Raw genomic sequence first — 72,089 nt, forward strand, 5'->3', positions numbered from 1 at the left:
AACCTAGCTCCAGGCACAATCTCCTCTTGGGAAGAGATGCGCACCCGCTTCATCGCCAACTTCCAAGGTACTCGCGACCGGCCACCCACCGTGAGCAACATGCGCTGTCTCAAGCAACAACCCGGGGAGACCCGGCAGAAGTACATCCAGTGCTTCAACAAGGCACGCCTCAAGATTCCCAAGGTGACTGAAGAGGCCATCATCTCAGCCTTCTCCGACGGCGTGCGCGACGTCAAGATGAAGGAGGAGCTGGCGATGCATGAAGACCTGTGCACTTCTTTGGAGCTGTTCAACTTGGCAAACAAGTGTGCCAGGGCTGAGGAAGGGCGTCTCTCCCTCCTTGAGCTGCCTGCCGCAGACCCAGAAGAGAAGAAGCTCAAGGCCAAGGAAGTGAAGCGCAAGGGGGTTGCCGTGCTCGCGGCAGAACCAGACACCAAGCGGGGCAGAGATCAGCCCGAACCTCCCAAGGGAAGCCGGTACTGCGTGTACCACGACCTCCACACCCACAACACCAGCGAATGCCAAGAACTCCGAGCCGTGCGTGAAGGAAGGGTCGCCCGTCGCCCTGACCATGGTGATCGGGGATACGGCTGAGGAGGAGGAAGGAACGCAGGGCGCTGGGAAGACCGTGGCCCGCGCCAGGGGTGGCGCGACCAACCTCGTGAGGATCGCTGGCATGACCCACCTCGCGAGGGAGGCTGGAGGGATCAGCCTCGCGAGGATCGCCCGCAAGGCAACGCAGGCCTCCCACCGCTGCTGCCGCAGCCAAGGAGAAACGAGGACCGCCACCAGGACAAGGAGGCTAGGGGCTTCCAGGAGCCGCGTGCGATCGCCTGCATCCTGGGCGGAGCTCAGGCCCCAGGCTCTCAGCGCATCTTCAAGCAGTTCACCCGCGAAGTGAATGCAGCCCTCCCCAGGCTCGAAGCCACGTGCCCTCTCAGGTGGTCGGCGTGCGCCATCACCTTCAGCTCAGCAGATCAACTCAAGTGTGCGGCTACAGCCGGAGTCCTCCCGATGCTTTGTTCCACAATCATCAGCAACGTGGTGATCACCAAGACCCTCATCGATGGCGGGGCAGGGCTCAACGTCCTGTCCGTAGAGACGTTCAACAACCTCCAAGTGCCCTACAACCAGCTTCAGCCAACCAAGCCCTTCTCCGGTATCACCGAAGGCTCCACGGTCCCGATCGGGCAGGTCCGCCTCCCCGTCACCTTCGGGGCACGCGACAACTACCGCACCGAGCTCATCGACTTCGACGTCGCACACATCCGCCTGCCGTACAACGCCATCCTCGGGAACCCGGCGCTGGCCAAGTTTATGGTCGTGACTCACCATGGCTACAACGTCCTCAAGATGCCAGGAAGCGGCGGAGTCATCACGGTGCCCTGTGAAGAGAAGGACGCAGTGTGTTCCCTAGAGCGAGCCTTTTAGGCTGCATCACTGGAAGACCCGGATCGCGGAAGCAGGAGGCTTCCCGAGGCCGCCCCCAAGAAGAAGAAATCGTCCGGCCTGGCCCCTCAGGAGGTAGGCCCCTCTGGGCCCATGCCTGCCCAGGGGGAACCTCCTTCCATCACATAGGAAAGCGCGCCCGGCGCCCTCCTCAGGCAGGGCTCGGGGGCTCTCCCCTGGAGGGCCACCGACCTAGCAAGGGTCACGAGGGAGGCGCTGGGGCACCATATGGAGGTGTGTTTCGAAGCACGTTTCCCTCAAGAAGGAGCAAGGAAAGGAGATCCAGACCCACAGGAGTTTGTCAGCAAGGCCATTTAGGAGCTACAGGAGTCCAGAGTCATCAGAGGCGCCCGCCGCCTACCTGCAGTGGCTCCCCATCCAGGCGAGGATGGCGGGCTGCGCGTCTACGTCGATGTACCAGGGCTCAACCAAGTCGCCTCCCTGGAGCGCCTCTGGCCCTTGCGAGTGGGGCGCTGCGGAGGTCCACCCCACAGCTATGTTCGCATGCTTACGGCTTGCCGAGCGCGGCTGACGCGTACCAGCGCCTCATGAGGGGCATCACAGAGGCATAAGAGGCTAGGTGCTCCGCAGCCCTGGCGGGCATGAAGATGGCCCACGAGGAACCGCCAGCGCCTCCGGAGCCTCCCGAGGCCCCTGGGCCTGGGGCTCATGAGGATCGGCTTCCGCAGCCCACCGAGCCGGCTACACCAACACCCCTTCGTCTTCAGCGTCATCAGGTGACATCTTTCAAGTTTCACTTCTGGCTGGGAGTGCCCCCTGGGCTGCGTTATTCCCTAGCCGCGTGGGTCCGTCCCTGTGGTGTGTGTCCCTTTTATTTCGTGTTGTTAGCTTACCTTGTTGGGGACGCCCCTCGGGCTGCATGATCCCCAACTCACTCGGGCCTGACCCAGTGATCTTCGCATCTATTTGAACGAATCCACTCCTTCACGGCTAACGTGCTTTACCTAGTTGCCTGCTCAGCTGACGCCAACTAATGGAATTGCTCCCAAATGGCACGACGCTTGCACATGGGTCCGTCCCTGCAACACCGACAAACCAGGATGGCTGAGCTCTGGCCGCGGGAGCCCCGCGTAGCGTCACCTCATCAAGCCTTCAGTGCCTCACTACCCTACGGAAGCAACCAACGGCTGACCATCAATTGTTATGGCAACTCCTTGCTCTTTCTATGATGGACCTGGAGGACCTCTTGAAGGAGCTGCGTCAGGCGAGGCTCTTGCTGAGTCTCCTTCGCTCTCGTCCGCGCGCACTGCTTGCACGTTAAAGGGGGGGTGCCTAAGCATCGCGACTCAGGGCTCCTACTGGCTCTCCAGCCCTCACCCTCTGGCCTTGACCATGGCATCGTGACCTGGCATACCAGCGACGGCTGAGACTCGCTCGAGGGCCGGGACCCGAGGACGTAGAGCAGATAGGGGAGCAAAGGCGAGAGGGGAGAGACACACGAGGACCTTGCCGACCAATCTCGCGCCTGCCGATGCACGGACCCGGCCACACACCAGAGAGCGGCCCCTAATTCTCGAGATAAGTTATTGCCCGGAAGCGCCAGCTACCATGGCACCATCCCTGCACCTAATGTTAGCGACGTCGCTCCCCTTTCTCACCGAACGACGGCTGCTTGGGCGCCAAAGGGGACCTCCTGAGCATCGCGACTCGGGGGCTCTTACCGGACTCCGGGTCGCTCACCTCCTGGCCTTGACCACGGCATCGCGACCTGGCATACCAGCAACGGCTGAAGCCGCCTTGGGACTGGGACCTGTTGGCGCAGAGCACCAAGCCCTCGTGAGTTTCTAAAGGGAGGACCGAGCTAAGACGGGATGAGCAACTCGCGTAAATCTATGGCAAGGGTTATATTAACAAAATAGGATCACGGCCACCTTACAAGCCCCCACGGGGCGCGCTTTTCGTTCCTCGCAGGGAACAGATCCTAAAGAGACGCAAACTAGGCGCATCGCTACAAAAGACACCATCATCAACAGTGGGCCGCCAAGTACCAACGCCAACCCCATCCAGATCAGAGTCGGCGGCGGCCTGACGAGCCTGCCCTGCTCCGGGAGTGGCGCCGGCTCGGGGGCTCGTAGCTGTCGTCACTCGTCTCCGGAGTCGCGAAGGGCTCGCCGGAGTCGCTGGAGCCTCCAACATCTCCACCGCCTGAGGAGCCGCCAAGGGAGCGATTGGCGAGCCCGGTCCTCGTCACAGCAGGGCCCTGGCCGCCTTCACCGGGGCAGCACTCCACCCGGCGCCCGTCCACGTCGAAGACCTTGAGGAGCATCACCGAAGCACCGTCGTAGTCCAAGTGGATCGCGAAGACTCCCCTTGTCCTGCAAACCCGGGCAATCTCTCTCCAGCCCCGGGTCATGTAGACCTCGCCCGGGGCGACGACCGCGACCTTTGCCTCGGTCGCGAGGGTGCTGCAGCCGGCGTGCTGCAGCCAAAGCTCCAGGGGCTCCCCCTGCGGAATGACGGAGGCGAAGAAGGGAGGAAGACGGATCCAAGACTGAAGAGGAATGGCGATGTGGAGCACGAACTCTTGGGAGGAGCCCTCGGTGTGGACCCCAGTGGGGACGACCCACACCTTCGTGACCCGTCGGCGTCGGCGGCGGCGCCGCCCGTGGCGGTCAGCATCAGCTCCTTCGGGGCCCTCGACGTGGGCGTACAATGGAAGCGGAACCCCGGCGGCGCCCGCTTGCCCCAAGGCCTTGACACCACCTGAAGGGCCCCCTCATCCGGGCCATGGTGGACATGTCGTTTCTTCGGCGGAAGTGGGTCTGGTCCCTCTTGGGGAGCCTTTCCCTTCTCTGCCCTCGAGAACCGGCGGATCGGAGCCATCACAGCAAGACGGAGCAAGGATCGGGAAGAAGGAGAAGCAAGGAGGGATGGACTGGAAGGGCGCGCGACGTTCTGTACTTATAACCGGCGGAGGCCAACCGCTGACCTCCACGATCGCAGGTAATCATGACCGGTTTTGCATGCAGGGACTTGTCCAATCCGTGCAGTTGCCGAGGCGCTGAGGGGAAGTGGAGGTGCTCACGTCCAGTCAACCGCCATGCGGCGCCCAAGGCCGCAGGCTGTTAGGGCCCGCGGCGCTTCTCTCTTGCCCTTCCGCCTCCCTGCACGGCCAAGTCCGGGCGCGCCTTGGGCCCGGGGGCTACTGTCGGCGTTCTGGGAACGGGGGTCCCCAGACTTGCCTGCCTGCGGCCTGCGGCGTGGCTCAAAGGGGGGCCCAGCACGGCCCATCTTCACCAACACAAACTCAAGACGCTGGCGAGGGGCCAAGCCTCGCGGGGCGGACGACACGGAGCTTCCTCAGGCACGGCCTCGTCAGGCTGGCTCACGAGGAAGCGGAGAGATAAGGCGGGTTACCTCGCGAGGTGCCCGTGACGCAAGCCATGACGACTCAGGGCGCCAGGCAGGTGCCAGCCCGCGCAGCGTCCTCCTTTCCTCTTTGGTGCAAAGGGGGCAAGCGCAGCTGCGGAGTACCAAGGCATCAGGCAAAGGTTGCTATTTCGGTGCAACGAGACCAAGACCAGGAGGACTACAAGACGGAGGTCACCATGGAGCCCAAGACGGCGTCATCACCAGAGCTTTGCGTAGGCGAAGAGTACTTTTGTCAGGATAGCTGATACTCGATGTCCCCTTTCAAATTAGCCCGCCATTGTTGGCTCCCTTCCCGCTCAATATTTGGGAAGAGGACCAGGGCCTCTATAAATAGGACCAGCCACCCACAGAGCAAAGAGAGGGATTTTGGGTGGTAGGAAGAAAGAGGATCGTTAGAGAGGCTAGAAGCAGAGAGAAAGAGAGAGAGAAAGGTGGCTGAACTCCTCCCAACAGTTCATCGCCCCAGCCAAGAACAGACCCTCGCGAGGCTGTTCTTCCTTGTATCGTTCGTCATCATCAGCCCAAGCGGCAATCCACACACCACACACTGGAGTAGGGTATTACACCACAACGGTGGCCCGAACCAGTATAAACCCTGTGTCCCTTGTGTTGTTCTTTTCATAGCTTTGATCCTAGCGTGGCGGAGGGGTGCAGGTAGGTAGGAGGCGAAATCTCCGCGCGCACCCCAGTGTTCGAACCTCAAGGGTCTGCCGGAACCCGAAATCCGACAGAATCTTCTCTGAATTCTTTTATGTATGATTGGTTATCTTTCCAAGTCTCTTCGAATTATCCGTTTGGTTTGGCCAACTAGATTGGTAGTTCTTGGGAGAAGTGCTTAGCTTTGGGTTCGATCTTGCGGTGTCCTTACCCAGTGACAGAAGGGGCAGCAAGGCACGTATTACATCATTTCCATCGAGGATAACAAGATGGGGTTTATTTCATATTGCATGAATTTATCTCTCTGCATCATGTCATCTTGCTTAAGGCGTTACTCTTTTTTTAACTTAATACTCTAGATGCATGCTGGATAGCGGTCAATGAGTGGAGTAATAGTAGTAGATGCAGAATCGTTTCGATCTACTTGTCACGGACGTGATGCATATATACATGATCATGCCTAGATATTCTCATAACTATGCTCAATTCTGTCAATTGCTCAACAGTAATTTGTTCACCCGTCGTAGAATACTTATGCTCTTGAGAGAAGCCACTAGTGAAACCTATGGCCCTCGGGTCTATTCTCATCATATCAATCTCCATCACTTTAATCTTGCTTTGCTTTTTTACTTTGCCTTTACTTTTTACCTTGCATCTTTATACCAAAAATACCAAAAATATTATATCTATCAGATCTCACTCTCGTAAGTGACCGTGAAGGGATTGACAACCCCTAATCGCGTTGGTTGCGAGTAGCTATCGCTTTGTGCAGGTACGAGGGACTTGAGTGTGGCCTCCTACTGGATTGATACCTTGGTTCTCAAAAACTGAGGGAAATACTTACTCTACTCTGCTGCATCATCCCTTCCTCTTCGGGGAAAACCAACGCAAGCTCAAGACGTAGCAAGAAGGATTTCTGGCACCGTTGCCGGGGAGTCTACGCAAAAGGTCAACATACCAAGTACCCATCACAATCCCTATCTCTCGCATTACATTATTTGCCATTTGCCTCTCCCCCCAATTCACCCTTGCCGTTTTATTCGCCCTCTCTCTCTATCCTCCCTCTCTATTTTCCTCTTGTTTGCTTGTGTGTTAGTTTGTTTGCTTGTCTCCATGGCTAGTCTCATATCTCCTCCGTTGTCTCTCGAGAGTGAAGTTCTAAATTTTAAACAAAGGGAGGGAGAAAATCTAAAAGATGCTTGGTATAGAATTTGCAATGCTCAAAATAGATCTACCAGGAAGCAATCTACCTTAGTTCTTCTCCGCAATTTTTATGTAGGTGTTAATCCTTGGTATAGATATATCCTCGATACCATTACCAGAGGGAACTTCTTGGGTAGCCATACTTTTGATTCTTATAATGTTATGCTAAATTTATTTGGCTCACCACCTCTTTTGGTTAATGGAACCATGTTAACTTTGGAGCATGTTATGCAAAGACTTGAAATTATTGAATATAAAGTTGCTACTATTGAATCAATTGAAAATCTAGATAAAAAGATCCACAATCAAATTACTCAATATGGATCTAAGGTAGGAATGACTTTGAAAAATATTAAGGAAAAAGAACCCATAGTTAATGAGAAAATGAACTTAGATTCTACTAGAATTGATAAACTTGAGGGTATCATTACAAACTTGGGAACCACTTTTTATTCCGTAAAGAATACTCCAAGTCCTCCTACTAAAATTGCCAAGCTTATGTATGTTCCTAAAAATAAGGGTGAATCATCTAAGGAAACTGCCGATCTTAAATCTATAAGTATTCATCCCAATGTTTTTGATATCATTAAGGAACCAATTGCTACACATGAATTTTTTGATCTTGTGCCTAAAAGTTTAATAATCACTAGAAATAAAGAAATTCCTAAGGGAAACAGATGCCTCATCGAAGAATTGCCTACCAAAGATGGCAATACCTAGATCTATCCTCGCTTTTATGCCTAGCTAGGGGCGTTAAACGATAGCGCTTGTTGGGAGGCTACCCAATTTTATTTTTATTCCTTGCTTTTTGCCCTTGCTTAGTAATAAATAAATTATTTAGCCTCTGTTTTGGTTGTTTTTTTTGTGTTTAATTAGTGTTTGTGCCAAGTAGAACCGTTGGGAAGACTTGGGGAAAGTCTTGTTGAACTTGCTGTAAAAAACAGAAACTTTAGCGCTCACGAGAACTGCTGTCATTTTTATTTGAAGAGTGCTATTTAGTTAATTCCTTTTTCATATTATTAATATATAAATTACTCACGTCCATAAGTTTATTTTAGAATTTTTGGGTTTCAGATCTTGCGCTAGCTACAGATTACTACAGACAGTTCTGTTTTTGACAGATTCTGTTTTTCGTGTGTTGTTTGCTTATTTTGATGAATCTATGGCTAGTAAAATAGTTTATAATCCATAGAGAAGTTGGAATACAGTAGGTTCAACACAAATATAAATAAATAATGAGTTCATTACAGTACCTTGAAGTGGTCTTTTGTTTTCTTTCGCTAACGGAGCTCACGAGTTTTCTATTTTGAGTTTTGTGTTGTGAAGTTTTCAAGTTTTGGGTGAATTCTTTTGATGGATCATGGAACAAGGAGTGGAAAGAGCCTAAGCTTGGGGATGCCCATGGCACCCCCAAGATAATCCAAGGACACCAAAAAGTCAAAGCTTGGGGATGCCCCGGAAGGCATCCCCTCTTTCGTCCACTTCCATCGGTAATTTACTTGGAGCTATATTTTTATTCACCAACATGATATGTGTTTTGCTTGGAGCGTCTTGTATTATTTGTGTCTTTGTGTCTTAGTATACCACAATCATCCTTCCTGTACACACCTTTTGAGAGAGCCATACATGAATTAAAATTTGATAGAATACTCTATGTGATTCACTTATATCTTTTGAGCTAAGTAGTTTTGCTCTATGTGCTTCACTTATATCTTTTGAGCTAGATAATTTTGCTCTATGTGCTTCACTTATATCTTTTGAGCGTTATAATTTTTCTCTATGTGCTTCACTTAGATCTTTTAGAGCACGGTGGTGGATTTGTTTTAAATAAACTTTTGATCTCTCATGCTTCACTTAAATTATTTTGGAGTCTCTTAATAGCATGGTAATTTGCTTAATAATAACATGCTTAGTATTCAAGATTTGTGAAACTTTCTTTTGAGTGTGTTGAATACTAAGAAAAGATTGAAGCATGATAATTGTTTCAAGATATGGAGGTGATAATATTAAAGTCATGCTAGTTGAGTAGTTGTGAATTTAAAGAATACTTGTGTTAAGGTTTGTGATTCCCGTAGCATGCACGTATGGTGAATCGTTATGTGATGAAGTCGGAGCATGATTTGTTTATTGATTGTCTTCCTTATGAGTGGTGGTCGGGGACGAGCGATGGTCTTTTCCTACCAATCTATCCCCCTAGGAGCATGCGCATAATACTTTGCTTTGATAACTTCTAGATTTTTGCAATAAGTATATGAGTTCTTTATGACTAATGTTGAGTCCATGGATTATACGCACTCTCACCCTTCCACCTTTGCTATCCTCTCTAATACCGCGCACCTTTCGCCGGTATCATACACCTACCATATACCTTCTTTAAAACAGCCACCATACCTACCTATTATGGCATTTCCATAGCCATTCCGAGATATATTGCCATGCAACTTTCCACCATCTAGTTCATCATTACACATTGATCATTGTCATATTGCTTAGCATGATCATGTAGTTGACATAGTATTTGTGGCAAAGCCACCATTCATAATTTCTTCATACTTGTCACTCTTGATTCATTGCATATCCCGGTACACCGCCGGAGGCATCCATATAGAGTCATACTTTGTTTTAGAATCGAGTTGTAATCATTGAGTTGTAAATAAATAAAAGTGTGATGATCATCATTTAATAGAGCATTGTCCCAAAAAAAAGAGAAAGGCCAAAGAAAAAAAAGAAGGCCCCCAAAAAAGAAGAAAATAAATAAAAAGGGGCAAATTCTACTATCCTTTTTTCCACACTTGTGCTTCAAAGTAGCACCATGATATAGCGAATCTCATATATTGTGCTTCAAAGTAGCACCATGTTCTTCATATAGAGAGGCTCATATGTTGTCACTTTCATATACTAGTGGGAATTTTACATTATAGAACTTGGCTTGTATATTCCAATGATGGGCTTCCTCAAAATTGCCCTAGGTCTTCGTGAGCAAGCAAGTTGGCTGACACCCACTAGTTTCTTTTGTTGAGCTTTCATACATTTATAGCTCTAGTGCATCCGTTGCATGGCAATCCCTACTCACTCACATTGATATCTATTGATGGGCATCTCCATAGCCCGTTGATACGCCTAGTTGATGTGAGACTATCTTCCCCTCCTTTTTGTCTTCTCCACAACCACCATTCTATTCCACCTATAGTGTTATATCCATGGCTCATGCTCATGTATTGCGTGAAGATTGAAAAAGTTTTGAAAAAGTTAGAGTATGAAACAATTGCTTGGCTTGTCATCTGGGTTGTGCATGATTTAAATACTTTGTGTGGTGAAGATGGAGCATAGCCAGACTATACGATTTTGTAGGGATAACTTTCTTTGGCCATGTTATTTTGAGAAGACATAATTGCTTTGTTAGTATGCTTGAAGTATTATTATTTTGTATGTCAATATAAACATTTGCCTTGAATCTTTCTAATCTTAATATTCATACCACAATTAAGAAGATTTGCATCGAAATTATGCCAAGTAGCACTCCGCATCAAAAATTCTCTTTTTATCATTTACATACTCGAGGACGAGCAGGAATTAAGCTTGGGGATGTCTGATACGTCTCCAACGTATCTATAATTTTTGATTGCTCCATGCTATATTATCTACTATTTTGGACTATATTGGGCTTTATTTTCCACTTTTATATTATTTTTGGGACTAACCTATTAACCGGAGGCCCAGCCCAGAATTGCTGTTTTTTGCCTATTTCAGTGTTTAGAAGAAACGGAATATCAAACGAAGTCCAAACGGAATAAAATCTTCGGGAACGTGATTTTGTCACCGAACGTGATCCAGGAGACTTGGACCCTGCTCCAAGGAACAAAAGAGGCGGTCACGAGGGTGGGGGGCGCGCCCCCCTGCCTCGTGGGCCCCTCGTTGCTCCTCCGGCATACTTCTTCCTCCTATATATACACACGTACCCCCAAACGATCAGAACAGGAGCCAAAAACCTAATTCCACCGCCGCAACTTTCTGTATCCACGAGATCCCATCTTGGGGCCTGTTCCGGAGCTCCACCAAAAGAGGGCCGTCATCACAGAGGGCTTCTACATCATCATAGCCTCTCCGATGAAGTGTGAGTAGTTTACCTCAGACCTTCGGGTCCATAATTAGTAGCTAGATGGCTTCTTCTCTCTCTTTGAATCTCAATACAAAGTTCTCCCCCTCTCTTGTGGAGATCTATTCGATGTAATCTTCTTTTCGCGGTGTGTTTGTTGAGACCGATGAATTGTGGGTTTATGATCAAGTCTATCTATGAATAATATTTGAATCTTCTCTGAATTATTTTATGTATGATTGGTTATCTTTGCAAGTCTCTTCGAATTATCCGTTTGGTTTGGCCAACTAGATTGGTAGTTCTTGCCATGGGAGAAGTGCTTAGCTTTGGGTTCGATCTTGCGGTGTCCTTACCCAGTGATAGAAGGGGCAGCAAGTCACGTATTGCATCGTTGCCGTCGAGGATAACAAGATGGGGTTTATTTCATATTGCATGAATTTATCTCTCTACATCATGTCATCTTGCTTATGGCGTTACTCTGTTTTTAACTTAATACTCTAGATTCATGCTGGATAGCGGTCGATGAGTGGAGTAATAGTAGTAGATGCAGAATCGTTTCGATCTACTTGTCACCGACGTGATGCCTATATACATGATCATGCCTAGATATTGTCATAACTATGCTCAATTCTGTTAATTGCTCAACAGTAATTTGTTCACCCACCGTAGAATACTTATGCTCTTGAGAGAAGCCACTAGTGGAACCTATGGCCCTTGGGTCTATTCTCATCATATCAATCTCCATCACTTTAATCTTGCTTTGCTTTTTTACTTTGCCTTTATTTTTTACTTTGCATCTTTATACCAAAAATATTATATCTATCAGATCTCACTCTCGTAAGTGACCGTGAAGGGATTGACAACCCCTAATCGCGTTGGTTGCGAGTAGCTATCGCTTTGTGCAGGTACGAGGAATATCTTTCTGACCATACATGCTCGGTCCGCCAAAAATCTATAAGCGTAGTACTTTCCACTTAGATGATCGCCCAAATCATTACTTGAAGTCATCTTTAAGACTGCGAAAGGGTGAAAATGACGCTCCTCTATGGATACACTTGGCCCTTCTTCTAGGCCCAAGGCGTCAATTTCACAAACTTGGACTCAGAGATGGTGTGTGATGGTGTTCCCCCAGGATAATGAGTGGCCTCTCTCCGGAGAGTCAGCCCACACACACTAGCCTCGCCACTCGAGTTTCATGGCACGTCCACATAGGACAACTAGTCTATCTCCTCCAGGAGACATACGAGTGCCACCAAGTTTTTCCTTGGAGTTAACAAACCCCGATTAGTCAGGAAGCACATCCACTCGGACAAATACCCCTTTCAAGCAAAAGCTAACGGTCAATGTAAGAAGTACTACTGGAAGGATTACTCCCTGGAGTGTCCAGCTTTTTTCTACAATCGGCAGTTTCAAGGCCGAATTCATTCATCGTGCCGAGTGCGCGAAGATTCACTTGATTGATCGAGTTCCAGGTTGAATTTAGTTACCGTGGCAAGTGCACAAAGATTAGCCTGACTGACTTAGCTCCAGGCTGAGCTTATTTTCCATGCCAAAAACTTGAAGATCCACCCGATTGACTCAATTTTAGACTAAAAGATATTTACCATACTGACTACATGGAGGTTTACCAAGAGACTTAAACCCTTTGCCAGACTCATCTAGTCTGACAAAGGCTCGGGGACTACACCCAGTGGGTGCACTCAGTGTGCTCCCACTGGAAGAGAACTCAGAAAGAAAGATTTTGTTCGGTGAAGACCAGCTCCAGATCACTCAAGTACTACACGACTTCCGAGTCGGAGAGGAACAAGTTCGATCAGAACCAACTAAGAAGATTTTTTTAGTTCTCTCAGACTCCCGCCAACTACCTGCAGTCGACGACGGTCTCGGGGACTACACCCAGTGGGTGCACTCAACATGCCCCCACTGGAGTAATCACCACTCGGTATGGCCTGACCAGTTCGAGTGACGAACAACAAACAAACAAGTTCTAAGGCTCCCATCGACTACATTTTTTTGTTATAACGTGACATTAACGCTCCTTTGTGGACCTGTTTTGAGCCTTATTCTAGGACTCATAAGTTTGGATCTAGAACTGACTCTTATTGACGTTCCTCCGGGATAAGAATGGCATCTCTCCAAGAGAACAGTCCACGTGTCAATCTTGTTGCCTGGATTTAAGGACACACTTCTGATCATGAGTTAACCTCTTCCGAGAGATGAATGAATGTCACCAAGTTTATCCTCACAAGCACTTACCCCAGATCAGTCGGGAAGCGCAGCGCCATAATCCATTGAGATTTTGTTGAAATCTTGTTTGTCTGAAAGCATGATGACGGGGTACCGAGTATTTCTGTAATCACTCGGACCAAATTGTGTCTTCTACAAACTCGTTCTGCAAAATCACAACCGATTCGGGGCTAACGTTGGGGACACACATAACAGGTAGGCCAATGAAAGGTCGAAATATCATAAAGCATGGCGTCGACACAACATGTGGGTCCAGATAAATCTCATACAGACGTACTATCCACTCGGGCATATCAACGTACCGTCCACTCGGAAGACAGTCAACCACTCAGTCGTATGGCTCACTCGGATATGTGAAGACCAAACAGTCGACAAGGCAGTCGAAGCATCATTCTCATAGCGGAGGTTTTGTAGTGGGCTGACATTATGGCAGGCATGCCCTCTTTTGTAACATAGGAGGTGAGGGGTGGCACACTCTATATAAGCCACCCACCACAACTAGACTAGGCAGGCTCTCATTCTTCTTCCTCGAATCTCTCACCATTAGTCTCAGGACTTAGCTGTGGCATGGGGATCCGTTCTCCTTTCTCTCTCATTGTAATCTTCGGATACATACTCATATAAAACAAAGCCTCTTCGGACCACGAGACGTAGGGATATTATCTCCACCACAAGAGGCCCGAACTCGCTAAAACCATCGTGTCACCCATATGCATCTCGATAGATCATGCTCCTTTACCCTATCCCTTATTATTGTCAGAATCGTTCCCACGCCAGACGACAGACAAATGCATTTTCCTCGCAGTTTTAGTTGCAACGCAAGATCGAACGGTCGCAGTTTCGGGAATTTTATCAGGCGAACAAGCCCAGTTTTTCTTTTCTTCCTATATATAAAAAAGTATGCTAGGTGTCGGCTTAGTCAACAAATGATTGTGTCAACCTTGAACATTGGATTGACATTCAATGTCTGTCATGTTTCCTCAGTCTTTTCTTCCTCCAGCCGCCAAAGCCAAACCAGCATTGGCAGGACTGCCTGCTCCTGCCTCCCACGGCTGGCTGTGCTGCCGCACATGCATCGTGGCCACATCGCACCATAAAACTCTATGCATCTTCCCCGGCTCCTGTTCGTTCCCGTCCGAGGCCTCACCATCGTCCCCCACCTCGGTCTGCTCACCACGGCACTGCCCTCCAGTGTTGTCAACATGGTCAACAACTGAGAAGAATAAGGAGATGACTGTACATGGTGAGGATGATAGTATGGCAGTAGGCAAGCAAGTGCCTCCTTTATTACAAGAAAAAAAGGGTTCTTCCCGATGGTTTCCTAACCTCTAGGTCACACGCCACTATCAACGTAGTCAATAAGCAAGATAACTGCACAAGGAGCGGCGGACACCTGGGACCCAGCACCGGCACAATATTTTTTTTCAGGACGGAGAAGGGTATCAACTGGGTTGTGCGGGAGCTATGGCCCGTCTAGCCCAGGCTTTTATTTCATATGTTTACCACATGACCAACCCAGTTTTTTTCCTTTCTGAAAATGGCTAGCCCAACTATTTTGTTTTTTGCAGAATAAACAACGTAGGCCTACTTGCTTTTCTACGCCCTGCTGGGCCAGAAATTTTTCAAGATGAGGAGGGATGCATTTGGGCTTGCCCAGAAAACGGGCTATAAGTAATAATAAATGGGCCATAAAATGAAAAAATATAGCAAACATGCAATTAGTTCCAAAATACTTTTTTCTTTCAGACTTTTTTATTTTAAATTTCATTGTTTTGTGTGGGTAAAATTTCATCGGATTTAAATTAAGGTATGTTTAGTTTTTAAATTAATTTGAATCTGGCTAGAAATTTTGGGCTGTATGATGTTTGGGATAGATTTGGAGGCTGACTTGTGGGTCTACTAGGCTGACCTGTGGGTCTACTAGATTGACGTGTACGAAAGGCTTTGTCAACTTAGTCCACAAATTTCATTGTTTTTGTGAGGGTAAAATTTCATTGGATTTAAATTAAGGTATGTTTAGTTTTAAAATTAATTTGAATCTAGCTAGAAATTTCCGGTTGTATGCTGTTTGGGACAGATTTGGAGGCCGAATTGTGGGTGTACTAGGTTGATGTGAACGAAAGGATTTGTCAACTTAGTCCACAAACTATTCTAGCAATAGTGACCGTCGGAAGTTAATCCAACGGCCGTGCTGCTTCGTCAATATCTGATCTTCTTGCTCCAGCCGCCCAAACTAGCACCGGTGGGATTTCCTGCTCCTACCTCCCGTGGCCGGCTATGCTGCCACACAGGCCGTTGAGGGAGTCCTAGACTGAGGGATCCTCGGGCGTCCGGCCTGTTATCTATGGCAAGCTTGGCGACAGAGTATGTAAGTTCCCTTCTTTGTAACCGACATTGTGTAGCCCTAGATCCTCCCGATGTCTATATAAACCAGAGGACTTAGTCCGTATAGGGGATACTCAATACCGTAGTCATACATGCTAGACTTCTAGGGTTTAGCCATTACGATCTCGTGGTAGATCAACTCTTCTAATACTCATATTTGTCAATATCAATCAAGCAGGAAGTAGGGTATTACCTCCATAGAGAAGGCCCGAACCTGGGTAAACTTCGTGTCCCCTGTCTCCTGTTTCCATCAACCTTAGATGCAAAGTTCGGGACCCCCTACCCGAGATCTGCCGGTTTTGACACCGACATTGGTGCTTTCATTGAGAGTTCCACTATGCCGTTGTCGCAGAGGTTGATGGCTCGACTTATCGTCAAGGAAAATATCACCTCAGGAGGAGCTCTGGCCTCGGGCCAAACCCTCCGGCTGGGCGGTTTTACCATGATCGCCTGCTCGGCCTCTGAACCGACGAGGATGACCTCCCGAGTCATCGAAAAACGTATCTGCATTGATTCTGAATATGCCAAATGGATGGATCCGACGGAGTTATCGTCTTTGAAAGAACTCCTAGATCTCATCGCCACCTTGGGAGTCGCTACAGACTACGATCGGATTGGGCTTAAACCCGACCAGAGAGAGATTAATTCTCCACCGATCACCCACCAGATAGCGGTAGTCGAGGAGCAAAATAACCCTTCCTCTATACTTAGGACGAATTACGTTCGGATCTCCGACCTCGAGAAGTCGGACACCTACCGGCAAAAAGACACGCCTCGTCCTCCGAGCATAGAGTCGGACGATGGGCTTCAAAAATCAGAAGATACTTCGGAGCCCAGACTGTTCAGTCCGGAAAAACCTCAGACTACGGATCATCGCGCGGGTCAGGGTTAAGATCCAATGCCACCCACCCACCCAGACATAAGCTCTCTCACGAGCATACAGCAGCAGCCCCAGGAGACGGTCCACCACTTTTGGGCCAGATTCCTCCTTGTCAAGGACAATGGCAAAGATTGCCGCGACAAGGACGCAATATCAGCATTCCACAACAAATTGCACGAACGAAGGACTCCTCAACGCCATTAATTGCCACCGCATACTACACTTCGCTGACTTCGCAACTATCCTACAGAAGTACAGCGCAATGGTGAGTGCCTGGAGAGATCAGACAGTCTGGGAGCTATCGGTCCCAACTCAACCACTGGTCCAGGCAAAAAGGGCGCACCCCTGTAACGTGCCCAGATCAATAGCCAAAAAATGCAAACCCATTATGCAGCGTGGAACCATTCTGGAGGGATGGCTTGATGGCCCATGCAAAATACACACCACACCGGACAACACAGCCTTAAAGCATGTTGGATACTCCGGCAGGTAGCCAAAAACGGTGAGGACATCCTCACAAAAGACACCCCAGAGCGACACCCTCCAAAAGACGACAAACCCAGATTCCTGATAGTCTTCGAGACATTCACTTCAAACAATAGGCGCAAAAGGGCACTCCACGAACTCGCCGAAGTTTGCCAGATGGCAACAATAAACCCTTGGAATGACACAGCGATAACCTTTAACGCTGGCAACGAACCAGAGCACAAGACAGTCCGAACACCAGCCGCCTTGGTCCTTAGCCCAATTGTGGATGGCTTTCGGGTCACCAAGGTTCTCATGGACGGCGGCAGCGGACTGAACCTCATCTATGAGGATACAATACAAAAAATGGAAATAGACAGGAGCCGCATCGAGCAAATCAGCACGACCTTCCGAGGAATCATTCCCAGTAGGGAGGCATGATGTGTGGGAAAAATCACACTCGACGTGGTATTCGGCACGCCGGAGAACTATCGGTCTGAAGAGATAACCTTCCAGGTGGCCCCCTTCAACAGCGGATATCACGCCCTTTTAGGGCGAGATGCATTCACGTGCTTTAAAGCAATACCCCATTACGGGTACATGAAACTTAAGATGCCCGGGCCCAACGGTATAATCACTCTAGTTAGTGATCCGGACATAGCACTCCGTGCCAAGAATAAAACCACGTCCCTAGCCCTTGAGGCATTATCTGAAGCCCTCGCGGCCGAAGAGTTAACCGCGCTGCGCTCCACGATGGACAGAGATGATGTGGTCCCCACCTTGATATCTCCGCTCCTCGTGAGGTTGCTTGGCCAGGCTACTCCAGAGGAGGTCTTGAGTCGTCTGCCTCGTGAGGCTTGGACCCTCGCGAGGGTCTTGGATGCTTTGTTGGTGAAGATGGGCCGTACAGCCTGCTGGCTCAGCCGCGCCATGGGCCGCAGGTAGGCAAGTCTGGGGACCCCCATTCCCAGAACACCGAAAGTAGCCCCCGGGCCCAAGGTTCGCTCGGGCTTGGCTTCGCGGCGAAGCCAAGAGTCAAGTTCAGAGCATTGTGGGGCCCCAAAGCTTGCGGCCTCGATTGATGTGTGGTGGATGATTGGACATGGGCATCTCCACTTCCCCATGCTGCCTCGACAACTGCTTGACCAGACAAGAAGGCTGGCGCATGCAGCACTTGCCCTTGTTGCTTCTTCCTTGCCTCGCTCCAGATCCCCTTTCTTGCTCTTCGCCGCCGCTACCTCCAGATCTGCCCCAGCCTTGCTCTGCATCTGCCACTCATGGCGCCGTGCAAGGTCAAGACTTCCTCGGCACCGGCTTGGTACGAGCCCGATCTCGATGCGCCCACTGTCACGGAGAAGAGCCTCACCTCCGTGCGCCTGCTAACAGTGGGAGAGAGCAACGAGTGGGGGATGACGGAGCTCCGGCTTGCGTCCGACGAGCCGGAGCCTGAGGGGAGCACCTTCTTCCCATTCTTCTCGAGCAGCATTGCTGTTGGGTTGGTTCTTCCCTTCTCTGATTTCTTTTATGAAGTCGTCGACTACTACGGGCTGCAGGCGTTGCACCTCCACCGCAACTTTGTGCTCCCCCTGTCCATCTTTGCCTACGACTGTGAGGGGTACCTGGGCGTGATGCCGTCCATGGCACTCCTGTGCCATTTCATCTTCCTCCGCTTCAGCGAGGGTCACATCTCCGGATGCGCCAACTTCGTTGCGTCCGGCAAGGCCAACTCGATCTCGAGCACCGGGAAGAGGGCTGACAATATTCGATCCAAATAGGTCATGATGGATACCAAGCTCGCCCATCCGCGCCTCATGTTGCCGATGGAGGCCCCGGCAGGGCAAGGAGTGGCCCAAGGCGGAGCTTGTCAACGAGCGGGCATCGTCAGTGCTGGGACAGATGATACTGACCTGAAGCCGGGCAATGCGAGGGCGGCCAAAATAACGGGAGCGATGCTCCTGAGGGAGTTCTTGACGCTATGGGTTGCCCCACCCCAGGCGTGCGTGCCCCTTCTGGGAGCTTGAAGGAGGGGAAAACATGGCCCGCTTGAGGCCGGGGGACCTGCCTGACGAAGAACTGGACGCCGTCCTGCATCTCATAGTCGGAGACAACCTGGAGTACCCGCCTAGAGCCTTCATTCCCCTATTCCAATGCAGGGACCAGGAGGAATTCATCGCCTCCAGGATGACTTTTGATGCGCGCAGGCTGGTGCCGCTGGTGTTTTCAGGAGCTCCTACGACGCAGAAACCGGTGGAGGTGTTTTCTGGCGAGTCCCTCGGAGAGGGGGAGGAGGAGGTGGACTCGGAGAAGACCCCAGAAGAGGTGGAGGAGACCTCCTGTTGGTGTCAAAACCGGCAGATCTCGGGTAGGGGGTCCCGAACTATGCGTCTAAGGATGGATGGTAACAGGAGACAGGGGACACGATGTTTACCCAGGTTCGGGCCCTCTTGATGGAGGTAATACCCTACGTCCTTCTTGATTGATATTGACGAATATGAGTGTTACAAGAGTTGATCTACCTCGAGATCGTATGTTGTGGTCTAAACCCTACAACTATGATGAGTAATGTCATAATCGTCTATTGACTAGCCTGGCCTCGGCTTATATAACATACCAGAGGCCTAGGATAACAAGAGTCCTAGTCGAATACGTCGGTGGAGAGGAGTCCTTGTCTTGATCACCAAGTCTTGTGGAATCTTCCTCGTATATGTCTTTGGCTGTCCAAACTGGCCCATGATTAAACGGCCATGGGGGTCCTCGGCCCAATCCAACTAATCGGGAGACGATGTGGTGAGTACCACCTAGTCCAGGACACCATCAGTAGCCCCGTGAACCGGTCTTCAAGTTGGGGACGCTCCTTGGTTCTTCCGAACTATTCTTCGTCTTCGGTCATCGGTCATGAAAACTGGTTCAACAAATCTTCACATCTTCTATCTTGAGGATTGCCGAGCTAAATCTAAAGATCTCACACGTCGGGTATCCGAGTAACCCTTTAATTCTTCGGCCTTTATCAATGCCTTGTTATTTTTATGCCACACCTCGGGTTTGAAGTTGTTCCTGGGCGGCAGTGTCCTCTTGCGTCCGAGCTCCAACGCCGGACTATATTCGAGGTATCTTTTGCAGACGAGCACCAACGCCGGACTGCTTCCGAGCTCCAACGCCAGAATGTATCCGAACTCCAACGCCGGACTATGTCCAAGCTCCAACGTCGGACTATATCTGAGGTGTCATAGATCACCTTGGGTCAGAAAAGTTGAAAGTGTTTAGCCGAGATTAATGCCAGGAATGCCCTCTATGGAGCCAGCCACTGGCGCCCGAGCTTTATGCTAGACTGCTTCCGAGGTGGTGCACCACCCCGACTGTGGGCCGATTTTTTGTCAATTTTTTTGATTGGTGCAATTTATTCTCTGCCGAGATATATAGCCAGTACCCCTCAAGGTGTGTATCGGTCTAAAACCCGAGATGCACCTGAAGGATGACATGAAACCGCTGATCCCAGTAGCCGCTGAGACTCAGGTTGACTTGCAAAATCGGTCTGAGGATCAACTCCTAGCTCGGCAGAATACTTCGGGACACAAAAAGCGGTGTGCAGAGTCCTCGAGACTCAGGTTGGGTGCGGCCGACCAACCCGAGGATCATAATCTCCTCGAAAACTAGATTGCACATAAATTTTCTGCACTGGATTGCCAATGTGCCCCTTTAATATTAGTAAATGATAAGCCTGGAGCCCAGTAGCCCCCGAGCCTTAATGCGGCCACGGGTGGCCGAATTAAGGATCGATATCCAGAGTAAAATCACAAATTATGTGTAATGATTCTATGTATCCAAGTACTTTACATCATTAATGCTCGGATCCGCATTGTACAAAACTTTGTTGACTGACCATCGGCTTCCACCTCCTCGGCCATTAGCCGAGGGGTGTTTGTCCTACTTTATAAAGCCTTTATGAGCGCAAAGATTTACGACAAACAAGGCAATCTAGCCATACGGTTTTATAAACAAAGGTATGCAAAGAGATATGTTATATTATTGTTTAACATAAGAAATGTCTTCCAAAGAAAATTGTCCCGCTATCGGTTCCTTTCTTCGGGTTGTCATTCTAAGCATGATCATGAAACCTCATCTCTAATGTAAGAGAAAAATATTGAGGATTTAGTTTGGGAGGCCAATTACTAGCTCCCGGTAGTGTTCGGCGACAGTCGAGGTCGAGCCGTAAACACTTCGGCCAATGTTATGAATGGCCCGTCATTTAACACAGTCATCGGATCGCTGACTAGTTTACGCTTATTGTGATAGTCAGTTTTCGGCTTTCTCCACTAAGGTGCTTAACCATGTGAGCTGGAAGCACAATCGCAGTGGTTCTCCCTTTGCACACCAAGCCGAACAAAGCGGAACGTAGGAGGCAAGCGCAGGAGCTGGGCAACCCAACTATTGCCCGAAGACACAATTCGAAACCGATGCATATATAGCAATATCCAAGAATGTTTTTGCCGAATCTCTAAAGGTGTCCGGCGTTGCACTATGATACTTGTGCTAAAAACACACAAATAGTTTGAAAGTGCCATAAGCTTGGAAAACCAAAAAACGTCGGTAAAAACTTGACGTCCGAACAAGATCAAGTGTCCAGTGCCAATCCGAAAATTGGAAAAAAAATTGTGCTTCTGTCGTGCTTTAACATGACACATCCGATCTCAAGACTTCACGCGGGTCAGCCTACAGCTTCAAGCTCCTCATCCCAAAGGCGGAGTACTTCTCCGAGGTCAGTTTAGCAAACTAAACTCAAGCGGCTTTCAGAGAGAAGACAGGCTATCCGACTATTGACCATAAACTCGAGTCGAAAAAGGAGCGGTAGAAAAAGACTTTGCAACGACCAAGAAGAAAACACATTTACTATAAAATAGCTCATATAAATATTAAGAGCCCCCAAGTGACTTGGGTAAAAGAATTTTATGTATAATGATTGTATGTACCGGAGTACTTATAAAATATATGTGTTCACCCAAACTTTAAACGCGTCTTAACCGACCGTCGGCTTCTCCCTCTTCGGCCAAGGGCCGAAAAGCGTCATGTACTCCCCCTATCGAGAGTATCGACGGTGTTTCTGATGACCAGTGAATCGCGCCATAAGGCTATAACAGACAAAGCGCGCTCAGGGAACTTATGCTATATTACTGACGAAGTGTAAGAAGCATCTTCGAACAAAATAGTACCCCCACCGATCCCTTTCTTCGGTGCTCATTATTACCATGAGATTTGTGCAATAGAGTTTTGTACTCATGAGTTCCGTTGTGTGCCGACCATGATTGAAAACAATAAGAGCGCTAGCTTTCGGCTTCACCCAGTCTGAGGTCAGAGCTCGGATGACCCGGTCATGATAATCGCAGAGGTGCTCCCTTTACTCCCTAGCCAAACAATCGGGAACGTAGGGGTAAACATAGGAACGAGGCAACCCAACTTGCAAATCGCTTAGGTCAATATGGTGCATATTGTGGCGTAATACACGAACAAGGAACGAAGCCATACAAGTATAATCATATGCAAGAGGAAAAGCTCCATCAAGGGAGCCCCCCAATAAACGGGGTATTTGAATATGCCCGTCACAAAAAAAGTTTTGACAAGGAACTTTGTCACAAACAACTTTGTGCCGAAAAGTATAATGCTTGGTCGAACGGACAAAATTTAAAACTGAGAGTTTTTTAGCATGAAAGAAACTTAGCTGGTTAATATACTCGGTGTTGATGACGCGATTCGGGCTTGTGGCGGGACAAAGACGCCCATTAATCTGTGACAGATCCGACAAGGTTCGCAGTCCTCGGCATGGCCGAGGTCCCAGCCCCCAGGCCCGAGGTGTCCGAGCAAGGAGTTCAACACTCCAGAGTAGTGACCACCTAACGCAGTCAAAATCGATTACCTGCACACATAAAACAGTGCCGTCCAGGAAATAATATATATATATATATATATATAATCGTTGCATAGTTGCTTTACGCAAAAATAATTTATTTAAAGAAATGTGGCCTGGCGCCGAAGCCAATGTCGATGCAGGGCGTCGGCGTGACGCGGTGAAGGCATGGCCAAGCCCGAATTTGCATGCCGGTCTGAGTTCCAGATGCGGCATTCGCCGAACTGTATACGAAAACTGACCGAACCACCACGTGGCCGTTGTTAATGCAGCCACCATTTGATAAACCTGTGTATAGATGATGAAGCAAACCAGACTAATAATTCCTTGGGAATAATAAACTCAAACAAGAAAAAAATAATAGGATTGATAGCACCTGGTTTATCTATTGTAGCAATCTGGAGAAAGGTTACTCCCAAAATTGGGGCTCAATCCGCACAGCCATTGCCTGATGGGTGATGAAGCGGTGGCATGGCGATGCTAGCAAAGGTTGGCTCGCCGAGGAAAAGCTCGTGGTCCAGCTAATGTGATGAAGCTAGTCGGCTGGTGACGCCGAAGTCTCTGAAGTAAGTTGATGAAGAGATGGTGAAGCCCTCGGTCTAGCCGAGGAGACGGAGCAGGTCGGTATGGAGATGTTGCAGCTGCCGTTTCAGCCGAGATATTGAAGCAGTTCGGCATGATGGACATCGGCTTGAATAGGCAACAGTGCGGCCATGCCGACGCAGGTCGTAACTTGTGACGCGGTCAATGCCGGTTTGATGAAGTGACCATGTGACAATGCCTGTGTTCCCGCTCCGTGTATTCCGTGGGGCAGCGATGTTGGTGATGGTTTATCCTTGTTGATTCCGCACTCTTATTAGCTCGCCGAGATGATGATCCGAAGAAGTTGAGCTCGGCTCAAAAGGCGATGACGTGTCTAGCGCAGGTCGGTAGCCGTGGAGTAGTATTGCCGGACTGGTTTGACAATAGCATGATAGTGAAGATTACCTTAGAGGAGGCTTAAAATTTTATGGGCATGTGTTTAAAAACAACGCACAATACCCTAGGAGAAAATTCCTTTAAGAAGGTTGTCCCATATCACGTTCATAAAGGAACATGAATTCGGGTTGGATCCGTATTCGGGCAGAAAACAGACCCGAAAAGTGATGCACTAATCGGAAGGTTCCCGGAGTTTGGATGGTCGGCTCGAGCTGAAATTTTGTGGGGTGTTAGATATAGGAATTCCGCAGCCGATCAACGGTTGGATCTTCCAAAGGACGTCCGAGCTAGGTGCTGGAGACCACGCCCTAAACTTGTCCAGATTCCCGTCCAGATTTGACAGGGCTCTGATATATCATAGATTGCCGGACATTCCTCCATCGGAACACGACAAAATTTTGCATGATTGTTGTAGACTCAATTACGCACAATTCCACGAAACGGATCGTCAAAGCGACGCTCTAAGAGGTGGTGGCAGCAGATACAAGTTCGCTGTTCGGAAAAACAGCACGGTCGCCCGAGGACAATGTTGACGTTGAGCCCCTGAGCTCCATGGATGATTCCTCCATGATCTTGATAGAGATCGGAGTTGATGTTGATGAAGGCCTTGTTCAAACATGACGATCGGAGGCAGGGCACAGTCCTCAGTCAATCCAAGGTGACCAGTCGAGCCAGTGACGAAGATGTCGATGTCGCAGTTAATCTGCAGACGAGCCATCGATCCTTTTGCCGATCACACAGCGGAACTCTCAATGAAAGCACCATTGTCGTTGTCAAAACCGGCAAATCTCGGGCAGGGGTCCCGAACTATGCGTCTAAGGATCGATGGTAACAGGAGACAGGGGACACGATGTTTACCCAGGTTCGGGCCCTCTTGATGGAGGTAATACCCTACGTCCTTCTTGATTGATATTGATGAATATTAGTGTTACAAGAGTTCATCTACCCCGAGATCATATGTTGTAGTCTAAACCCAACAACTATGATGAGTAATGTCATAATCCTCTATTGACTAGCCTGGCCTCGGCTTATATAACATACCAGAGGCCTAGGATAACAAGAGTCCTAGTCGAATACGTCGGTGGAGAGGAGTCCTTGTCTTGATCACCAAGTCTTGTGGAATCTTCCTCGTATATGTCTTTGGCTGTCCGAACTGGCCCATGAGTAAATGGCCATGGGGGTCCTCGGCCCACTCCAACTGATCGGGAGACGATGTGGTGAGTACCCCCTATTCCAGGACACCGTCACCTCCCCTTTGAGCAAGGCTGAGATTCTCTGCGCCCTTCCTGACGATGCCGAAGCCGACGCCGACCAAGGGGAGAGGGAGCAACCCCTCAACCCGACGAAGGGTAGGTCGTCGCTGGTGGTCTATGGTGCCACCTCTACCGCAACGCCTCCTGGGGCTGGATCCGGTTCCGTCTCCGCACCGTCTGTCGCCGCCGGAGTCCGAACGCCTGCCCCTCAGGTCCCGATGCTGTCAGGCCTCAAGCTTCACAAGCGAAAGGTGGAGTACTTCGTAGTGGACCGGTAGGTGCTCTGAGCTTCGTTTATCCCTGCCGATACTTGTTATTTCCTGACACTCGCCCTTGGTTGATCGGGTCGGCATCTTCGGCGAAGAAGAGGAAGGAGGGTACGGCGGCCGTGCCTCCCTCCGCAGAGAAAGGAGGCAGCAGCGCCCGCATCTCCCCAGCCTGGTCGTCCTCGCGGGGCCAAGAAGGACGTCGCCGTGTGGAGTCAGCCCCCATGGCCCCGCTGGATCCGGAGGCGCCGGCGCTTGGCACGGCTGACGAGATCCCAACTGCTCTGGAACCCGCGGTCTCCCGAGCCCTGGTGACGGTGCCGCTTCCTCCCTCCGCAGCACCTCCAGTCCATGGTTCCTCTACTCTTGTTGCTGTCTTGGAGTGTGCCCTTTCAGAGATGACCCGGCTGCAGGCGGATCTTCTGAGCGCGGACCCGTGCCTGGTGGCCGGGCGTCTAGAGGCGGCCTCTGGCTAGCTTCGCTCCGACCTGGCGGTTTGTGCAGCGCTGAGCCAGGCTGTTGTGGCTTCCGAGGAGGAGAAGCAAGGAGCCGCCAGCACTGCAGCCGATTGTGAGGCGGCGCTGAAAGACGCCAAGGCCGCCCGTGACCGCTGCCAAGTGCTGGTGGGCGATTTGTAGAGCCTGCACGATAAGCACGCCGAAGAGGTACGCTGCCGCCAAGCGAAGGAGGAGGGGATGAAGGCCCGGGAGGAAGCCGTCAAGAACCGTGATGTTGAGCTGGCGGAGCTGGGGAAGAAGCAGGCCGCTGAGTGCACCCGGTTGGAAGAGTTGGAGCGGAAGATGGGGACGAGGGAGGCCGATCTTGATGCCAAGGCGCGAGTCCTGGCCGAAGACCGTGTGGCCTTCGCCGATCTTGAGAAGAGGTCTCGCAAGGCGCTGAAGACACTCTACGAGTGCGGCCTAGAGAGGCTACTGGACACCGATGAGGACGGCCCCGCCCAGCTGCTTCCTCTCGTGGTGAAGGCACTCGAGGAGGTCGTTGATGGCCTTGGTCCCATGGCGGAGGTAGAAGCTCGCGTCCTGTCTTCAGCCGAACTGACTCACGTCTTCAGCCATCTGCACCTCCTCAACCCCAGCGCTCACCTTGACGAGCTACTGGAGCCTGTGGCTGAAGACCACTTCGAAGCCGCTGCCGCGAATGTACAAGGTCAAGTGGAGGCCTTGCTGGGGAGGTTCCGTGGCTTTGTATCCGATCCTTTGTCTGGCGACACTACGGGTCCTGCGACTGGTGATGAGGGTGAGAACATTGTTACCCACGAGGGAGCTCCTTCCACGGGCGATGGTGATATCCAGGGGTGACCTGTGGCTACTCTTCTCGTTTCGTTCCTGCGACATGCATCAGGCCTCGTGGAGGCGTTTAGACTTTTCATTTGGTATTGTGAGAACAATATGCTTGTAATATTTTCTTCGAGATTTGGTGATTTCCTTCCTATTTACTTTGCGTTCTGCGTTGGTAGAGCCTGGCCCCGCGCATACCTCAACCGCCAATGGTCCGACCGGAGACCAGGATGGACCAAGAAGTGAGGGGCTACGTGACCAGTTAGGCTCTTGAGTCGCGATGCTCAAGAGTCCCCCTTGACGCGCAAACATCATATAGGGAGAGTTCGTGAGGATAGATTAATGTTCTACGTCGGCAGAGCCCGGCCATGCGCATACCTCAACTGCCATTGGGCCGACTGGAGACTAGGACGGACCAAGGAGTGAGGGGCTACGTGACCAGTTAGGCTCCTGAGTCACGATGCTTAGGAGTCCCCCTTGACGTGCAAACAATTTCCACACCTGCCCTCGCCGAGGCCTCGGGAGGGGCGCGCGACGCCCAGGTCCGGGGGACCTGGTTGGGTGGCGTGCGCTTGGGCGTGACCCGAGCACAGCCCCCATGCCCAGCCCCCTCGTGCGGCTCTCCCGAGGGGAGGCGTTGTGGCGAGGCTGGGCGCTGAGCTCTGTGCTCCCTGAGGTTGGCATGACCGTGGGGCCGCCCTCAGTTGTTTATCACCAGCGCGGAGCATAGTGCTTCCGCTTGTGCACGGGCATAGCCGCTCCTCAGCAGTGTCATCAGCTAGTGCGGAGCATGGTGCTTCCACTTGGGCATGGGATGCCCCCCCTCCGGGAGGAGCCCTCGGGGCGTGTATAGCCCCGCCCTGACACGTGGCTTTCACGGCAGGGCCGCGAGGTGTCTCTGGGCACTCGTGAGCCAGCGCGGGACTCATGAGGCCCTACCTCAAGGCGGGTTGCGCCTGGTCTTGAGTCTTGGTGACTATATGTCCCTAAAAGGCGGTTAGATGCAAGCACTCTACGTCCTCAGGTCCCGACCCTGGAGCGAGCTCAGCCGCCACTGGTATGCCACGTCACGATGCCATGGCCAAGGCCAGGGAGTGAGGGCTGGAGAGCCAGTGGTGGGCAGCAATCGAGCAGGTGATAACCCTAGGCAGGTTAAGCAGGGAAGGCAAATCAGCTTGGGTAAATGCAGGAAGATACATGCCACCGGGTCCAGCCCGAGTGGCTTGGGGATGAGGCAGCCCGAGGGGTGCCCCCAACAAGGTAAGTTGAAGACATAAGCAAAAGGGATACATGCCATAGGGACAGACCCACGCGGCCTGGGAATAATGCAGCCCGAGGGACGCTCCCAGCTAAACGAGCTTGGAAGGTGTCACCTGGTTCTGTAGACGAAGTAGAGTTGGTGCAGCTGAAGGAGCGCGTTGAAGAAATGACTCCTCATGAGCCCAGAGCCCTGAGCCTCGGGAGGCTCTGGGGCTCGGGAGGTTCCCTAAAGACTGTCTCCATCTCCTCCAGAACAGCGTGGTACCTAGCTTCCTGAGACCCCAGGACGCGTTGCATGTTGTGCTGATAGGACGATCCATGCTCGGCAAGCCAAAAGGCATTCGAACGTAGCTGTGCGGCGGGCCCTCGCAGCGGCCCACACGCGAAGGCCAAAAACAGTCCTCAGATGCGGCCATGTTGAGCCCTGGGACGTCAATGCAGACACGCAGCCTAGCATCCTCGCCAGGATGCGGAGCTACGCCTCGTGGGCGGCTGTCGTCGCACATGGCTCTTGCTTCTTGCAGTTCATGGGTGGTCTTGATGATGAACTCCTGACTGGTGGGCACTCCTTGCCCTATGCTCTCCTGAGGGCCGCGTGCCGCGAAGCACGCCTCCAAGTGGTGCCCAAGCGCCTCCCTCATGAGTTTGACAAGGCCCGAGGACCTCCAGAAGAGAGCCCCCGAGCCCTACCCGAGGAGGGCGCCGAGTGTTGGAGATATGCCCTAGAGGCAATCATGTATGATGATATTTCCTATGTGTTTATGAATAAAGATAGCCCTTGGACATTATCAATGATGTGTATCAGCAAGTACGTGACTTGTTTATGGGACTATGCATTGTACGATGACTGTCCTAAAAGGTCCCTAGTCGAAAGGGTTGTGTGGACGCGCAGCCGACTAGACTAGCATATGACGCGGTCGATGGCTTGGTCTCACTAGCCATGGAGCATTGGATGCTAACCGGATAATATGGACTTGGAAGGATCTGGTCGGATTCGACGTAGTCGGATCCGAGTCGAGATAAGGTCCGAGTTGGACAGACCCAACTATGAGACGCATCGATATGTCATCTGTGAGTCTCTAGTACAACATATGTTCTATGTCCTAAGACCTGAGCTGACGCATGTACTCGGGATAGTGACAGGCTTGCTTTAGGCCGACCAAATGCTACTCCGTAACTGGGTAGTTATAAAGGTAGGTTTCGGGTTTCTCCAGACCCATGCTGCGAGACGTGGTCGAGCAAGTGGGATTTGCCCCTCCGATCAGGAGAGATATAGTCTGGGCCCCTCGTGTGACCCGACCAGGATAAGCATGGCCATGTGACAAGGAGTATGTGATAATCCGGTTTGTTGTCGGCATCACTGGAACGACAAAGAGGTCGGGCTAGCACAAGGATGACAGACTCGCCTTGAGCTCGACAACATTATCGTGTGGCAAAAGGAATGGAAGTATGACGTATAGGTTCGCCTAACCAGCTTCATAGTTTGTTTGGTGTTCGGCATGCCTTGCTAGAGGCCGCTACCAACTGTGCAGTTCAGAGGTGATCCGAGCAGCGACCAAGCCGACTTGAACCTAAGGGGTCGCGCGCTTACGGGAAGAACCTACGAGGTCGGATCCGAGGACACTGGTCGGATGTGATCCGAACTGTATTCGGATTGTGGCCGAGTAGACTTATGGGCTATAGGGTCCGTGCGAGGCCCAAGTGTTGAGCCCGTGACAGACACCTTTATATAGTGGAGGTGCCGCACACTCATGAGGTTGATCGCTTCGGCGCTGTCATTAGGGTTTGCATGTGTTGCGAATAGACACCTCCACTCGCCGCCGGTTGTGTGATTGGACCTAGCAGTCCGCCGCACGACGTTCCACCTGCACGCATGGATACTGTTAGAGGCAGTGCACTTGCGCCGCTCCGGGGAACCTGTACGTGGTAACCGACCACCAGTTGTATGAGGGAGATCGCGCGAGGAGGAGACGTTCCACGCGGACGCGCTGCCCCAACTCTTCTTCCGCTGCAGGGCACTGTGCGTCTAGTGGTAACGAACTGTGATCCATCTCCCGTACCATGTTCTTGGTTTTTCTACGCGTAGGAAAATTTTAATTTGCAGTCGACGCACCCTACCGTAGATCCCAACAGTGGTATCAGAGCCTCTGCTATAGGATTTGGATTCATATCATATGCATATTAGATATGTGGAGGCGATAGATGAGATATGTTGTCATTGATTAGATCGGCTGTGTGCATGGTTGATGAGATCAAGTGCACATGGGGATCGATGCGGCTATGTTTTCTGATGATCGGAGTCGATGAGGTCGTGACACAACCTTCCCCTACCGGTTGGTATCCGCCATCGGGGTTAACGGTGGAACGTAAATCTGAATCGGGATCGCGATGATCGATGAGATCGGTCAGATCAGAGAATTCGGCATGATCGGAGTTCAGATGTGATCTGTGATTTCCGAAAACGTCGAGCGCTGCCCCTTTGAACCCCACCCACTAACCGGCTAGCGGGGCCGCCATGTGCGTAGCGCCTTGTATTTCGTACATGATCACTCAAACCGGTAGAATGTGATTCTATGCGTAAGTTTGTTTTGCAGGTTTGATGTGAATAGTATGGCTCATGTGTATGTGATGCATGTGTGTAAATTATACATGGCCTGCGTGTCATGTTTGTCAGCCAGCAGGAGCCAAAGTGCTGTCATTATATTGTATAACGACCTGCGTGTCGACTTGTGACACTATGTAAAATTCATTACTAGTTGTAGTAGTTGGATTATAGAGATCAGGTTGGTAGCTTGGCATCCCGGCGTGACAAACAATATGGAGTTCCTAGATGGTCATCGGAGTCAAAGCCTACCTGGAAGAACATGCATGGATGAGACATACTATTTCACAATATATGTTTTACTTGTGATTGTTATGCTTCTTTGTTTCTATGCATGTTAGAATGGTAGAAAGATCCCTCATGAATATCAAGTAAATTGCCATTCCCGATGTTGCACCTTCGCACGTCAAGTACGTCTAGTAGTGGGCTCATAAAATTGGGGTGCTGCTAGGTGTCCTTGAACTGAAGGGTTCATGTCGGACACGGACGTGCACTGCATTAGGTTAACTTGACAAGGCTATCAAAATGGTTTTGGGCCTTTTGGCAAAAGAGGTCGGGAGCCGGGGTATGAGATACCTACCCGACCGACGGGAGTCGTATAGAGATACGATTAGTAAGGAGTTGCTTACCGGATAGGCATGTTGTCTAGCGGTGATGCTAAAGCTCACTAGTCACATGTGTTAGTCGGATCCTGAATCACTGAGAGTTTGCGGAGGGATGCTGACTTCAGTGGGAGTATTTCTGCTTAAGGCTAGAATTACTCTACATAAACACATTGCTTAGTGATTGCATATTTTTCTGTTATAGATCAATGGCACCACCTGCTCAACACAACTTTGCATTGAAATCAATTCTAGAAAAGGATAAACTGAATGGAACAAACTTTACCACCTGCTATAGAAATTTGAGAATTGTTCTCAAGCATGATAAAAAGGAACATGTTCTAGAGGATCCGCTTCCAGAGGAACCTGCCGACAATGCTAGTACCACAACCAAGAATGCCTACTAGAAACTCATTGATGAATCAAACGAGATCAGCTGCCTCATGCTGGCTTCTACGGAGCCCGATTTGCAGTAGCATTTCAAAGATGTTGGGGCTTTCGATATGATCGAGAGTTGATACGTCTCCAACGTATCTATAATTTTTGATTGCTCCATGCTATGTTATCTACTGTTTTGGGCAATATTGGGATTTATTATCCACTTTTATATTATTTTTGGGACTAACCTATTAACCGGAGGCCCAGCCCAAAATTGATGTTTTTGCCTATTTCAGTGTTTCAAAGAAAAGGAATATCAAACGGAGTCGAAACGGATCGAAATCAACTAGAGAAGTTATTTTTGCAAGGGAAGCTACCGGATGGACTTGGACCCCATGTCAGGAGCCTAGGGAGGTGCTCACGAGGGTGGGGGTGCGCCCCCTAGGGCACGCCCCCTGCCTCGTGGGACCCCCAAAGCTCCACCGACGTACTTCCTGCACCCATATATACTCACGTACCCTAAAACTTCCAGAATAGACAATAGATCGAGAGTTCCGCCGCCAGAAGCCTCCGTAGCCACCGAAAACCAATCTACACCCGTTCCGGCACCCTGCCGGAGGGGGCAATCCCTCTCCGGTGGCCATCTTCATCATCCCGGTGCTCTCCATGACGAGGAGGGAGTAGTTCTCCCTTGGGGTTGAGGGTATGTACCAGTAGCTATGTGTTTGATCTCTCTCTCTCGTGTTCTTGAGGTGATACGATCTTGATGTATCGCGAGCTTTGCTATTATATTTGGATCCTATGATGTTTTCTCCCCCCTCTAATATCTTGTAATGAATTGAGTTTCCCCTTTGAAGTAATCTTATCGGATTGAGTCTTTAAAGATTTGAGAACACTTGATGAATGTCTTGCCATGCGTATCTATGGTGACAATGGGATACCACGTGATTCACTTGATGTATGTTTTGGTGATCAACTTGTGGGTTCCGCCCATGAACCTATTCATAGGGTTGGCACATGTTTTCGTGGTGATTCTCCGGTAGAACTTTGGGGCACTCTTTGAGGTTCTATGTGTTGGTTGAATAGATGAATCTGAGATTGTGTGATGCATATCGTATAATCATTCCCACAGATACTTGAGGTGACATTGGAGTATCTAGGTGACATTAGGGTTTTGGTTGATTTGTGTCTTAAGGTGTTATTCTAGTACGAACTCTAGGGCTGTTTGTGACACTTATAGGAATAGCCCAACGGATTGATTTGAAAGAATAACTTTGAGGTGGTTTCGTACCCTACCATAATCTCTTCGTTCGTTCTCCGCTATTAGTGACTTTGGAGTGACTCTTTGTTGCATGTTGAGGGATGGTTATGTGATCCAATTATGTTATTATTGTTGAGAGGACTTGCACTAGTGAAAGTATGAACCCTAGGCCTTATTTCCTAGCATTGCAATACCGTTTACGCTCACTTTTATCATTAGTTACCTTTCTGTTTTTATATTTTCAGATTACAAATACCTTTATCTACTATCCATATACCACTTGTATCACCATCTCTTCGCCGAACTAGTGCACCTATACAATTTACCATTGTATTGGGTGTGTTGGGGACAGACGAGACTCTTTGTTATTTGGTTGCAGGGTTGCTTGAGAGAGACCATCTTCATCCTACGCCTCCTACCGATTGATAAACCTTAGGTCATCCACCTGAGCGAAATTTGCTACTGTCCTACAAACCTCTGCACTTGGAGGCGCAACAACGTCTACAGGAAGAAGGTTGTGTAGTAGACATCAAGCTCTTTTCTGGCGCCGTTGCCGGGGAGGTTAGTGCTTGAAGGTATATATTTAGATCTTGCAATAGAGTCTTTTAGTTTCTTGTTTTATCACTAGTTTAGTTTATAAAAGAAAACTATAAAAAAATGGAATTGAGTTTGTCTCATACGCTTCAGCTTTTTAATATCTTTCGTGAGTATGATGGAAAATATAATTGTGCTCAAGTGCTAGAAGAAGAAATCTATAAAATGTTTGGCACTAAATATTTGAATGATGAGCATGATTGCAATGTTGTTAGTATGAATTCCTTGAATATCCATGATGCTAATGATATGCAAATCCACAAGCTTCGGGAAGCTATGTTTGATGAATATGATATTTTTTTGTCCCCCAAGTTTTGATGAGCAAATTTATTATGATGAAAGCATGCCCCCTATCTATGATGATTATTGTGATGACATGTATGCTTTAAAGAATAATGATAACCATGAAACTTGTCATCTTGATCTTAATTTTCAATCACATGATAGTTATTTCATTGAGTTTGCTCCCACTATTCTTCATGACAAGAATTTTGCTTGTGTGGAGAGTAGTAAAATTTCTATATTTGTAGATCATGAAAAGAATGCTTTAGGTGCTGGTTATATTGTTGAATTCATTCATGATGCTACTGAAAATTATTATGAGGGAGGAATATATGCTTGTAGGAATTGCAATAATATCAAGTTTCCTCTCTATGTGCTTAAAGTTTTGAAGTTATGCTTGTTTTACCTTCCTATGCAAGTTGATTATTATTCACATAAGTTGTTTGCTCACAAAATCCCTATGCATAGGAAGTGGGTTAGACTTAAATGTGCTAGTCATATTTTTCATGATGCTCTCTTTATGTTACAATTCTTATCTTTTATGTGAGCATCATTGAAATCATCATGCCTAGCTAGGGGCGTTAAATGATAGCGCTTGTTGGGAGGCATACCAATTTTATTTTTGTTCCTTGCTTTTTGATCCTGTTTAGTAATATACAATGCATCTAGCCTCTGTTTAGATGTGGTTTTTTGTTTTAATTAGTGTTTGTGCCAAGTAGAACCTTTGGGAAGACTTGGGTGAAGTCTTTATGATCATGCTGTAAAAAACAGAAACTTTAGCGCTCACGAGAATTGCTGCCATTTTTTATTGGAGAGTGATATTTAGTTAATTCTTTTTTCAGATGATTAATAGATAAATTCATCAGGTCGAGCAATTTATTTGAGAATTTTATGAGTTCCAGAAGTATACGTTTGATCCAGATTACTACAGACTGTTCTGTTTTTGACAGATTCTGTTTTCGATGTGTTGTTTGCTTATTTTGATGTGTCTATGGCTAGTAAAATAGTTTATAAACCAAAAATAAGTTGGAATAAAGTAGGTTTAACACCAATATAAATAAATAATGAGTTCATTACAGTACCTTGAAGTGGTATTTTGTTTTCTTTCGCTAACGGAGCTCACGAGTTTTCTTTTAAGTTTTGTGTTGTGAAGTTTTCAAGTTTTGGGTAAGGATTCGATGGACTATGGAATAAGGAGTGGAAAGATCCTAAGCTTGGGTATTCCCAAGACACCCCAAGGTAATATTCAAGGACAAACAAGAGCCTAAGCTTGGGGATGCCCCGAAAGGCATCCCCTCTTTCGTCTTCGTTCATCGGTAACTTTACTTGGAGCTATATTTTTATTCACCACATGATATGTGTTTTGTTTGGAGCGTCAATTTATTTTGTTATGATTTGCTTGCTGTTATTTATAAAAAAAATTTGAATCTTTTATTTAAATAAAAGTGGCATTGATAGCCTTTTCTCTGCCTATTTTAGAAGTCCACATGTTGCTGTTTGAAAACAGAAAGTTTACCGATGTTGCAATAATTCCCTAGAAAATTCAGAATGTGATAAAATGTTGAAACCTTTTGCATATTAGGTTCTGTTTAATTTACTATAGTGGTAATTTTCTTTCATAATTTTTGGAGCTAGGGAAGTATGGATGTTGCAGCATTCTTTACAGACTATCCTGTTTAGGCAGATTGCTGTTATATTTGCATTGTTTGCATATGTTGGCTTCTTTAATGGTTCTATTTGAGGATAGGACTATTAAATATGCAGAGGAATTTAGTATGCAATGTGGAATAATAATTTTAGTGATGTGCTACAGTAGAGTATGATAAGGTTTTTGCAATGGTTTATACTAACTTATCTCACGAGTCCTTGTTGAGTTTTGTGTGGATGAAGCTTTTGAGATTTAGGGAGACCGTGATATGAGAGGAATTAAGGAGACACAAAAGCTCAATATTGGGGATGCCCAAGGCATCCCAAGATAATATTTCAAGAAGTCTCAAGAATCTAAGCTTGGGGAGGCCCCGGTTGGCATCCCACCTTTCTTCTTCAACAACTATCGGTTAGTTTCGGTTGATCCTAAGTTTTTGCTTCTTCGCATAATGTTTGCTATTCTTAGAATATCATTTTATTTTGCTTTGCTTGCTGTTTGAATAAAATACCAAGATCTGAAATTATTAAATGTTAGAGAGTCTTGACGTAGTTGCATAATTATTCAACTACTCATTGATCTTCACTTATATCTTTTAGAGTAGTTTGTTGTTTGCTCTAGTACTTCACTTATATCTTTTAGAGCATGGTGGTAGTTTTATTTTGAATAAATATATGAACTCTCATGATTCACTTAAATTATTTTGAGAGTCTTAATAGCATGGTAATTTTATTAAAATTCTAATATGCTTGGTATGCAAGATTAATAATAAAACTTTCTTATGAGTGTGTTGAGTACTAAGAAAAGTTTGATGCTTGATGATTGTTTTGAGATATGGAGGTAATAATATCGAAGTCATGCTAGTTGAGTAGTTGTGAAATTGAGAAATACTTGTGTTGAAGTTTGCAAGTCCCGTAGCATGCACGTATGGTAAACATTATGCAACAAATTTGAAACATGAGGTGTTACTTGATTGTCCTCCTTATGAGTGGCGGTCGGGGACGAGCGATGGTCTTTTCCTACCAATCTGTCCCCCTAGGAGCATGCACGTAGTGCCGAAGTTTTTGATGACTTGTAGATTTTTGCAATAAGTATGTGAGTTCTTTATGACTAATGTTGAGTCCATGGATTATACGCACTCTCACCCTTCCATCCTTGCTAGCCTCTTCGGTACCGTGCATTGCCCTTTCTCACATTGAGAGTTGGTGCAAACTTCACAGGTGCATCCAAAACCCGTGATATGATACGCTCTTTCACACATAAACCTCCTTATATCTTCCTCAAAACAGCCACCATACCTACCTATTATGGCATTTCCATAGCCATTCCGAGATATATTGCCATGCAACTTTCCATCATTCCGTTCATCATGACACATTCATCATTGTCATATTGCTTAGCATGATCATGTAGTTGACATAGTATTTGTGGCAAAGCGACCATTCATAAGTCTTTCATACATGTCACTCTTGGTTCATTGCATATTCCGGTACACCACCAGAGGCATTCATATAGAGTCATCTTTGTTCTAGTATCGAGTGGTAATCATTGAGTTGTAAATAAATAGAAGTGTGATGATCATCATTTTCTAGAGCATTGTCCCAAGTGAGGAATAAAAAAAGAGGAAGGCCATAAAAAAGAAAAGGCCCAAAAAAATGATAGAAAAAGAGAGAAGGGACAATGTTACTATCCTTTTTCCACAATTTTGCTTCAAAGTAGCACCATGATCTTCATAGTAGAGAGTCTCTCATGTTATCACTTTCATATACTAGTGGGAATTTTTCATTATAGAACTTGGCTTGTATATTCCAACAATGGGCCTCCTCAAGTGCCCTAGGTCTTCGTGAGCAAGCAAGTTTGATGCACACCCACTAGTTTCTTTTGTTGAGCTTTCATACATTTATAGCTCTAGTGCATCCGTTGCATGGCAATCCCTACTCCTTGCATTAACATCAATCGGTGGGCATCTCCATAGCCCATTGATTAGCCTCGTTGATGTGAGACTTTCTCCTTTTTGTCTTCTCCACATAACCCCCATCATTATATTCTATTCCACCCATAGTGCTATATCCATGGCTCGCGCTCATGTATTGCGTGAAGGTTTATGAGTTTGGGATTACTAAAGTATGAAACAATTGCTTGAATTTTCATCGGGGTTGTGCATGATGAGAGCATTCTTGTGTGACAAAAATGGAGCATGACTAAACTATATGATTTTGTAGGGTTGAACTTTCTTTGGCCATGTTATTTTGAGAAGCCATAATTGCTTAGTTAGTATGTTTGAAGTATTATCATTTTTATGTCAATATGAACTTTTGTCTTGAATCTTTCGGATATGAACATTCATACCACAATTAAGAAGAATTACATTGAAATTATGCCAAGTAGCACTCCGCATCAAAAATTCTGTTTTTATCATTTACCTACTCGAGGATGAGCAGGAATTAAGCTTGGGGATGCTTGACACGTCTCGAACGTATCTATAATTTTTGATTGCTCCATGCTATGTTATCTACTGTTTTGGGAAATATTGGGCTTTATTATACACTTTTATATTATTTTTGGGACTAACCTATTAACCGGAGGCCCAGCCCAGAATTGCTGTTTTTGCCTATTTCAGTGTTTCGAAGAAAAGGAATATCAAACGGAGTTGAAACGGAACGAAATCAACTAGAGAAGTTATTTTTGGAAGGAAAGATACCGGATGGACTTGCACCCCAAGGCAATATTCAAGGACAACCAAGAGCCTAAGCTTGGGGATGCCCCGGAAGGCATCCCCTCTTTCGTCTTCGTTCATCGATAACTTTACTTGGAGCTATATTTTTATCACCACATGATATGTGTTTTGCTTGGAGCATCAATTTATTTTGTTAGGATTTTCTTGCTGTTCTTTAGAACAATGTTTTGCATCTTTTATTTCAATAAAAGTGGCATTGACAGCCTTTACTATGCCTATTTTAGAAGTCCACATGTTGCTGTTTGAAAACAGAAAGTTTACCGATGTTGCAATAATTCCCTAGAAAATTCAGAATGTGATAAAATGTTGAAACCATTTGCATATTAGGCTCTGATTAATTTACTATAGTGGTAATTTTCTTTCATAATTTTTGCAGCTAGGGAAGTATGGATGTTGTAGCATTCTTTTCAGACTATCCTGTTTAGGCAGATTCTTGTTATATTTGCATTGTTTGCATATGTTGGCTTCTTTAATGGTCCTATTTGAGGATAGGACTATTAAATATGCAGAGGCATTTAGTATGCAATGTTGAATAATAATTTTAGTGATTTTCTACAGTAGAGTATGATAAGGTTTTTGCAATGGTTTATACTAACTTATCTCACGAGTCCTTGTTGAGTTTTGTGTGGATGAAGCTTTTGAGATTTAGGGAGACCGTGATATGAGAGGAATTAAGGAGACACAAAAGCTCAAGCTTGGGGATGCCCAAGGAATCCCAAGATAATATTTCAAGAAGTCTCAAGAATCTAAGCTTGGGGAGGCCCCGGTTGGCATCCCACCTTTCTTCTTCAACAACTATCGGTTAGTTTCGGTTGATCCTAAGTTTTTGCTTCTTCGCATAATGTTTGCTATTCTTAGAATATCATTTTATTTTGCTTTGCTTGCTGTTTGAATAAAATACCAATATCTGAAATTATTAAATGTTAGAGAGTCTTGACGTAGTTGCATAATTATTCAACTACTCATTGATCTTCACTTATATCTTTCAGAGTAGTATGTTGTTTGCTCTAGTACTTCACTTATATCTTTTAGAGCATGGTGGTAGTTTTATTTTGAATAAATATATGAACTCTCATGCTTCACTTAAATTATTTTGAGAGTCTTAATAGCATGGTAATTTTATTAAAATCCTAATATGCTTGGTATGCAAGATTAATAATAAAACTTTATTATGAGTGTGTTGAGTACCAAGAAAAGTTTGATGCTTGATGATTGTTTTGAGATATGGAGGTAATAATATCGAAGTCATGCTAGTTGAGTAGTTGTGAAATTGAGAAATACTTGTGTTGAAGTTTGCAAGTCCCGTAGCATGCACGTATGGTAAACATTATGCAACAAATTTGAAACATGAGGTGTTACTTGATTGTCCTCCTTATGAGTGGCGGTCGGGGACGAGCGATGGTCTTTTCCTACCAATCTGTCCCCCTAGGAGCATGCACGTAGTGCCGAGGTTTTTGATGACTTGTAGATTTTTGCAATAAGTATGTGAGTTCTTTATGACTAATGTTGAGTCCATGGATTATACGCACTCTCACCCTTCCATCCTTGCTAGCCTCTTCGGTACCGTGCATTGCCCTTTCTCACATTGAGAGTTGGTGCAAACTTCACAGGTGCATCCAAAACCCGTGATATGATACGCTCTTTCACACATAAACCTCCTTATATCTTCCTCAAAACAGCCACCATACCTACCTATTATGGCATTTCCATAGCCATTCCGAGATATATTGCCATGCAACTTTCCATCATTCCGTTCATCATGACACATTCATCATTGTCATATTGCTTAGCATGATCATATAGTTGACATAGTATTTGTGGCAAAGCGACCGTTCATAATTCTTTCATACATGTCACTCTTGGTTCATTGCATATCCCGGTACACCACCGGAGGCATTCATATAGAGTCATCTTTGTTCTAGTATCGAGTGGTAATCATTGAGTTGTAAATAAATAGAAGTGTGATGATCATCATTTTCTAGAGCATTTTCCCAAGTGAGGAATAAAAAAAGAGGAAGGCCATAAAAAAGAAAAGGCCCAAAAAATGATAGAAAAAGAGAGAAGGGACAATGTTACTATCCTTTTTTCACAATTGTGCTTCAAAGTAGCACCATGATCTTCATAGTAGAGAGTCTCTCATGTTATCACTTTCATATACTAGTGGGAATTTTTCATTATAGAACTTGGCTTGTATATTCCAATAATGGGCCTCCTCAAGTTCCCTAGGTCTTCGTGAGCAAGCAAGTTGGATGCACACCCACTAGTTTCCTTTGTTGAGCTTTCATACATTAATAGCTCTAGTGCATCCGTTGCATGGCAATCCCTACTCCTTGCATTAACATCAATCGGTGGGCATCTCCATAGCCCATTGATTAGCCTCGTTGATGTGAGACTTTCTCCTTTTTGTCTTCTCCACATAACCCCCATCATTATATTCTATTCCACCCATAGTGCTATATCCATGGCTCGCGCTCATGTATTGCGTGAAGGTTTATGAGTTTGAGATTACTAAAGTATGAAACAATTGCTTGGATTTTCATCGGGGTTGTGCATGATGAGAGCATTCTTGTGTGACAAAAATGGAGCATGACTAAACTATATGATTTTGTAGGGATGAACTTTCTTTGGCCATGTTATTTTGAGAAGCCATAATTGCTTAGTTAGTATGCTTGAAGTATTATCATTTTTATGTCAATATGAACTTTTGTCTTGAATCTATCGGATATGAACATTCATACCACAATTAAGAAGAATTACATTGAAATTATGCCAAGTAGCACTCCGCATCAAAAATTCTGTTTTTATCATTTACCTACTCGAGGATGAGCAGGAATTAAGCTTGGGGATGCTTGAGACGTCTCGAACGTATCTATAATTTTTGATTGCTCCATGCTATGTTATCTACTGTTTTGGGAAATATTGGGCTTTATTATACACTTTTATATTATTTTTGGGACTAACCTATTAACCGGAGGCCCAGCCCAGAATTGTTGTTTTTGCCTATTTCAGTGTTTCGAAGAAAAGGAATATCAAACGGAGTTGAAACGGAACGAAATCAACTAGAGAAGTTATTTTTGGAAGGAAAGATACCGGATGGACTTGCACCCCAAGGCAATATTCAAGGAAAACCAAGAGCCTAAGCTTGGGGATGCCCCGGAAGGCATCCCCTCTTTCGTCTTCGTTCATCGATAACTTTACTTGGAGCTATATTTTTATCACCACATGATATGTGTTTTGCTTGGAGCGTCAATTTATTTTGTTAGGATTTGCTTGCTGTTCTTTAGAACAATGTTTTGCATCTTTTATTTCAATAAAAGTGGCATTGACAGCCTTTACTATGCCTATTTTAGAAGTCCACATGTTGCTGTTTGAAAACAGAAAGTTTACCGATGTTGCAATAATTCCCTACAAAATTCAGAATGTGATAACATGTTGAAACCATTTGCATATTAGGCTCTGATTAATTTACTATAGTGGTAATTTTCTTTCATAATTTTTGCAGCTAGGGAAGTATGGATGTTGCAGCATTCTTTTCAGACTATCCTGTTTAGGCAGATTCTTGTTATATTTGCATTGTTTGCATATGTTGGCTTCTTTAATGGTTCTATTTGAGGATAGGACTATTAAATATGCAGAGGCATTTAGTATGCAATGTTGAATAATAATTTTAGTGATTTTCTACAGTAGAGTATGATAAGGTTTTTGCAATGGTTTATACTAACTTATCTCACGAGTCCTTGTTGAGTTTTGTGTGGATGAAGCTTTTGAGATTTAGGGAGACCGTGATATGAGAGGAATTAAGGAGACACAAAAGCTCAAGCTTGGGGATGCCCAAGGCATCCCAAGATAATATTTCAAGAAGTCTCAAGAATCTAAGCTTGGGGAGGCCCCGGTTGGCATCCCACCTTTCTTCTTCAACAACTATCGGTTAGTTTCGGTTGATCCTAAGTTTTTGCTTCTTCGCATAATGTTTGCTATTCTTAGAATATCATTTTATTTTGCTTTGCTTGCTGTTTGAATAAAATACCAAGATCTGAAATTATTAAATGTTAGAGAGTCTTGACGTAGTTGCATAATTATTCAACTACTCATTGATCTTCACTTATATCTTTCAGAGTAGTTTGTTGTTTGCTCTAGTACTTCACTTATATCTTTTAGAGCATGGTGGTAGTTTTATTTTGAATAAATATATGAACTCTCATGCTTCACTTAGATTATTTTGAGAGTCTTAATAGCATGGTAATTTTATTAAAATCCTAATATGCTTGGTATGCAAGATTAATAATAAAACTTTCTTATGAGTGTGTTGAGTACTAAGAAAAGTTTGATGCTTGATGATTGTTTTGAGATATGGAGGTAATAATATCGAAGTCATGCTAGTTGAGTAGTTGTGAAATTTCGAAATACTTGTGTTGAAGTTTGCAAGTCCCGTAGCATGCACGTATGGTAAACATTATGCAACAAATTTGAAACGTGAGGTGTTACTTGATTGTCCTCCTTATGAGTGGCGGTCGGGGACGAGCGATGGTCTTTTTCTACCAATCTGTTCCCCTAGGAGTATGCACGTAGTGCCGAAGTTTTTGATGACTTGTAGATTTTTTCAATAAGTATGTGAGTTCTTTATGAATAATGTTGAGTCCATGGATTATACGCACTCTCACCCTTCCATCCTTGCTAGCCTCTTCGGTACCATGCATTGCCCTTTCTCACATTGAGAGTTGGTGCAAACTTCACCGGTGCATCCAAAACCCGTGATATGATACGCTCTTTCACACATAAACCTCCTTATATCTTCCTCAAAACAGCCACCATACCTACCTATTATGGCATTTCCATAGCCATTCCGAGATATATTGCCATGCAACTTTCCATCATTCCGTTCTTCATGACACATTCATCATTGCCATATTGCTTAGCATGATCATGTAGTTGACATAGTATTTGTGGCAAAGCGACCGTTCATAATTCTTTCTTACATGTCACTCTTGGTTCATTGCATATCCCGGTACACCACCGGAGGCATTCATATAGCGTCATCTTTGTTCTAGTATCGAGTGGTAATCATTGAGTTGTAAATAAATAGAAGTGTGTTGATCATCATTTTCTAGAGCATTGTCCCAAGTGAGGAATAAAAAAAAGAGGAAGGCCATAAAAAAAGAAAAGGCCTAAAAAATGATAGAAAAAGAGAGAAGGGACAATGTTACTATCCTTTTTCCACAATTGTGCTTCAAAGTAGCACCATGATCTTCATAGTAGAGAGTCTCTCATGTTATCACTTTCATTATAGAACTAGGCTTGTATATTCCAACAATGGGCCTCCTCAACTGCCCTAGGTCTTCGTGAGGAAGCAAGTTGGATGCACACCCACTAGTTTCTTTTGTTGAGCTTTCATACATTTATAGCTCTAGTGCATCCGTTGCATGGCAATCCCTACTCCTTGCATTAACATCAATCGGTGGGCATCTCCATAGCCCATTGATTAGCCTCGTTGATGTGAGACTTTCTCCTTTTTGTCTTCTCCACATAACCCCCATCATTATATTCTATTCCACCCATAGTGCTATATCCATGGCTCGCGCTCATGTATTGCGTGAAGGTTTATGAGTTTGAGATTACTAAAGTATGAAACAGTTGCTTGGATTTTCATCGGGGTTGTGCATGATGAGAGCATTCTTGTGTGACAAAAATGGAGCATGACTAAACTATATGATTTTGTAGGGATGAACTTTCTTTGGCCATGTTATTTTGAGAAGACATAATTGCTTAGTTAGTATGCTTGAAGTATTATCATTTTTATGTCAATATGAACTTTTGTCTTGAATATTTCGGATATGAACATTCATACCACAATTAAGAAGAGTTACATTGAAATTATGCCAAGTAGCACTCCGCATCAAAAATTCTGTTTTTATCATTTACCTACTCGAGGATGAGCAGGAATTAAGCTTGGGGATGCTTGATATGTCTCGAACGTATCTATAATTTTTGATTGCTCCATGCTATGTTATCTACTTTTTTGGGAAATATTGGGCTTTATTATACACTTTTATATTATTTTTGGGACTAACCTATTAACCGGAGGCCCAGCCCAGAATTGCTGTTTTTGCCTATTTCAGTGTTTCGAAGAAAAGGAATATCAAACGGAGTTGAAAAGGGACGAAATCAACTAGAGAAGTTATTTTTGGAAGGAAATCTACCGGATGGACTTGCACCCCAAGGCAATATTCAAGTACAACCAAGAGCCTAAGCTTGGGGATGCCCCGGAAGGCATCCCCTCTTTCGTCTTCGTTCATCGATAACTTTACTTGGAGCTATATTTTTATCACCACATGATATGTGATTTGCTTGGAGCGTCAATTTATTTTGTGAGGATTTGCTTGCTGTTCTTTAGAACAATGTTTTGCATCTTTTATTTCAATGAAAGTGGCATTGATAGCCTTTACTATGCCTATTTTAGAAGTCCACATGTTGCTGTTTGAAAACAGAAAGTTTACCGATGTTGCAATAATTCCCTACAAAATTCAGAATGTGATAACATGTTGAAACCATTTGCATATTAGGCTCTGATTAATTCACTATAGTGGTAATTTTCTTTCATAATTTTTGGATCTAGGTAAGTATGGATGTTGCAGCATTCTTTTCAGACTATCCTGTTTAGGCAGATTGCTGTTATATTTGCATTGTTTGCATATGTTGGCTTCTTTAATGGTTCTATTTGAGGATAGGACTATTAAATATGCAGAGGCATTTAGTATGCAATGTTGAATAATAATTTTAGTGATTTGCTACAGTAGAGTATGATAAGGTTTTTGCAATGGTTTATACTAACTTATCTCACGAGTCCTTGTTGAGTTTTGTGTGGATGAAGCTTTTGAGATTTAGGGAGACCGTGATATGAGAGGAATTAAGGAGACACAGAAGCTCAAGATTGGGGATGCCCAAGGCATCCCAAGATAATATATCAAGAAGTCTCAAGAATCTAAGCTTGGGGAGGCCCCGGTTGGCATCCCACCTTTCTTCTTCAACAACTATCAGTTAGTTTCGGTTGATCCTGAGTTTTTGCTTCTTCGCATAATGTTTGCTATTCTTAGAATATCATTTTATTTTTCTTTGCTTGCTGTTTGAATAAAATACCAAGATCTGAAATTATTAAATGTTAGAGAGTCTTGACGTAGTTGCATAATTATTCAACTACTCATTGATCTTCACTTATATCTTTCAGAGTAGTTTGTTGTTTGCTCTAGTACTTCACTTATATCTTTTAGAGCATGGTGGTAGTTTTATTTTGAATAAATATATGAACTCTCATGCTTCACTTAGATTATTTTGAGAGTCTTAATAGCATGGTAATTTTATTAAAATCCTAATATGCTTGGTATGCAAGATTAATAATAAAACTTTCTTATGAGTGTGTTGAGTACTAAGAAAAGTTTGATGCTTGATGATTGTTTTGAGATATGGAGGTAATAATATCGAAGTCATGCTAGTTGAGTAGTTGTGAAATTTCGAAATACTTGTGTTGAAGTTTGCAAGTCCCGTAGCACGCACGTATGGTAAACATTATGCAACAAATTTGAAACATGAGGTGTTACTTGATTGTCCTCCTTATGAGTGGCGGTCGGGGACGAGCGATGGTCTTTTTCTACCAATCTGTCCCCCTAGGAGCATGCACGTAGTGCCGAAGTTTTTGATGACTTGTAGATTTTTTCAATAAGTATGTGAGTTCTTTATGAATAATGTTGAGTCCATGGATTATACGCACTCTCATCCTTCCATCCTTGCTAGCCTCTTCGGTACCATGCATTGCCCTTTCTCACATTGAGAGTTGGTGCAAACTTCACCGGTGCATCCAAAACCCGTGATATGATACGCTCTTTCACACATAAACCTCCTTATATCTTCCTCAAAACAGCCACCATACCTACCTATTATGGCATTTCCATAGCCATTCCGAGATATATTGCCATGCAACTTTCCATCATTCCGTTCATCATGACACATTCATCATTGCCATATTGCTTAGCATGATCATGTAGTTGACATAGTATTTGTGGCAAAGCGACCGTTCATAATTCTTTCTTACATGTCACTCTTGGTTCATTGCATATCCCGGTACACCACCGGAGGCATTCATATAGCGTCATCTTTGTTCTAGTATCGAGTGGTAATCATTGAGTTGTAAATAAATAGAAGTGTGATGATCATCATTTTCTAGAGCATTGTCCCAAGTGAGGAATAAAAAAAAGAGGAAGGCCATTGTCGGGTGGTAGGTGCGACATATGCCAACGGGTGGCTTATCTTTGTGGGAACCAGTAAGACGTCGCCGGTGCCTGGAAGCGGGATGAGGTGAAGACATGCACGCCGGCGGATCTTACCCAGCTTCGGGGCTCTCCAAGGAGATAACACCCCTACTGCTGCTCTGCGGGGTCTCCGCATGCTCACTCGATGAATCAGGTAGCTACACAACGCTCCTTGAGCTGTTTTTGGGGGGGGGAGGAGGAAGAAAGGGCACGGCTAGCCTGCTTCTTCTCCTTGTATGGTGTCTAGAACTAGCAGGGGGTCGAACCCTTTGCATGGGTGCTCCGGGGGGTTTATATTGTCCTACCCCCCGGGGGTACAATGGTAATCCGGCTGGGCGCGGGGCCCAGCCGTCTGTGACTGTGCTCGCCGGCTCCTGCGCCGGCTGCTGGGGCCCGTCGACTGGTGGGTCCCGCCGGCTGCCAGCTCCTTGGTCAGCAGGCGGGCCCCAATGCCCCGGGCCTGGTCAACGGCTGGTCACTGTGGCTTAATCTTGTTGACGTGAGCTTCATCGTGGTAAGCGCGGTTACAGTGCCGCCGCCTGTCGGACGATCGCTGTAGCCTTACCGCGTCTTGTCTCCTTAATGGGGCGTCTCCTTCGAGGGAGGCGGCGAGCCGGCTGCGGGGAGCCTGCTCCGTCTTGGGCCAGCTGGTTGGGAGCATGGCCGCCTTCGGCCGTCTCTCTGCGCAAAAGGGCCCACCGCCTATGGGCCGCGCTGGCGGCCCGTCGTGGGTGAGGCCAGGGTCAACATGGCAACAGTGCTGCGCCGGACGGGTCATGCCTACCCCGTACGGCGCACTGTGCCAGGCATTCCCCGGGATTCGAGGGTGGCAGGCTCTTCTGTAGCCATGCCCCGTCGTACCGCCGTTAGGTGGGTGCAAACTTTGTGGGTACGGTCTTGACTGCTTCGCGGGGAGCCGGCTCGAAGGAGTCGGCCTTCTCGCAGCCGGCGTCTTGGAGTCGGCCCTCTCATGAGGGTTAACGTTGGACCGCCTTCCGAAAGCCGGCCTAGATCGTAGCCGGCTAGGGGAAGGCGGCCCTATGTCTTGGATTCTTGAGAGCCGGGCTGGCTCGTAGTTTTTGCAGAAGTGCCAGGGGAAGCTGGCTAGGCTACCCATGGCTATTTACTCCGACAGTAGTCCCCGAAGCTGATCGAGCTCCGAGGTGAACAAGGGGACGAGAAGCTTGGTCAGCTTCCTATCCTGAAGAGCCGGCTTCACGGCCGTACGCCGACTTCAGATAACCCCGCGTAGGCGGGAGGAGAGGGAGCCTGCATGCCGACCACGGGCCCTCTCGCGGCCACGTGGCGGCAGGATCCCGCGAGCGCACGCGCGCGATGGGACGCCGCCGCAGGCCCGGGCCCGCCACTCGCGAGCCTCGGTCCGGGCGCGGATCTCCCGTGGCCCACAGGGCCGCTCGCCTTCTCAAGGCAGTTTTCGTCTCGCCATTAAGGGTCGGTAATTGCGGGGCGTGGGAAGTGGGCACGATCGACCCCCACGCTTCCCCATGCCACGCCTCCTCGGCTCCGCCACGTGAGCCTATAAGTAGGGGGAGGAGGGGGAGCGACAGAGGTTCGCGCGCTCCCTCCCACTCCGTCCCTCCTAACTCTCGTCTTCTTCCTCTCACTACCGCCGCAGCCTCCCGTCTCAGCGCCGTCGCGTCTCCACGCCACCTCGCTCCCATGGCATTGTCAAGCTCCTGGGACGGCTCTAACGTCCATGAGGATCACGTGGAGTTCCTTCGCCAGACCCGGCGCCGACCGCGTTCAGGTCTGCCTAGCGCCCGAGAGGGAGATCTCGCCGGCGCCGGAGGAGGGTGAGCGGGTCGTCTTCCACTCGCACTGCCTGCGCGGCTTCGGCCTCCCGGCGAGCGGGTTTCTGCGTTCCTTCCTCGACTTCTACAACCTCCAGCCGCATCACCTCACGCCCAATGCGGTGATACTGCTGTCGGCCTTCGTCTCCCTCTGCGAAGGCTTCTTAGGGCTGCTCCCCACGCTGGAGCTCTGGGGAGAGTTCTTCCAGAGCAAGCTCGGCACAGTCGTCGCCGGCGTGCCTGCCCCCTGCGGAGCCTTCATCGCCATGAGGAGGGCGAGCGAGAACAATCCGTTCCCGCCCATCCCCCTGATCCAGTCGGTAAAGGTCTGGCAGAGATCTTATTTCTATGTGAAGAACGTCGCCGAGCAAGAAGACTACATCAACCTGCCGGCTTACGTAGCCGGCCCGCCGGCTGGGAGGCAGCCCTCGTGGAGCTTCCGATCCCGGTCGTTGTCTCCGGCCGGGAACGCCGCCATCTCCCGGCTTCGGGTGCTGATTCAGTCGGAAGGCTTGCGCGGGGCCAACTTGGTGGCCGCCTTCGTGGAGCGCCGGATCCTTCCTCTCCAGAGCCGGCCCCATATGATGTGCCAGATGAGCGGCCGCTTCGACCCAAGCCGGCTGAGCACATGGGAGATGCCCCACGCGGAGGTGGCGCTTATGGTCAACTACATTGCCAATTGCAAGCTCAGCGGGGACTGGCAGTACGGCAAGGCGCCGTATTCTCGCGCAAATCCTCCACCCGTGGTAAGTTTCTCTCTTTATCTTCTTTTTCGTCGTCAGCCGGATTCGTGACGGCCGGCTTCTGACCAGCCGGTTCTCTATGCAGAACCCTCTTCTTGCGCCGCCGGCCGGGGCGGCAGGGATCAAACGCCAGTACGCTCCCGACCGCGCAGTGGATGATGTTGATGACCCGGACTTGGGGGCGGCTGCCATGGAAGACGCCGTCGTGGGGGACAGTGCCGAGCCCGGAGGCTCAAGGTTCACCACGAGCTTCGAGGACTGGCCGGACGACTTTGAAGCCGAAGTCGCTCCGCGTCGCCAGCCGGCGGCCGACCAACAGGGCGCGGGCTCGTCCGTCGCGCCGGCTGCCGGCGGCGCGCAGAAGCGTCGGGCCGCTCTAGGACTCTTCGGCAGTCGGCCGAAGAAGTCCAAACCTTCTGCCGCGGCGACGAAGCGAGAAGAGGCGGCCGCGAAGGCGGCCCGCTTCCGCAAGGCTGTGAAACAGCCCCAGGTAGTCTCGGCGTAAGTCTTTAATTGCCTTGCCGCAGTCTCGTCGTTGTTCTCTTTTCTTCGAACGTCTTCTTAACTTTTCTTCGCTTGCTGGACAGGGCGCCGCTTTCTCTTGAGCGGGGCCCGGGCGGCTCCGTCGTGGGGCCGGCTGGAGGGTCTTTGAGCTCCCGCTGCGTGGACCCCCGCGCCGATCTTAGGGAGGCCACAGAGCGGAACACCCGCGAAGCGCGGGAAGAGCGCGAGGCGGCGGAGAAGGCGGCCGCCCAGGCGGCAAAGGGGCAGGCTGAAGCGGTAGCCAAGGCCCCGAGGGAGGCGGCTCCCGCAGAGACGGAGGCGGGAAGCTCGCACAGCCAGCCTCCGCTGCTCGCCGTTCCTCTCCGAGCCGTGGCCCCCGACACCCCGTTGCCCTTGGCGGAGGAGATCATCCAAGACCCGCCGCTGTTGGAGAGGGAGGAGGAGCCCGTGGCCTTGGCCGGGTGAGCGCCGCCTGTGGCGCCAACCGGAGCGGGCCAAGGCGGTCAATCGTCAGCGGCGCCGGAGGAGCCGGCCAGAGGTGAGCCAGAGAGCAGGGCCGGCCTCAAGGTGCAGCTGGCGACGGGCCGGCGTGCTGGAGGAGGCGCTGCTCCGCCGGAGTTGCGCCGAGCCGCGGGCGCAGGCCAGCCGGCTGGAGATCTGGAGGCGGCCAGCACCGCCGTGTCTGAGTGGACTCCCAGCGGGGGGACCAGCGAGCTGGATGCGGCGGCTCAAGGGGTCCGGAGCCGGCTACAAGCTCAAGCCGCCCTGCTGCAACAGCTCAACCAAGAGTTCTTGTCAACGCGAACCACTATCCGGGTGAGCCCTTCGCTCTTAGCTGCTTTGCTTTCTTGATTTCTTCTGTGGGGGCGCGTCAGCGCACCCACTGGGTGTAGTCCCCGAGATCCGGGCCGACTGCTGCGCAGTCGGGTCGGATCTTTCTCGACGGCCACCTTACTTTGCTTTCTTTCTACACTTTCAGGAATACCACAACCTTCGTGCTGCCGCCTTCGACTCCCAGGCTCAAGAGTTGAGCCGGCGGACCGACGACCTGGCCGACAGCCGAAGTAAGTACTTGGTTTTGTTTATCTCCTGTGGGGGCGCGTCAGCGCACCCACTAGGTGTAGTCCCCGAGATTCGGGCCGACTGCTACGCAGTCGGGTCGAATCTTTCTTAACGACTCTTTTCTTATTGATCTTTCTTCTTTCTTTGTCTTCAGGGGCCAACGCCGACTTGAGGAAGGAGCTTGGCGAAGCAAAGGCCGCCGTTTACGCCAAAGAGGCCGAGTGCACTGCCTTGGTCCAGGAACGAGATCGCCTGGCCAAGAAGCTGGCCGACCAAGAGGAAAGCCACAAGGCGGCCCTGCAGGCGGCGCGGGAAAGTGAAGCCACCGTGCTAGCGGAATATGAGATGGAGGCGGCGAGCTGGTCTGAGACCCGGCGAGCTCTGGATGAAGGCTTCGGCCGGATCGAGGACTTGATCGACGGTAAGTTGCCTTCCCCGGCCCTTCTCCTGCCCCTTGCCGCCTGGGTCTTTTGACTTATCTTGGGCTGTTGCTTGTTGTTTCTTGCAGATTACTTCCCAGGCTACTCCTCCTTCACCGCCCAAAGCATTGAGGCCCATCGCGAGGCGCGCTGGCAAGCGGGGGCCGACATCGCGCCGGATGCAAACCGGACCCTTGAGGAGCAGCTCCTGGCTGTCCAGGCACGGTTGAAGCCGGCTCATCGGATGCTTCGCCGGCTCCAACGTGCCGGGGCGCAAGTGCTGGCGGCCCTCTGGCCCGGCAAGATGATCCCCCGCACTCCGAGCCGAACTGCCGACTGGCTGGAAGTCGCAGTCGGCCGCTTCGAGGCTTGGAAAGCGTCAGCGGCCCGCCTCGGAGCCGGGCGAGCGTTGGAATTCGTCCGGGCGTGGTACCCAGGGCTGAGCCTGGACCAGCTGTGCACTTGGCGGATGGAGGCCGACGCGGAGCTGGAGGCGGTGAGGCCGGCTATCGCCCAGCGGGCTTCAATGATCGCCGAGTGCACTGACATCAGCGTTTTCGCACCCGAAATCGATGATGACGGTGTCGCGCAGCCGGAGGAATGGTTCGGGCTGAACCCGGCGGTGGGCGAGGACTCGGCGGAGGACATCGCCTCCAGCGACGAGGGCGAGGAAGACGAAGACGACGATGGCGGAGACGTCGAGCCGGCTGGTGGAACAACCAGCCGACCTCAGGCCGACCGTGCCTCCAGCAATGAGGCGCGTGGAAGCGCGCCCTCTGCAGGAGGTGGCGACCAAGCCGAAGTTCGTCAGCCGGCCGCTCCTTCAGTTGGCGCGACCGTCTCCGCCCACCAGTCGGCCGCTCTGCCAACTTGACCTGCCGTCTTTATCTTTCCTGCTTTGTTGTCTTTGAACAATCTTTTGTTAAGTTTCGCAGTTCCACCCACTGGGGGTGTATCCAAACTATGTTGAATGCTGGCCTCCAGGAGGTCTTTTTGTGTAAAATTACCATGTGCATGTTTGGTTTCCATTCGCGTATGCTTGTTTATCCTTAGGCTTTTTCCTTTGCCGCCTTCCCTCTTTGGGGAGGCAAGTACTTGAGCTTTCTTGGATTTAAAGTAAAGTGAACGGAAACCGGCCGGCCGGCTACTCTGGTAGCCGGTCGACGGTGTGGGAAAAACCGGCTTTGTTATATTAGTCCGTTAGTCCCTAGCCGTTTTTCATGTGGGCGGTCGTTCCTACCTTTAACCCTTGCCAGCCGGACAGCCGGTTCTTCGAACTGCGACTTTTGGCAAGGGAAGGCTTGAGAGCCGGCACACTACTTGTCTGACTGCGGGTAGGACTTCTAATATAACTTCAGTCGGCCAGTCCCCGAGCCGACTTGTCGGACTCGGTGCCGGACGGAATAAGTAAATGATACGACAAGCATGATATTTTTCATTCATAAATAAGGGATGGCAGTCCCGGAGCCCTCCTCGGGGAGCCTATTGTCTTGTACTTAATACAAAAGTTAGCGTGATACATACTGCCTTTCAACTGTAAAATCTTCGAAGGAGGTTGGCGTTCCATGGCCGTTCCGACTCCTTGCCGGAGTCGTCTCTCTTGCGTGCCTTCGGCTTCTGTGCGTCGATCAGGTAGTAGGAGTCGTTGCCTAGAGCTCTGCTGATGACGAAAGGGCCTTCCCAAGGGGCTGAGAGCTTGTGCTGGCCAGCTGTTCGCTGAATCAGCCGGAGCACAAGGTCGCCCTCTTGGAAAGATCTTGGCCTGACCTTCCGGCTGTGGTAGCGGCGCAAACCCTGCTGGTAAATTGCAGACCGGCTGAGAGCTAACAGCCGGCTTTCTTCCAGCAGGTCGACGCCGTCTTCTCGTGCTTCCTTGGCCTCCGCTTCCGTGTACATGGTTACTTGAGGCGAGTCGAACTCGATGTCAGTTGGGATGACCGCCTCGGCACCATACACAAGGAAGAAAGGGGTGAAGCCGGTTGACTTGTTTGGTGTAGTGCGCAGACTCCAGAGGACAGCCGGCAGCTCATCGAGCCAACAGCCGGCTGAGCGCTCCAGAGGTACAACCAGTCGGGGCTTGATGCCGGAGAGGATGAGGCTGTTGGCTCGCTCGACCTGGCCGTTTGACTGCGGGTGGGCGACGGATGCTAAGTCCAGCCGGATACCTTGGGCTGCGCAGAAACGTGCCAAGGCTCCTTTGGCGAAATTCGTGCCATTGTCGGTGATGACGCTGTGCGGCACGCCGTACCGAGTTGTTATGTCCGCGATGAACGTCACGGCAGTCGGCCCATTCAGCTTCTTGATCGGCTTCGCCTCAACCCACTTGGTGAATTTGTCCACGGCGACGAGCAAATGAGTCATGCCGCCGCGCGCCGTCTTGAATGGGCCCACCATGTCCAGTCCCCAAACGGCAAAGGGCCAAGTGAGGGGAATGGTCTTGAGTGCCGAAGCCGGCATGTGTTGCTTGGAGCTGAAGAGCTGGCATCCCTTGCAATGCTTGACTAATTCTTTGGCGTCGTCCAAAGCAGTCGGCCCGAAGAAACCATGGCGGAAGGCTTTGGCGACAAGTGATCTTGAGGCCGCATGGTGGCCGCACTCTCCTTGGTGAATGTCTGCGAGGATTGCAACGCCCTTCTCTTGCTCGACGCATCACTGGAGGACTCCGGTGACGCTGCGCTTGAGTAGTTCTCTGTTGACGATTGTGTATGCTCCGGCTCGGCGCTGGACTTGTCTTGCTTCTGTTTCGTCAGCCGGCAGGTCTTGGTTTACTAGGAAGTTGAGGATGGACTGAGCCCATGACGGGGCCGCGACTTCTTCTACTGCCAAAGTGGCTACTGCCACCAGGGTGGGCGGGCTGGGCGGTGAGGTGCTGGAGTCAGCCGCCGGCTGTAGTGCTGGTGCAGTCCCCGGGCCGGCTACCGCAGTCCCCGAGCCGGCTACCGTAGTCCCCGAGCCGGCTACCGCAGTCGCCGGGCTGGCTACGGGGGTCTTGGGGTCGGCTACTTGATTCTTCGAGCCGGACTTGGCCGCATCGAGGTCAGGCGGCACGAAGATGGAATCGGATTCCGGAGACGGCTTGATGGACGGCTTGAGGAGGCGTTGTAGAGCGACACCGGTTGGAATTGTTTGCCGGGTGGAGCCTATTCGAGCCAGGGCATCGGCTGGCTCGTTGTCGGCTCGATGTACGTGGAGGAACTCGCATCCTTCAAAGTATCCGCTGAGTTGTTGGACCAGGAAACGGTAGCTCGCCATGTTCGCGTCCTTGGCGTCCCAGTCACCGGATGACTGCTGGACTACCAGGTCTGAGTCGCCATAACATAGGATCCGGCGAATGCCAAGTTCTTTGGCAAGCCGGAGCCCGTGTATGAGCGCCTCGTACTTGGCCACATTGTTGGAGGCGGCAAAGTGGATTTGTAGCGTGTATCTGAGCTTGTCGCCTTTGGGAGAGGTAAGGACGACGCCGGCTCCCAAGCCGGTGCGCATCTTGGACCCGTCGAAGTGCATGCGCCAATGGGTGGATTCGGGAGCCGGCGGCAGGTACTGGGTCTCGGCCCAGTCGACGAGGAAGTCGGCCAGTGCTTGGGACTTGATGGCAGTGCGGGGCTGGTAGAAGATCGTGTATGGGGCCAGCTCGATGGCCCATTTCGCCACCCGGCCGGATGCATCCCAGCTGCCTATGATCTCGGCTAGCGGGGCAGTGCATACGACCGTGACGGGATGCTCTTGAAAGTAGGGCTTCAGCTTCTTGGCGGTGAAGTACACGCCGTAACACATCTTTTGGTAGTGCGGGTAGTTCTTCTTTGAGGCGGACAGCACCTCGCTCAAATAATACACCGGCCTCTGGACCGGCTGGGCCCTACCTTCTTCCGGGCGCTGGACTACGATGAAGGTGCTGACCACCCGGCTGGTTGCAGCGATGTAAAGGAGCATGGGCTCTTTCTCGGTCGGCGCCGCGAGGACAGGCGGCGTGGCCAGCATCTTCTTTAACTCATGGAAAGCTTGGTCGGCCTGGTCGTTCCACTCGAAGTGAGTGCTCTTCTTCATGAGGCGGTAGAGGGGGAGAGCTTTCTCTCCGAGCCAGCTCATGAAGCGGTTCAAGGAGGCCAAGCACCCGGTGAATTTCTGAGTGTCTCGAAGCTTGGTAGGGAGCCTTGATCTTGGCCGGGTTGCATTCGATGCCGCGTTCGGAGACCAGGAAGCCTAGGAGCTGGCCGGCTGGCACCCCGAACACGCATTTCTCAGGGTTGAGCTTGATTTGGAACCGGCGCAGGTTCTCAAATGTTTCCTTGAGGTCTTCCAGCAAGGTGACACGCTTCTCCGTCTTCACCACGATGTCGTCCACGTATACGTGAGCGTTTCTGCCGAGTTGCTTGAGGAGGCACTTATGCATGCAACGCTGAAAGGTGGCACTGGCATTTCTCAAGCCGAATGTCATAGTCAGGTAGCAGAAGGCTCCGAACGGCGTGATGAAGGCGGTCTTCAGGCGGTCATCCGGGTCTAGCATTATCTGGTGATATCTGGAGTAAGCATCCAAAAAACTCAACAGCTCGCATCCGGCTGTGGAGTCTATCACTTGGTCTATCCTTGGCAGGGCAAAAGGATCTTTGGGGCAGGCCTTGTTGAGACTTGTGTAGTCTATACACATGCGCCACTTGTTATTCCTCTTCAGCACAAGGACCGGGTTGGCGAGCCACTCTGGAAAGAAAACTTCCATGATAAAGCCGGCCGCCAAGAGCCGGGCTATCTCCTCCCCTACAATCCTGCGTTTCTCCTCCGACAGCCGGTGAAGGGGTTGTCTGACTGGCTTCGTGTCTTCTCGAACATGTAGTTTGTGCTCGGCGAATTTCCTCGGAACACCCGGCATGTCCTTGGGGGACCACGCAAAGATGTCCCGATTCTCACGGAGGAAATCGGCGAGCTCGCCTTCCTATTTGCTGTTCAGGTTTGCCCCGATGACGGCAAACCTCTCTGGACGCTCGGGGTCAAGAGGTATCTTCTTCGTCTCCTTGGCCGGATGAAAAGACCCTTGAGTATCATGCTCCTCGGGGTCGGGGGACACGGCCGACTGCTTGCCGGCCATGGCCACGACTTGGTCCAGCATCTTCTTCTCTTCGGCGATCACAAGGGACTCGGCCAGCCGGCTGCTGGCCGCGGCGCACTCAGAGGACTTCTTGTAGTCACCGGCTATGGTGATGACGCCTTTGGTGCTTGGTATCTTCATCTTGAGGTATGCATAGTGGGGAACCACCATGAATTTGGCCAAGGCAGGTCGGCCCAGCAATGCATGGTAAGGGCTCTCCAGGTCCACCACTTCAAACCAGATCGCTTCCCGGCGGAAATGCTCCTTGTCCCCAAAAAGTACATCAATCTTGGTTTTGGCAATGGGGGCGCAGGACAGGCCAGGTACGATGCCGTGGAACACTGTCCGAGTGGGCGTGAGCTGTTTTGTCTTGACGTTCAACTTCTCCAGGGTGTCACGATTCAAGATGTTGATGCTGCTCCCGCCGTCTATCAACACACGAGAGAAGCGGGCGGCGCGTCTGTCTGTTGCAAGGGTGGCTTCCAGGACCAAAGCATAAGAGCCGGGAGACGGCATCACCTCCGGGTGGTCGGCCCGGCTCCAGCTGATGGGCTTTTCTGACCAATGCATGTGTCCAGCGGGGTTGGCAGCGACCACACTGACTTCCTGGTGCTCTCGGCGTTTGCTGCGCCGGTCTTCGGGCTGGCTGGTGAAGACGACGTAGGTTGCTTGCTCATCAGGAAACTCGTCATGCACGGCTCCGACTGCGGGCCGAGCGGCCGGAGGCGGCGGAGGCGGAGGCGGCGGGCCGGCAGGCGGAGGTGGCAAGAGCCCCTCGCCTTTAGAGATTCGGGTGAGCCAGTTGCACTTCCGGGTCGTGTGGTTGGACGGCTTCGCGCTGCTGTGGAACTTGCAAGGGGCGTCGAGGGTTTGCTCATAGGAGAAGGCGGGCTGCCAAGCCGTCCTGCCGCCCTTGGGCTTCTTGGGCGCCGGTCGTTCTTCAGGCGGCGCATCTTCGACCGTGGCCACCTGCCGGCTAGCGGGAGGTGGCGCGGGGCCCTTGCGCTTGTTGTCGTTCGAGTTGGGGTGTCGGCCGGGTTCTCCAGCCGGCGTCTTGGGCGCCGGGTTGAGCACCTTCCCGGACGCGTCTACCCGAAGCTCGGTCTTCATCGAGGAGTCGGCGGTAGCGTACTTGTCCGCTATGTCCAGAAGCTCGTCGAGAGTAGCCGGCTCGTCGCAGAGGAGCTTGTGCTTGAGGAGGGTGCCTTCTCGGCATCCGGCTGTGAAGTACTCTATGGCTTGTACCTCGTGCACCCCTTCACAGGAGTTGCGGAGCTCGGCCCAACGCGTGAGGTAATCGTGAGTGGACTCGGCGGGGCCTTGCACGCACAAGGAAAGCTGTCTGGGCTTGGGAGCCCGCTTGTAGGTGCTGGTGAAGTTGCGGACAAAGGCTTCTGTGAAGTCTAGCCAGCTGTTGATGCTACGCGGCTTGAGGCTGTTGAGCCAGGTCCGCGTCGTGCCCTGCATCATGAGGGGCACGTACTTCACGGCGATGCGCCGATTGCCATTGGCGATGCTAACTGCGGTGGAGTAGTCGATCAACCAATCTTCCGGTTTCACGGAGCCGTTGTACTTGGGCGTGTCTCTTGGGAGCGAGAACCCTTTGGGAAAGGGCTCGTCGCGGATGCGGGGGCCAAAGCAAGGCGGGCCGACATCGTCTTCTTCTTCCAATGCCAGGGATCGCGCCAGGCGGTCGATCCGATGACGGGCGTCGTTCTCGCCGATTCCTTCACGGCGGCCCAGCCGGCCGCTGAGAGTCGGGTGCGCCACTGGCGCTAAGGCGGGATATCTCTCTCCACGGGGCGGAGGCGGAGGCGGGTTGCCCCGCCACTCCGTGGCTCGGGGATGACCGTCCGCGTCCCGCTCGATGGAGATCCGGGTCCGGCTGCGGCTGGTAGCCGGCTCCTTCTCGCGTTGCGCGCGGGTATCGCTCGTAGTCGGCGTCCGGGACATCGCGCCGTGCTCTCGGCGCAGGGGAAGGCTTTCCGCGTGAGCGTCGGCTTCGTGCCGCTGCGTGGAGGCGTCAATCAACTGCTGGATGCGCCGGGTCATGTGGGGAAGGTCTTTGGCCTCCAGGCCGTCCAGCTCGTCTACGGCTGCCTAGGCGGCACGCAAGTTCTCGAGCGGAGTGGCATAAGACCGGGCGGTCAACTCCCAGTGTGTCGGCGATGACGGCGTCGCGTTGCTTGACAAGGCCGGCCCGGCTTGGCCCGCCCGGGGCCGGCGTGCCGAAGGCGGCGCGGTCAGCCTCGCGCCGGTAGGCCTCAGTGAGGCTTCTTACGGAGGCCAGCCTCCGGTGCTCTGCGAGGAGGGCGAGGCGGCGTGCTTCCAGGGCTTCGTCGTCGGCGTCGGCCGGGAGAGGAGTGGACAAGTCGTGGGCTGCCGCGCGCGAGGCGTTGCGTGCGCTCTCGTCGGCCGGGCCGCCGTGGCCAACAACCATCACTTCGGCGGCGACAGCATCGTGGCCGTCGGCTCGAGGAAGCAGGTCGTTGTAGAGCGCGACGTTGGTGGGGAAGGCGTCGTAGGAGGCCGTGTTGGAGTCGACAGGCATCGGGTCGGTGGAACCAACCGACTCCAGGTCCGCAGCGGGCTCGCTGGAGACATGGAGCTGGCCGAGAAGGTTGTCGAGGCGGTCAGCGCCGGCATCGGAGGCGAGCTCGTCGGGGAGATCGGCGAGGCCGCTTGCCGCGCAGATGCTGGTGACGCCCTGCAGCGCGTCGTGGCAAGCGCCATCGGGCGTGCCGGGCTGGCTACGCTCGCTGGGGAGGAAGAGGGTTCCCGTCCAGAACAGGTCTCCGGACGACGGTGCGCCTGGCCCCACGGTGGGCGCCAAATGTCGGGTGGTAGGTGCGACATATGCCAACGGGTGGCTTATCTTTGTGGGAACCAGTAAGACGTCGCCGGTGCCTGGAAGCGGGATGAGGCGAGGACATGCACGCCGGCGGATCTTACCCAGCTTCGGGGCTCTCCAAGGAGATAACACCTCTACTGCTGCTCTGCGGGGTCTCCGCATGCTCACTCGATGAATCAAGTAGCTACACAACGCTCCTTGAGCTGTTTTTTGGTGGGGGGAGGAGGAAGAAAGGGCACGGCTAGCCTGCTTCTTCTCCTTGTGTGGTGTCTAGAACTAGCAGGGGGTCGAACCCTTTGCATGGGTGCTCCGGGGGGTTTATATAGACCTACCCCCCGGGGGTACAATGGTAATCCGGCTGGGCGCGGGGCCCAGCCGTCTGTGACTGTGCTCGCCGGCTCCTGCGCCGGCTGCTGGGGCCCGCCGACTGGTGGGTCCCGCCGGCTGCCAGCTCCTTGGTCAGCAAGCGGGCCCCAATGCCCCGGGCCTGGTCAACGGCTGGTCACTGTGGCTTCATCTTGTTGACGTGAGCTTCATCGTGGTAAGCGCGGTTACAGTGCCGCCGCCTGTCGGACGATCGCTGTAGCCTTACCGCGTCTTGTCTCCTTAATGGGGCATCTCCTTCGAGGGAGGCGGCGAGCCGGCTGCGGGGAGCCTGCTCCGTCTTGGGCCGGCTGGTTGGGAGCGTGGCTGCCTTCGGCCGTCTCTCTGCGCAAAGGGGCCCACCGCCTGTGGGCCGTGCTGGTGGCCCGTCGTGGGTGAGGCCAGGGTCAACATGGCAACAGTGCTGCGCCGGACGGGTCATGCCTACCCCGTACGGCGCACTGTGCCAGGCGTGCCCCGGGATTCGAGGGCGGCAGGCTCTTCTGTAGCCATGCCCCGTCGTACCGCCGTTAGGTGGGTGCAAACTTTGTGGGTACGGTCTTGACTGCTTCGCGGGGAGCCGGCTCGAAGGAGTCGGCCTTCTCGCAGCCGGCGTCTTGGAGTCGGCCCTCTCATGAGGGTTAACGTTGGACCGCCTTCCGAAAGCCGGCCTAGATCGTAGCCGGCTAGGGGAAGGCGGCCCTATGTCTTGGATTCTTGAGAGCTGGGCTGGCTCGTAGTTTTTGCAGAAGTGCCAGGGGAATCCGGCTAGGCAACCCATGGCCATTTACTCCGACAGCCATAAAAAAAGAAAAGGCCCAAAAATATGATAGAAATAGAGAGAAGGGACAATGTTACTATCCTTTTTCCACAATTGTGCTTCAAAGTAGCACCATGATCTTCATAGTAGAGAGTCTCTCATGTTATCACTTTCATATACTAGTGGGAATTTTTCATTATAGAACTTGGCTTGTATATTCCAACAATGGGCCTCCTCAAGTGCCCTAGGTATGAACTTGGCTTGTAATATTTCGGATATGAACATTCATACCACAATTAAGAAGAATTACATTGAAATTATGCCAAGTAGCACTCCGCATAAAAAATTCTGTTTTTATCATTTACCTACTCGAGGATGAGCAGGAATTAAGCTTGGGGATGCTTGATACGTCTCGAACGTATCTATAATTTTTGATTGCTCCATGCTATGTTATCTACTGTTTTGGGAAATATTGGGCTTTATTATACACTTTTATATTATTTTTGGGACTAACCTATTAACTGGAGGCCCAGCCCAGAATTGTTGTTTTTGCCTATTTCAGTGTTTCGAAGAAAAGGAATATCAAACGGAGTTGAAACGGAACGAAATCAACTAGAGAAGTTATTTTTGGAAGGAAAGCTACCGGTTGGACTTGCACCCCAAGGCAATATTCAAGGACAACCAAGAGCCTAAGCTTGGGGATGCCCCGGAAGGCATCCCCTCTTTCGTCTTCGTTCATCGATAACTTTACTTGGAGCTATATTTTTATCACCACATGATATGTGTTTTGCTTGGAGCGTCAATTTATTTTGTTAGGAATGCTTTCTGTTCTTTAGAACAATGTTTTGCATCTTTTATTTCAATAAAAGTGGCATTGATAGCCTTTACTATGCCTATTTTAGAAGTCCACATGTTGCAGTTTGAAAACAGAAAGTTTACCGATGTTGCAATAATTCCCTACAAAATTCAGAATGTGATAAAATGTTGAAACCGTTTGCATATTAGGCTCTGATTAATTTACTATAGTGGTAATTTTCTTTCATAATTTTTGGAGCTAGGGAAGTATGGATGTTGCAGCATTCTTTTCAGACTATCCTGTTTAGGCAGATTGCTGTTATATTTGCATTGTTTGCATATGTTGGCTTCTTTAATGGTTCTATTTGAGGATAGGACTATTAAATATGAAGAGGCATTTAGTATGCAATGTTGAATAATAATTTTAGTGATTTGCTACAGTAGAGTATGATAAGGTTTTTGCAATGGTTTATACTAACTTATCTCACGAGTCCTTGTTGAGTTTTGTGTGGATGAAGCTTTTGAGATTTAGGGAGACTGTGATATGAGATGAATTAAGGAGACACAAAAGCTCATGCTTGGGGATGCCCAAGGCATCCCAAGATAATATTTCAAGAAGTCTCAAGAATCTAAGCTTGGGGAGGCCCCGGTTGCTATCCCACCTTTCTTCTTCAACAACTATCGGTTAGTTTCGGTTGATCCTAAGTTTTTGCTTCTTCGCATAATGTTTGCTATTCTTAGAATATCATTTTATTTTTCTTTGCTTGCTGTTTGAATAAAATACCAAGATCTGAAATTATTAAATGTTAGAGAGTCTTGACGTAGTTGCATAATTATTCAACTACTCATTGATCTTCACTTATATCTTTCAGAGTAGTTTGTTGTTTGCTCTAGTACTTCACTTATATCATTTAGAGCATGGTGGTAGTTTTATTTTGAATAAATATATGAACTCACATGCTTCACTTAGATTATTTTGAGAGTCTTAATAGCATGGTAATTTTATTAAAATCCTAATATGCTTGGTATGCAAGATTAATGATAAAACTTTCTTATGAGTGTGTTGAGTACTAAGAAAAGTTTGATGCTTGATGATTGTTTTGAGATATGGAGGTAATAATATCGAAGTCATGCTAGTTGAGTAGTTGTGAAATTTAGAAATACTTGTGTTGAAGTTTGCAAGTCCTGTAGCATGCACGTATGGTAAACATTATGCAACAAATTTGAAACATGAGGTGTTACTTGATTATCCTCCTTATGAGTGGCGGTCGGGGACGAGCGATGGTCTTTTCCTACCAATCTGTCCCCCTAGGAGCATGCACGTAGTGCCGAGGTTTTTGATGACTTGTAGATTTTTGCAATAAGTATGTGAGTTCTTGACTAATGTTGAGTCCATGGATTATACGCACTCTCACCCTTCCATCCTTGCTAGCCTCTTCGGTACCGTGCATTGCCCTTTCTCACATTGAGAGTTGGTGCAAACTTCACCGGTGCATCCAAAACCCGTGATATGATACGCTCTTTCACACATAAACCTCCTTATATCTTCCTCAAAACAGCCACCATACCTACCTATTATGGCATTTCCATAGCCATTCCGAGATATATTGCCACGCAACTTTCCATCATTCCGTTCATCATGACACATTCATCATTGTCATATTGCTTAGCATGATCATGTAGTTGACATAGTATTTGTGGCAAAGCGACCGTTCATAATTCTTTCATACGTGTCACTCTTGGTTCATTGCATATCCCGGTACACCACCGGAGGCATTCATATAGAGTCATCTTTGTTCTAGTATCGAGTGGTAATCATTGAGTTGTAAATAAATAGAAGTGTGATGATCATCATTTTCTAGAGCATTGTCCCAAGTGAGGAATAAAAAAAAGAGGAAGGCCATAAAAAAGAAAAGGCCCAAAAAAATGATAGAAAAAGAGAGAAGGGACAATGTTACTATCCTTTTTCCACAATTCTGCTTCAAAGTAGCACCATGATCTTCATAGTAGAGAGTCTCTCATGTTATCACTTTCATATACTAGTGGGAATTTTTCATTATAGAACTTGGCTTGTATATTCCAACAATGGGCCTCCTCAAGTGCCATAGGTCTTTGTGAGCAAGCAAGTTGGATGCACACCCACTAGTTTCTTTTGTTGAGCTTTCATACATTTATAGCTCTAGTGCATCCGTTGCATGGCAATCCCTACTCCTTGCATTAACATCAATCGGTGGGCATCTCCATAGCCCATTGATTAGCCTCGTTGATGTGAGACTTTCTCCTTTTTGTCTACTCCACATAACCCCCATCATTATATTCTATTCCACCCATAGTGCTATATCCATGGCTCGCGCTCATGTATTGCGTGAAGGTTTATGAGTTTGAGATTACTAAAGTATGAAACAATTGCTTGGATTTTCATCGGGGTTGTGCATGATGAGAGCATTCTTGTGTGACAAAAATGGAGCATGACTAAACTATATGATTTTGTAGGGATGAACTTTCTTTGGCCATGTTATTTTGAGAAGACATAATTGCTTAGTTAGTATGCTTGAATTATTATCATTTTTATGTCAATATGAACTTTTGTCTTGAATATTTCGGATATGAACATTCATACCACAATTAAGAAGAATTACATTGAAATTATGCCAAGTAGCACTCCGCATCAAAAATTCTCTTTTTATCATTTACCTACTCGAGGATGAGCAGGAATTAAGCTTGGGGATGCTTGATACATCTCGAACATATCTATAATTTTTGATTGCTCCATGCTATGTTATCTACTGTTTTGGGAAATATTGGGCTTTATTATACACTTTTATATTATTTTTGGGACTAACCTATTAACCGGAGGCCCAGCCCAGAATTGCTGTTTTTGCCTATTTCAGTGTTTCGAAGAAAAGGAATATCAAACGGAGTTGAAACGGAATGAAATCAACTAGAGAAGTTATTTTTGGAAGGAAAGCTACCGGATGGACTTGCACCCCAAGGCAATATTCAATGACAACCAAGAGCCTAAGCTTGGGGATGCCCCGGAAGGCATCCCCTCATTCGTCTTCTTTCATCGATAACTTTACTTGGAGCTATATTTTTATCACCACATGATATGTGTTTTGCTTGGAGCGTCAATTTATTTTGTTAGGATTTTCTTGCTGTTCTTTAGAACAATGTTTTGCATCTTTTATTTCAATAAAAGTGGCAATGATAGCCTTTACTATGCCTATTTTAGAAGTCCACATGTTGCTGTTCGAAAACAGAAAGTTTACCGCTGTTGCAATAATTCCCTAGAAAATTCAGAATGTGATAACATGTTGAAACCATTTGCATATTAGGCTCTGATTAATTCACTATAGTGGTAATTTTCTTTCATAATTTTTGGATCTAGGTAAGTATGGATGTTGCAGCATTCTTTTCAGACTATCCTGTTTAGGCAGATTGCTGTTATATTTGCATTGTTTGCATATGTTGGCTTCTTTAATGGTTCTATTTGAGGATAGGACTATTAAATATGCAGAGGTATTTAGTATTCAATGTTGAATAATAATTTTAGTGATTTGCTACAGTAGAGTATGATAAGGTTTTTGCAATGGTTTATACTTACTTATCTCACGAGTCCTTGTTGAGTTTTGTGTGGATGAAGCTTTTGAGATTTAGGGACACCGTGATATGAGAGGAATTAAGGAGACACAAAAGCTCAAGCATGGGGATGCCCAAGGCATCCCAAGATAATATTTCAAGAAGTCTCAAGAATCTAAGCTTGGGGAGGCCCCGGTTGGCGTCCCACCTTTCTTCTTCAACAACTATCGGTTAGTTTCGGTTGATCCTAAGTTTTTGCTTCTTCACATAATGTTTGCTATTCTTATAATATCATTTTCTTTTGCTTTGCTTGCTGTTTGAACAAAATACCAAGATTTGAAATTATTAAATGTTAGAGAGTCTTGACGTAGTTGCATAATTATTCAACAACTCATTGATCTTCACTTATATCTTTCAGAGTAGTTTGTTGTTTGCTCTAGTACTTCACTTATATCTTTTAGAGCATGGTGGTAGTTTTATTTTGAATAGATATATGAACTCTCATGCTTCACTTAGATTATTTTGAGAGTCTTAATAGCATGGTAATTTTATTAAAATCCTAATATGCTTGGTATGCAAGATTAATAATAAAATTTTCTTATGAGTGTGTTGAATACTAAGAAAAGTTTGATGCTTGATGATTGTTTTGAGATATGGAGGTAATAATATCGAAGTCATGCTAGTTGAGTAGTTGTGAAATTGAGAAATACTTGTGTTGAAGTTTGCAAGTCCCGTAGCGTGCACGTATGGTAAACATTATGCAACAAATTTGAAACATGAGGTGTTATTTGATTGTCCTCCTTATGAGTGGCGGTCGGGGACGAGCGATGGTCTTTTCCTACCAATCTGTCCCCCTAGGAGCATGCACGTAGTGCCGAGGTTTTTGATGACTTGTAGATTTTTGCAATAAGTATGTGAGTTCTTTATGACTAATGTTGAGTCCATGGATTATACGCACTCTCACCCTTCCATCCTTGCTAGCCTCTTCAGTACCGTGCATTGCCCTTTCTCACATTGAGAGTTGTTGCAAACTTCACCGGTGCATCCAAAACCCGTGATATGATACGCTCTTTCACACATAAACCTCCTTATATCTTCCTCAAAACAGCCACCATACCTACCTATTATGGCATTTCCATAGCCATTCCGAGATATATTGCCATGCAACTTTCCATCATTCTATTCATCATGAAACATTCATCATTGTCATATTGCTTAGCATGATCATGTAGTTGACATAGTATTTGTGGCAAAGCGACCGTTCATAATTCTTTCATACATGTCACTCTTGGTTCATTGCTTATCCTGGTACACCGCCGGAGGCATTCATATAGAGTCTTCTTTGTTCTAGTATCGAGTTGTAATCATTGAGTTGTAAATAAATAGAAGTGTGATGATCATCATTTTCTAGAGCATTGTCCCAAGTGAGGAATAAAAAAAGAGAAAGGCCATAAAAAAAGAAAAGGCCCAAAAAATGAGAGAATAAGAGAGAAGGGACAATGTTACTATCCTTTTACCACACTTGTGCTTCAATGTAGCACCATGATCTTCATAGTAGGGAGTCTCTCATGTTATCACTTTCATATACTAGTGGGAATTTATCATTATAGAACTTGGCTTGTATATTCCAACAATGGGCCTCCTCAAGTGCCCTAGGTCTTCGTGAGAAAGCAAGTTGGATGCACACCCACTAGTTTCTTTTGTTGAGCTTTCATACATTTATAGCTCTAGTGCATCCGTTGCATGGCAATCCCTACTCCTTGCATTAACATCAATCGGTGGGCAGCTCCATAGCCCATTGATTAGCCTCGTTGATGTGAGACTTTCTCCTTTTTGTCTTCTCCACATAACCCCCCTCATTATATTCTATTCCACCCATAGTGCTATATCCATGGCTCACGCTCATGTATTGCATGAAGGTTTATGAGTTTGAGTTTACTAAAGTATGAAACAATTGCTTGGCTTGTCATCGGGGTTGTGCATGATGAGAGCATTCTTGTGTGATGAAAATGGAGCATGACTAAACTATATGATTTATAGGGATGAACTTTCTTTGGTCATGTTATTTTGAGAAGACATAATTACTTAGTTAGTATGCTTGAAGTATTATCATTTTTATGTCAATATGAACTTTTGTCTTGAATCTTTCGGATATGAACATTCATACCACAATTAAGAAGAATTACATTGAAATTATGCCAAGTAGCACTCCGCATCAAAAATTCTGTTTTTATCACTTACCTACTCGAGGATGAGCAGGAATTAAGCTTGGGGATGCTTGATACGTCTCCAATGTATCTATAATTTTTGATTGCTCCATGCTATGTTATCTACTATTTTGGGAAATAGTGTCGGGGGACTGATCCACGAACACCTGTGGGACCGGCGGGCCAAGTCCCTTTCGGTTCGACCGGGGCGGAGGTCGCACGAAGAGCGGATCGAGGCAAAGCACACGAGCAGTTTACCCAGGTTCGGGCCGCACGGATGCGTAAAACCCTACTCCTGCTTTGTGGTTTGTTTTGAGTTCTTGCTCGGGAGCGTGGAGTGCTACAGTACACACCAGCAGCTAACGAGACCGAGCGTGAGTGTTCTATTTTTCCCAACCCCCTCTCTATGTTGCGCATGGGCCTCCTTTTATATGTTCAAGGGATCACCGACAGGTGGCAACGGAGACAAAGGGTAAAATGGAAAGGTGATGCGGTAGGTACGGCTACCTGCTACAGTGTACCATACCTAACCCTGACGACAGGGGACAAGGTCATTAAATGCCCGTCTGTGTCGCCTAAATAGTGCAAAAGGGACCGTCAGGGACGCCACCGCTCGCCACGATGGCAATCTTGTCAGCGCCGCTCGCCACCGCGCACCGCTGGCTGCACAGCCTCCCGCCACGCACGCCTGGAAGGGTCCCAGAGCGACATGTTGGTGGATGTGCTGGAGCGCGGGCACAGAGTGGTGGCTTGCCACGGCAAGCGCCTTGCCGCGGTCGTTGTCTTGTCGCGTCTGGGAGCTTGTCGCTTACCGGGCCTTGCCGGGACGCGTGGCGTGCCGCGGCTAGTTCCTTGAGATGCCTTGGGTGGCCTTCCCGGCAAGCTCCTCTTGCCGGGGTCTTGAGATGCCTTGGTCGGCCTTCCCGGCAAGCTCCTCTTGCCGGGGTCTTGTCTCCTTGGTTTGTATACTTTGTTCTTGATTGGCTCCAAAGGAACCACGGAGGACCTTGGCGGTCACCCGGCAAGCCTTGCCGCGGGATGCTGCGACTGCCCGTGCACAAGTTCGGGATACTAGGGTACCCCTACTCTAGTACACCGACAGGAGCCCCCGGGCCTGGGCCATACACGGTGCCGAGCGCTGTTGGGCCAGGCCCAAAACAGGGCACGGGCACGCGCGGCCTAGGTTACGCTGTATCTTTCTCCGTATCCACCGTGCCCTCCCCGAACGGCACGCATTGAATGCGGCGTTGCGGGAGAGATCGTGGGTGGTTTCTTTATTCGGAAATGCGGAACGTCCGCCCCTCCCTCTTTATAAGCAGGGGAAACAGGGGTAGTTCGCCCATTCGTCGGTTGCTGCTTCAATCTCAGAAATCTCCGCTGCTCCCTTGTCTTCCCAAAGTCAAAAGAGAGCAGCGCTCCGCCCCCCATCGCCACCAGCACCACCAACGCCGTCGACCTCCTCCACCACATCCGCCATGGCTCCAAAAGCCGACAAGGGGAAGGTCGTGAAGTCGACCGAGGCGCAGCGACTTGCGGCGCTGCGGAAGGAGCGGGCAGTCTTCCCCCCCAAGCTCGCTGCGAAGGAGCTGAGGGAGAACTACTACCTCTTCTGGTCGACGGAGACGCGAGCACATCCGCGCACGAAGGTACTTCCAGCCACTGCTTGGAAGAGGGATCCAAACGGATATCCTTTCTTCGCCTTGTTCTTCTACTGCGGGCTCTGCCCGCCTTTCTCTGAATTCTTCTGCGACATCATGAACACCTACGGGTTCCACCTCCTTGACTTCACCCCCAATGCCGTTCTGACCATGGCAGTTTTCGCACATCTCTGCGAAAACTTTGTCGGAGTCCATCCCAATGTAGCCCTCTTTCGCCATTTATTTATACCCCGAGTGGAGAGAGGAGAGCCTTTATCCGGCGGAATCGCCTGGATCTCAAGGGCCGGCAAGAAGGAAACTTATCTGGAGGGAGAGTTCCGCGGCAAGTGGGAGGAGTGGAGAGCATACTGGTGCTGGATTGACGAGGAGAACCCGCAGCCGTTTACCACCCGGCGCCAAACCCCAGTAGCACGCGGCAGCGATTGGTGTGACGTGGCCCCGGAAGACGATAGGCTGAAGATTGCCGTCACCCAGATCCTACGCCTCAGGCTTGCCGGGCTCACTGTAGGCGCTGTTGGCGCAGATTTTCTTCGCCGCCGCATCGCCCCCCTGCAGGAACGAGGGAGACCCGCCTGGGAGTTCAAGAATGCGGCGGATATCATGAGGCTGTGGCCGGGCCTCAACTTCAACTTCACTGTTCTGGAGCTCAACGCGATGCTCCAGGAGCTGTTCAAGTATGACCCCCAACATCCCGAAGTGTTCAGGTTGCCGGGGGGCGTCGTTCCGCTGTGCAACAACTCCGCGCTCGACTCCATCCGTGCAATGATGCCGCTGTGCGACTCGCATGGAATTGTTCCAACTTGGACAGAGCCTGCGGGCGACGTCATGCAGCAATTCTTCGATGGCTTGGTAGAAGTGGCGATCCGCTCCGACGAGAAGGACAGCCTCACCCACGACACCACCGATGAGGAGATGACACGCATCGCCACCAGGCTAGAAGAGGTGGCGGCAGCCGCAGCCACGGGCGAATTTGGATTCACCGTGGAGGAGGCAGATGCAGCAGAGGCGGGAAGCCGTGCCGAGTGAGAGGAGCACGTCGACGAGAAAGAACTTGCCGGGCATGGCGCCGGGTCGAGCGAGCCCGCTAAGGATACGAGCGCCTCGCTGGAGATCAACTCGTCTTCCACCTCATCTTTAGACAGCTCGCCGCAAGCAGAGCCTCCATCTCCACCAAGAAGGCGTCTCCACAAGGCCGGGGACATAGCTGAGCGGCAAGCGAGTCAACAGCCGCCGCGCCGCGCGACACACTCCACCGCGGCAAGCAATGTTGCCGCGGGAGCACCTCACGCTGCGACGGCAACTGGAGCGGGGCCCTCCCGGACCACCGCTTCTGCTCCTGCCGCTTCTCACGCCGCGACGGCAGTCAGAGCGGGGTCGTCTCAGACCACCGCCACTGTTCCCGCCAAGCGACCAAGGGAAACCTCTCCTCCGCCTCCTCGCGCTGGACGTGAGCCGGACTTCGACTTCTCCGCGTTCAGCTCCGACGAGGAAGAAGAAGAGTAAGATTCTCTTGTTGTACTTGCAGTTCTTCAATCCTTGCTGTTTTGTCTTGTATCTCATTTTCTTTACTCTGGACTTGTTTTTTTAGGACTCTGGCCCAGAGAGCAGCGAAGAGAGCCAAGGTCCCGGTGATCGTCATAGAGGACGAACCCACTGCGACAGCAGGGGGTGCGCCCGAGACAACCTTGCCGGACCCGGCAACTTTTCTCCAGAGCAGCCCCCAGCGTAAGTATATGGTTTGCTTTCCGCTGTGAGGTGCGCATGGATACTCAGTCTTTGCTGGTATCTGACTGCTGGTTTGTGTAGGAACAGAGCAGCCCCACCAGGAGCCAAGGGAGAGTCCTCCGGCAAGGGAGAGCTTTCCGGTAAGGGAGAAGTCTCCGACAAGGGAGAGTACCAGCGGCCCCCCGACGGCGGAGACCACGACTGCAGAACCCGGTACAGGTAATCCTTTCGCTGCAAGACTTCCCTTGGGTTCTTCTTCTTTTGATCTTCTTGGGTTTTTGCTTGACTCTTCTCCCTTTTCCGGCTGTCAGACCCATCTGCTACGGAGCCGATGGAGACCGAGGTTGTCGCCGAAGAAGCAGCCGGTGCTGACGATCCCGTCGGCGCAGAGGCCGCCAAGGCTGCCGCCGCAGCAACTGGCGAGGGGTCTGGCGATCGTACTGACGGCCCTGAGGCTGCAGGAGCGCCAGGCGCTATGCCGACCGCCGACCCGTCTGCCGCTGCCGCAGCGCCAGGCTCCGAAGGGCCCCAGCCAGGCGTCTATTTGAAGGCTGGCGATGGCGTCTTCATCAACCTCCCCTGGGCGTCAAGCTCCAGGGCGCCGGTCGAGGGAGAGATCTTCGACGGGGAGGTGCTCGCCTCCACTGGCTGAGCTGGTTGACGCGCCGAGAAGCAGCAGCAACGAGCCTGAGGAAGAGCGGCTGCTGCGGAAATTATTGTCGCTCTACCGCGCGCGGCAAGCCAAGCTGGAATCCCGCGAGGCGCTTGTCGCGAAGGCGGGAGCAAACATTGAGAAGCGCGCGGAGGAGCTCCGGGGTTTCCACCAGGAAGCTCTCCGGTCCCTGGCAGAGGAGCGGGAGCAGCTCGTCGAAGCGCAGAAGGCCTTCCTCCTCGAGAAGGCTGAAGTCAGAGAGCAACAACGGCTTGCCGCTGAGAAGCTGTCTGCGCAGGAGGGCGAGCTGGCGCAGCGGAAGGTCAACCTTGACGCCCACGAGGAGGAGCTTGCCGCACGCGAGTGAACATTCGGCGGAGCCCTCAAGCAGGCGGAGGATGCTGCCGCAGCCGCCGAGGCCGCCAAGAAGGAGCTGGAGACGAAGGTGGCGCAGCTGGAGACGAAGGTGGCGCAGCTGGAGGCCGATCTCGCCAAGAAGGGCAAAGAGCTCAGCGCCGCCAAGGACTCCAACGCGGATCTTGAGTTGAAGCTGACCACTTTGACCAAGACGCTGGACGACGCCAAGGAGCAGGAGGTGGCCTTGAAGGAAGAGATCAAGGCCAACAAGGTGCTGCTGGAAAGTGCTGTCGCCGCCCAAAACGCTTTTAAGGAGACCGTGGAGCACTGGACGGAGAGTCTTGTGAATGTCGTCGCAGACATTGACAGGGAGCTGGCGCAGCTGGGGATGGAGGATCTCGGGTATCCCTCCTACGAGAACCTCCAACCCAGCGACAAGCTCGTCTCGTTCTTCAAAGGCGTGGCGACGGCCCTCCAGCGACTCCGGGAGAGGATCCCAAAGCAGCTGGCCGACGAGTCGCGCAGGATCTGCGCGGGAGCTCTTCAAAAGGTGTTGGTGAAGGTGGCCTTCCGCAATCTGGGCCTCAACCTCACCAACGTCCTCAAGACCCTGCCGCCGGATGCTGATCTGGGGGCGCTCAAGACTCTTGTCGCACCCATTGTGGACAAGGTGAGCGGGATCAAGAGGATCGAAGGCGATCGCGTAGACTAGGCCGCCCGTTTCTTCTTTTCTTGTCGCTGTTTGTCATGTTATGAAAACAATCTGTTAGAGCCGCGACAAGCTATCTTTGTAATATAACTCTATTCCGGGTAATGATTGCAATGTTATTCCCTTTACTTGATTCCTCCCGTTGTATGTTTTTTTTACCCTACGCTTTTAGGGAACTTGCCGGTGCAGGCACCTGAGCCGCGAGCGCTGAGTGCGGGACGTCAGCAGCCTGCTGGCGGTGCCGCTACCGACAAGAAACCTTGTCGCAACTAGTTGCAGCTCACTTAAGTTGTTGAGCGGACTCGAAACAAAGTAAGAGTGCAACTAGCTACGAGTTGGTTCCTCCGCGCACAGGTTTTCCATACAAAGTGCGGTCGTTCAAGGGAGATAACTTAAAAATTTTAAAAATCTGATTCCTCAAACTTTGGCAACTTAGCTTTTCTGTTGTTTGCTTCCCAGCAAGGCGAAGCTTTCTTGAACGACGCCTGGTCCATACCATTATCTTCTCCTTTCCCTCCTGGCAAACTTGTGGGCGAGGGAACCTTCCTTTCCTTGAGAAAAAAGAAAGAAGATAAAATAAAGATATGGAGCCTTACGGCTCGTTATTGCTTACCGGGGAGTAGGTGCTGCACAAAGTGTCAGATAGCACATGCAAAAAATAGAAAGCATGAAATTGACAAGATG

Source organism: Triticum urartu, chromosome 5A, assembly GCF_056163025.1.
Source record: "Triticum urartu cultivar PI428250 chromosome 5A, HENAU_Tu73, whole genome shotgun sequence".
Classification (NCBI taxonomy): domain Eukaryota; kingdom Viridiplantae; phylum Streptophyta; class Magnoliopsida; order Poales; family Poaceae; genus Triticum; species Triticum urartu.